This window comes from Nuphar pumila, chromosome 17, assembly GCF_984573655.1.
Source record: "Nuphar pumila chromosome 17, dmNupPumi1.hap1.1, whole genome shotgun sequence".
Lineage (NCBI taxonomy): Eukaryota > Viridiplantae > Streptophyta > Magnoliopsida > Nymphaeales > Nymphaeaceae > Nuphar > Nuphar pumila.
The window spans coordinates 13,697,890-13,769,978 of NC_143265.1; the positions used below are offsets into that span (position 1 = coordinate 13,697,890).

General features: G+C 37.8%; 1 protein-coding gene across 2 annotated transcripts; it reads left to right on the forward strand.

Annotated features, from left to right (window-relative positions):
• The first annotated feature begins 6,284 nt into the window (after positions 1-6,284).
• On the forward strand, positions 6,285-55,537 carry LOC149811676 (CAAX amino terminal protease family protein). 2 transcript variants are annotated; one of them, XM_089993902.1, is made up of 8 exons: positions 6,285-6,419; positions 9,443-9,510; positions 9,671-9,940; positions 26,765-26,825; positions 32,311-32,435; positions 54,752-54,814; positions 54,906-55,030; positions 55,236-55,537. In XM_089993902.1, exons 1-8 carry the CDS (start codon positions 6,362-6,364, stop codon positions 55,378-55,380), a joined length of 915 nt encoding a protein of 304 aa, XP_089850028.1. In that variant the 5' UTR covers positions 6,285-6,361; the 3' UTR covers positions 55,381-55,537. The 2 variants fall into 2 exon arrangements, with proteins under 2 accessions (XP_089850028.1, XP_089850029.1); XM_089993903.1 differs by having other exon boundaries at positions 9,443-9,492.
• The last annotated feature ends 16,552 nt before the right edge of the window (positions 55,538-72,089 follow it).

A 72,089-nucleotide genomic window follows, 5' to 3' on the forward strand; every position in this document is an offset into this window, starting at 1 on the left:
TTGAGCAATACCTGCAAATCACCATACTGCGAAGGCACAAATCGCTGCCCAGAGATGACCATAAATTGCCATGCAGTGATGTCACGAACCGACTTCCTCCAAAAGCTACAAATCACTATCTAGCGATGCTCACAAATTGATGTCTGACTCATAGCACAAATAGCTATCCCGCGATCCTCACAAATCATAATATTATGATACTTATGCACCTTCTAGCACTGACCACAAATCGTCACCGACAAATCACTATCCAGCGAATACGAAAGACATCCTCGATAAGATCAGGGGACGTGCTTGGAGTTTTGTTGCGATCCGAATAAGAAGGGAAACCCAACAATTTCTCAGTAAATGAGCTCTGCTGTAAACTCTAAACTCTTAACAAATCCGACAATGTGGAAATCGGGTCATGCAAAGAGGCATGACAACTAAATTAATAGCCCACACGAGATTCCTGTGTCCCATAGCTCTCTTTCGAATTCATCAGAGCCTGTCATGAAACAGAAAATACAAGACACTGCATTAAGTTTCACAAGAAATGCAAACATCTTCCCAACATTGATTACATACCAAAAGACTTGTAAAACTGAAGTTATTGTTGCTGGAAATCTGGTCGGGAGGAATGAAGGTTAGCATGTTGGGTATTACGTCTTTAGGGTATTGCTGCATGTTGTACATTACACAAGTTAGATATTGACAAGCTTCACATAATGGAAAGCAATATAATGTCTTATATACCTGTTCATGCGAAGGCCTTTGTTGTTTTTTATTACAGGTTGGTTGTTTCTTAGACCTTTTCTTGCCAACCAATTCTAGTGCACCCTTTGCCCTCCAACGACTGCGATCAGAGACAGGTTTTCTTTTGATACCCTTCGCTTCATGAATATGTCCATCATAATCAATAGCGTTCACTACTGACTTGTTGAAGATGATGTTTACGCTTCGACGCAACTTCTCAGAAGTGTCAAGGGAAGCATGATTTTCACCTACATTGTTCGATCCCATTATCTTTGACTGGTATTCATTCGCTGCAACGGACTGAAGGTTAATTAACTGCACGTTTTCAAGTAACTCCCTTAACACTTTTCGCATGCATACATAGCCTTCTTCACTTCTCGATGCCAAATCAGTAACATGCATAAATGACCTACACAGTTGTTGGTAACGAGAGGCTATATGGCACTTCTCGTCAATACCAGATTTACTGACATTGTCCATATCCAGTATTTCAATCTTTGTTTGTCTCCTCCATCTTCGCATTACATAAGACTCAGGTATTTCTTGTATCTTCTCTTGATTAAGTGTCTTTAATGCATGACAACATAAAATACCTTTGAATTCATACATTTTGCACAAACATTCAACTTTTTCATTATCAACATTGTATGTGACATGTGCTTCTTGCCTTTTCTGATGTTTTTTGTCCTCCCATAAAATACGGTATTTGTGCATATTCTTGGTTTGCAAGAGTCCTTCTATATTGCAATTCATGACATGTATAACCTCTTTCTTGATTCATTCAAATACAATTAGTGTATACAGATCTGCAGGTCGCATCAATATTTTCATGCCCAAAGTTAGAGGTCGTGTATTGAAGCATTTCACGTCTTGTTCAAGCTTATTCTGTCTTAGATCGTCTACAAATAATTCATATTGTTCCATGAAGCGAAACATTGTTAAACATGAATATAGGGTTTTCTTCAGCGTGACATGCACAGATTCAGCTCTTTGTGTGCTTATCATACCTGCACAAAAGTATTGTCTTCCATATGCCAATGCCCACTTCTCTTTTCTGCATATAAATTTTGTAACTAAGGACAGTCTTTAAGGTCGTATATCTTAATCATTTCTTTCCAATTTGACATAAAGGTGACATCGTCTACGCTCTCAAGTACACACCTTGTAAACTTTTTGTCAAACCTTGTCTTCTGATTAAATATGTGTCTTATGTTCTTTGCTGCATTTTGAAAGATATGCTATAAACATAGACAATAATGTACATCTGGCCACACATGAAGCACTGCAGCCGCAATTGTGTGATCACCATCTGTAAGTACAACTTCAGGTTGCTTCCCGTTCATTGCCTGTGTAAATACTCTAAACAACCACTCAAAGCTTTCCTTGGTTTGGTCATACAAAAAAGTGTCACCTAATATACAACTCTATGAGTGATGGTTCACTCTGACAAACTGCGCAAATGGCCATTGTTCAATATTAATCTTTACTGTAGCATTAAATACAAACACATCATTGAAGCATTCATAATTTACTCTTGACTTTGAATCTGCCCAAAACATATTCACAGCATATCCATCTTCATCCAGTTGTATTGCACTAAAGAAACCAGGGTCATTACTTGATTTCTTCTGTAAGTAATCAACCAAAGAACATATTTTTCCGTTCTTCATGTTATCTTCTCTCTTCCTTCTCAAGTGATTTCTTAGATCCAAAGGTGTGAATGACACATTATCGCGACCACCATCTATGTGGGCAAACAAATTGTACGTCTTCCTTGGTGCAATGCTGACACTATTGGCTATTTCAGCCATTGCAGCATGTGCTACAGTTACTTTACAATGTGACCTTAGCATAGGAGTCATAAATGATGCGGATAAATCATGATTATGATAACTGATTAAAGTACGAACTAGAAATTTCTCATTCAGATGTCTTCTCAACACCATTCTCGCTTGACATCCACATCTTGATTCTGGCATGCTCCTTGTTGAATTTCTCATTGATTTCTTCCAACATTACTTGGAACAAACATATGTCTTTCTCACCACGACACCCTGTGCATTTTTTTACCAAGAAAACCTTCTCACACTGAAGCCAACTTTTAAGGCATAATCATTGTAAAATTTATATGCAGCTTCCTTATTATTAAACTGCATTCCTTCTATCAAAACATAGTCAAGTGTACTTCCATGTAAATTCCCAGTGCCTACACTTTTATTAAGTGTACTGTCAGGATCATCTACCTCATTATTGAATTACATTTCTTTTACTGGAACATTCAAGTCAAGAGTGAATCTAATGTTTGCACCCTTCTTATCATGTGCATCATTAGTGCAAATGTTCACTTATTTAATTGCGTCATTAGTATAGATGTTCAATTCTCCATTTCGTTCAATTGATTGAGATAGATCATCTTCATTACAACCTGATGATAAGCTCAACACTATTATAAGCATTATATCAATTTGCGTTAGCAGCAAAATAGCAAACAAATCAATATTAACTAACAAAACAATACCTCACAAATCGGTAGTATGTTACTAATACAGCGGTTTAAGATACAATGCATATACTGAGTGAATGGAGGATACCTGATGGGGTAGAGGCCCTTACTAGCATTTGTAAACAAGCATTCTTGTCAACAGGTCCCAGCGTCTTACAAATATCGATAAGTTTCCAACCATCGTAAAGACAAGATCTACCTGCAATAACAAAACAATGCCTTAATGGCACACAAGACGACATACGTTCTTCATCAATAGCATGATGAGATGGAAAGCTACTCACGACACTTTAATGACACTGGTTGAAATGTTTGTGCGTTATTGCTTTCTTCCATAATGCCTAACGACAACGAAAAAGAAGAGAAGACAGGGGAATGTTTTGTAAGCAATATATCAATTTGCGTTAGCAAGCGCATATGTTTACTACGACTTAATCAGGATGCATATAACAACGGATACCGATAAGGTTAAGCAAGTCAAAGAAACAATTTAATGAATCACAATATAAAAGCAACTGCAGTTTGATATTTGCTTATACTGAGTATCGAGTTGTTACTTACCATGCCAATAAAAGAAATGACGTGTCGTCGATGTGTGTTGATGATAACACTTTCATTATATCTACGAGGTTGTGAAGCGAGTTCAATAGAAATCGCTAACTGAGCAGTGATTTGAATGCGAAAATTGCCACCGCATGCATGTAACAATGTGTTTCTGCACGCACACGTTTTCAAAGTCTATCTACAAATATCTTACAAATACATACTACAAAACATATAATATCTTATAAATCGATATACATATCGAATAATATATTGAAAATCGATACGACAGTTCAGCATAATAACTTACAAATCGACTATACAAAACCATAATATCTTAAAAGTCGATAAATATATCACAAAATATATTACAAATCAATACGGAAGAAATTGAGCATAATAGCAAACAAATCGATATTAACTAACAAAACAATATCTCACAAATCAGTAGTATGTTACTAATACAGCGATTTGAGATACAATGCATATACTCAGTGAATGGAGGATACCTGATGGGGTAGAGGCCATTCCTAGCATTTGTAAACAAGCATTCTTGTCAACAGGTCCCAGTGTCTTACAAATATCGATAAGTTTCCAACCATCATAAGGACAAGATCTACCTGCAATAACAAAACAATGCCTTAATGGCACACAAGACAACATGCGTTCTTCATCGATAGCATGATGAGATGGAAAGCTACTCACGCCGCTTTAATGGCACTGGTTGTAATGTTTGTGCATCATTGCTTTCTTCCATAATGCCTAACGACAACGAAAAAGAAGAGAAGACAGGAGAATGTTTTGTAAGCAATATATCAATTTGCGTTAGCAAGCACATATGTTTACTACGATTTAATCAGGATGCATATAACAACAGATACCGATAAGGTTAAGCAAATCAAAAAAATGATTTAATGAATCACAATATAAAAGCAACCGTGGTTTGATAGTTGCTTATACTGTGCACCGAGTTGTTACTTACCATGCCAATAAAAGACACGACATGTCGTACATGTGTGTTGACAATAACACTCTTATTATATCCACGAGGCTGTGAAGCGAGTTCAATAGAAATCGCTGACAGAGCAGCGATTTGAATGCGAAAATCGCCACCGCAACCGTGTGAAAATGTGTTTCTGCATGCACACGTTTTTAAAGTCTGCCTACAAATATCTTACAAATACATACTACAAAACATATAATATCTTACAAATCGTTATACATATCGAATAATATATTGAAAATCGATACAACAATTCAACATGGTAACTTACAAATCGACAATACAAAACCATAATATCTAAAAAGTCGATAAATATATCACACAATAAATTATAAATCGATACAAAAGAAATTGAGCATAATAGCAAACAAATCGATATTAACTAACAAAACAATATCTCACAAATCAGTAGTATGTTACTAATCCAGCGGTTTGAGATACAATGCATATACTGAGTGAATGTAGGATACTTGATGGGGGTAGAGGCACTTCCTAACATTTGTAAACAAGCATTCTTGTCAGCAGGTCCCAACGTCTTACAAATATCGATAAGTTTCCAACCATCGCAAAGACAAGATCTACCTGCAATAACAAAACAATGCCTTAATGACACATAAGACGACATGTGTTCTTCATCGATAGCATGATGAGATGGAAAGTTACTCACAACGCCTTAATGACACTGGTTGGAATGTTTGTGCGTCATTGCTTTCTTCCATAATGCCTAACGACAACGAAAATGAAGAGAAGACACGGGAATGTTTTGTAACACAAGGCAGGCACGAGAAAGCGGCTATATGTTGTAAAACAGCATAAAAAACAAGGCGAAAACCTCGTCTGGAGACGACGACAAAGTTTGCGTTGACAATGGGAGCTATTGTTACAGCAGATGGCGCAAGAGTTTAATGAATAGGGTGAAAACGAAACATCTCTGCTTTAAATAGTTAACATCAAACTTTCTGGATGAAGGACTTTTTTGTCCTTTTCTCGAACCGTAGTTTCCCAACTTTTGAATGGAAGATATTTTTGTCATTTCCTCGAACCGTCGTTTCAGGGCAAAAATAGCAAGAAAGGGTACTTAAGTCTTTTGCAACATCAGCAAACTCTGATGCAAAGTTATGTCAACATACATGGGAATACAAGCCCCATGTGCATAAATACATGGCGCTCATTCGGCCCCTCGAACACAGACTTGGGATTCAATGAATCATCAGGGGCAAACATACACCACCCTCTCTTCATACTCATTTTGACAAGAAAACTGTTTTTTTTGCATTTAATACGTGGGTCCTTATACATATCTCGTGCACACGTTTGTTTCACTCGTTCCAGAAAAGAGGTTTTATTTTCTATGAAAGAGAGTCACTTTTCATATAAAAGGGCATGAAACAAACGCCCCCTAAGAAAATGAGAAAATGACTGATGTTGTGGGCTCGCTCGAGCCTCACCCGCATGCATGGCCACGGCTTCTCATCTTCGCGAGAGAGAGAGAGAGAGAGAGAGAGAGAGAGAGAGAGAGAGAGAGCAATGGGCTTGGTGTGGAGGAGCGAATAGAGAAACTATAGGAGCCGACCCCGATGGTGACGGCGTTGTTGAACGCGGTCGTCCTTCCCACAATAAGCTGTTCCATTCCAGGTCCTTCCTCTTCCTCTCTCTTCCTCTTCCAGAATTCTCCCCCACTAACAGAAAAACGTGAAGACCAATCAGGCTTCTCCTAGAGAAACTTGTCATTTTATCTCCTAACATGATTGAGTTTTGGGCACCAAGGTTTAATTAAAATCAATTATTCAGTTCTGAACTTGAGTTTTTCTTGATGAAAAGTTTTGGTTAAGTTTAACCTTTGATTTCTATAGCAAATCCTCACAGAATTGGGAGAAGGCTTTGTTTGTTATCTTGGTTTTCTTCTTCCTTCATTTCTGCACTTAACAAGTTGGCTTAGTTGAGCAAACAAATTGGTCTAGCTGAGTGATGTAATGCATGAGTACCCAACTGTTTATAGCCCTAGGTGTGCATCTTACTTGCTTTGCCTGATGCCCTGATGCAAGAGGTTGAGGACATGGTGCAACTGCAAGCATGAAACAGTGGAAGAAACAAAAGAGCCTCCAAAGGAAGTAAACCCGAGTATAATATCTATAAGTTCAGGCTCATCCAAACCGTAAAATGGTATACGAAGTACGGACTATAAGTTTAGCCTCACCAAGTCATTCAAGTTGTTTCAGGACAGGCCATTGTATGACCAGCCAAAACATCACCAAGTTGTAGAGTGACCCAAGTTAATGGTTAAAACCAAGGGCTTCGGGATGCCCGCAGATGGTCAGGTAATCTATCTGAATTTACTAAGTTGAGTTGCAGGTTGAAATTCACGTCATAGTTGACTCTGGTAATCTCTCTAGCCTTATGCCCTATCATGGTAATGGTAGTATAGTCATGGGAAATGTAAAACATCATCCCATCCCGCATTAGGAACCACCACTATTCCTACTAGTCGTGGTATCATTAATCTTTCCAACACTTTTCTTGTTCCAAACATTCATAGTAATCTTATATTTGTCTCCCAGTTAATAGACTGGATCAAATCTCATATTGTCTTTTCTCCTCTTTCTGTTTCTACGAAGGACCTCTTATGAAAAAAATCCTCATTGAAGGAGGAAGAGTTGAAAATCTTTATGTCATGAACAAAGCTCGTAAAGGTTCTAATTGTGGTTTGTTTGTTCTCGTTTCCAAAGTTGAAGGAGTCAATAGAGAAGTCCAATTGTGGCATCACAGACTTGGGCATTGGAATTCTAGTTTTATCCAGATCTTTTTTAATAAAGGTCTTATCTCCTTGCGAGATAAGAGTCCAAAAGTGTCCTTTTTGTGTTCCAAGTGTTCCAAGCTAATAAAAGAGCTTGGTTTCCTTTTGAATTAATTCATTCTGATGTACGGGGGCTAGCTCTTATTCTTTCTATGTTCAAATCCAAATTTTATGTAATTTTTTTGGATGACTTTACCAAATACATTTGGATTTATTTTTAAAGCACAAAGGTGAGAGAGAAAGAAAGAGGTTGATGTAGATAAACACACCTTGAATCACTACCATCACACAAACACTTTAGAGAACTTTTCACGAACTCACAAACACATGATTGCCAATCTTCAAAAGTTAAGAGCACTATGGCTCTGATACCATGTAAAGAAGAAAGGGCCTTTAAGCATGAACAAAAGTCCACCAAACAATCCAAAGTGGACAATCACAAAGGGCCTTCAAACACGAACAAAAGTACATCAAAGAATCCAAGTGGACAATCACAAATAGCCACTATGGACACACACAAATGCCACTAAGGCACACACCAAAGAAGATACTTAATAAAAATTAATATTTTATTGATCACAAGGTATGCAAAAATACATACATGCAATGGGGTGAAACCCCTAACATATACACACTCAAAGAGGCACATTCTAGCTGTTAGACTGGTTCTAACAGCTAGATGTCTAGCCGTTAGAACCAGTCTAACGGCTAGATCTTCTAAATGTGTCTAACGGCTAGTCAACAAGCAGTTGACTGGAATAAAAAACAGAAAAATAAAGAAAGAAAGAAAAGGAATAAAATACAAAAAATGTTATATACATATACGTATATATCTATACATATATATACATATGTCAATATATATAGTATATATATTCATGTTAACAAAAACAACTGCTTGTTAATTGGGTGAAAAGCAAGAAAAAAGGAGTACATGGCCAGAGTAACCCGATCCCCTATGGAAATGAATCTCCACATGAAAGATCATGAAAAAAATACTCTTCCCCTTAAATATAATTGGAAGGTCAATGACATCAATTGATACCAAACAAGCATAATCAATCCTGGGAAGTGCCAACAGGCACACACGATTGCATTGCACAACCACAAAGGACACCCCTTCTGAGAACTTCAGTAACATTAATGAAGTCACACAGAGCTGAACACCCTAAGAAGATAGTTCTATAGCCAAATCCTTGATTGGAAGTTCTCTAGGTACGTTGTTTTAAGCAAAAATGTGTTCCTCCAGGTGGAAAGGTTACATAATACATAGACAGGTGATCAGATCAAAATTAAGATGGATACTGGTCTGTGTTTTGTTGGTCTGACCTATTTTCAGCCCTAGATGCATGTGTCCTTATGTTAAAATACAGTTTAGTAAACGTTCATCTCTTGTCAATATTGTTATAAGCTCTTATTGTGAGAACAGTAGGGTTAATGCTCTAAGATTGAATCCCTCAAAATCTATCCCATAATGTAGTGAACTATCAGAAGTGCATTTTATGGAGTATAAACCTCTAAGGAACCAACACCATTCATGATATCTGGGTGATCCGGTCATGGAATAAAGTGTGTTATATATCCAATGATTAAAGTGTCATCTTATTGGGCTCAGATACACACTGAGGATTAGTGATTGAAGGATTAACTTGATGCTCCTTGTTTCATGTTTATCGCAGCTTTCATGTGACACTACTGTGCTGATTTATTGGTGAATACTTTTCTGCCTTGTTGGCTTACATCCATGGCTGTTGCTTTCCTTTGATTTGATTATGAACCTAGGTCAACCAAGGGTTTACTTTTTATAAACATATATCTCTAACAGCAGAACCTACTAACCTGGGAAGTGCTTTAAAATTTTCAGGTTCTGCAGTTCACTTTATTGGGAAAAACACCAGCTTTCCCCTCAAGAGGGTAAACTTACACATCACAGTTAAGCCATGAATTTATCAGCGACTTCATTTTTATATTTTTAAGAATTAGGAGCACGACCTATGCTGCTGTTGTTGAATACTTGAATCTGATGTGCTGTGTTTACCTACTGCTTTTGATATAATCTTTCTGGGCAGTAATTCTGTCTTTTCTTTTGCAGGGAATACCACGTCGGCACCAAACTTTTGCAAGATACAAGTCTAAGAAGAAAAACAGAAGAACTGAAGAATTAAGTAGTACTGAGGTTTCAAAAATTGATGAGTCTCAGTTCACAATATCACAAAGCACCATTCCTCAAAACAAAGTTTCTGCTAGTGACGGTGATAAAGCTGGCGATCATTCTACTCCTAGTCCTGCAAGAGAAACTGTACTACAAGCTTGCACATTCACATCCATGATTCTGGTTGCTCTTGGTTTGGTTATTCGCCAGGTACTTGCTTGTTTCTTCATTCTGCAGTTTTAATCTCAGTTGGTATTCTATTTCTATTTGTTGATGTCCTAAACTCTTCTATATCATACCTGAATTTGCTTTGGTATGTGAATTGAGAAAGAAGTTCCAAGTATAATTTGGATGTGTTTGTAACTGGTTTCAGGGTTTTAGCTCATCAATTGTGAGCAAAACTAAACAAATATTATGTAAAATCATCTTTGCTGGTATCATGACTCTTTTGTGGATGACCAAGAATCACTTGAAACTTTTGACCTGGACCAGCTTGGTTGAATGGCTGCATGAAAATTTATAAACTTGTTTATAAACAAACTAGATCATATTTGGCGAGTTTTTCTTCAACTTTTGTTGGCTTCACAAGTTGCTGTTGTCGGTCTCAGCATTGAAAAGAATTTTGCGATATGTGAAGCGGTACAATTGCACATGGTCTCATTGATTATTAATCATTATGTGAACAATATTGTGCATTTAATTACTGGATATTCAGATACAGAGGCTGATGATTCAAACAAAGAAATCAGTCTCAAGTTATTGCACATTCCTGGACAGTGGACACAATTCGGAAATTTGATATGATGGAGAAGTAGAAATAAAAAAAGTGTAGCACAACCAAGTACTGAAGATGAATAAGAACACTTGCAGGAATTGTATAAGAAATGATTTGGAAACAAAGTTGATGAGTGTCCTAGGTTGAAAGGCGTGCAGGACCCATACTGTGATAATAAGAGTGCACTTTGCATTTGCATTAAATCCAGTGTACCACGATAAAGTCTAAAACACTTTTAGATAGACTAATATTTTGTGAAAGAGAATTGAAACTGAGGAAATTGCGGTGAAGATTATTAGCTCGGAGTTTCAGTCAGCAGACATTTATAAAGGCCTTATCAAATGCAAGATGCCATTTTCTTAAAGACAAGTTTATGTCCCAACATGATCTACAACTTGAGGGGCAGATAGATGATGTATTATAAACTGTCATCAAGAGTAAAACACACTAGTTTCTTAAAGAAAAGTTTTTTTTTGTCCAAACATAATCTACAACTTGAGGGCAGATTGATGATGTATTATAAACTGTCATCAAGAGTAAATTAGTCTCTCTAGTTAAAACTTAAAACAGATCAAATCAGGTCTTTTAATTTTAGAAGATTGTAGAATTAATTAAGGTGTCCATTTGTGGAAAAAGTAATTATCATGATTATAATCAGGGCTGTTACTGAAGCCCATTGTAAATCTCTGGCTTGAATGAAATAAAGGATGTTTGAGGGAATTAGTTTGCATTTGCAGGTGCTACACCTAAGGATTTGGAGATTGTTCCGCAGATTCATGAGCAGCACTTACTAACTTTATAGTTTAGATTGGATCATCATCTACAGGATTGGCTCTATTCCTGATAACTTTTTTATTCTTTTCTTATCTTATATCCCTGTTTTCTTTCTGTTTGCTGTTGACACTATGAATGCATTCTTTTGCCCTCTCTCTCTCTCCATGCAAACACATGCACATGCACATAAAATCGGTGTCATTATGATCATCAGGCCTTGTCCCATTTACTTCTAAAGTTAAACCTGTTATATCATAACCCATCTACATCTAAACTAGAACCTGTTAGTTCACGTTCTTTCATATCCTTGCTTGTTATTTCCTTCCAAGTCCTTATTAGTCACTCTTTTTTCTAGTTCTGATGAGGTATGATGTTGTTTTATATGTCTTTTTTATCACTTGATATTTCTCTTTCGGGGTCAACAACTAAAATAATTGGGGCTTGGCTTGTCATTCTTCCCTTCTCTTTACTCTTAAGTGCTTATATATATATATATATATGAACGAAAGAATCCATGTTCACTTCCACGATGATACTGTTAAAAATGTAAATGTATATACATGTAAATATATATACAATGCATGTGTACATATACATATACATATTTGTATATATATATATATATGTTAGCTTAATACCTAACTAGTAATAGTAACTAGGTTAGTGTCTAACTTGGTTAGTCTTCTTTTACCTTTTTTTCTTTTTACTTTTTAGTTCTTTTTAAATTAGAGAGGCATTGGAGAGAGAGCCCAACGACTCTATTGGAGCTGTTGGGACCTCTCCCAACATCTCTCTTGGAGACCTTTAGTGAAACCCCCTCTCAAATGTAAGCTTCTTTCATGGGTTGAGATTAATAAAAGTATTATTTTTTATTCCTTGTTCTTGTGCCCCTTAGTGAGTGTTTGTGAGTGAACCCATTTGTGGTTCTTTGTGTGTTCATTTTTGGTATTTTGGTGGAACTCTTTTGAGTGTCCACTTTTGGTGATTTATTGTTTATCTTTGGAGAAACTCATTTTCTTACATGGTATCAGAGCTTGGTGATCAAGTTGAATTTGTTTTTGGTACATTGTGAAGCATGCCACTCCAAATTTGAAAGTGTTGAAGCTCTCTTGCAATCTCTATTTAAAGTGCTCGTGATTGGTGGTGTTTGCTTGGTGGAGTGCTCGTGACTTCTACCTTTACTCTTGTTCTTCTCTCTCTTCTTTTTCTACTTCTCTCTATTCTTTTCTTTTGTTCATACCCTTGTAAAAATGAATGACAATGAAAATATCATACCATAAAACTCATTAAGCTGAATGATTCAAACTATGTAACATTGACTTCAATTATGAAGCACCTCATATGGGGGAAAAGGGTTGTGGGGACTAGTAGATGGGACCGATTAGAACCCAAGCTAATCCTCACTAAAGTAGTAGAGAAAGAGGTGTCTTTTACGGAGGGTGAGAAAAATAAGGCAATGACCACTTATGAGAAGAAGTGAAAAGAATGGAGGATGGGGATGCCAAGATTATGTCTTGGCTAATTAGTAGTGTAGACATTAATAAGTGTTCTAGTCTTGCTAAATTCGAACATACAAACGATGCATGAGATTACCTTAAGAGAATGTATTCTCTTAAAGATATTGCATATGTGTGCAATTTGCACGACGATACAAAATATGACTCAAGATACAAGAGCATTAGAGAATACTATAACGAATTGTTCAAATTATGGGAAGAGTTGACTCTTCTTGAACCAAAGTGACATCGTCTTAAAGATATTCAACTTTGCCAAACTCAAATAACCGCGGAGCATTTTTACCAATTTCTCAATGGTTTGTGATCAGATTTTGAATCCACTAAATCCGCTCTTCTTCATCGAGGGAAAGTTTTCTCAATAAAATACACCATAGAAGGATTGAGTATGAAAAAAAAATAGACTTAAAAAGCGAATCTCTAAGAGTGATGATGACTCAGTTCTAGCCGTATTTAGACCCCAAAACTATGTTCGTACCTACAAGCCACCACACTATGGGAGGCTAAATGATAAACATTATGGAAAGCAAGGCAATGAGTATGAGAGAAATAAAGTTATTTGCTACTATTGTCATGAATCGGGACATGTGAAAACATATTGTTCTAAATTGAAGAAACCTTATGATAAGAAGGTTGCCTTTGTTGGGCCTCGGCAAGAGTCAAGTGACAAAAATCTCACAAGATCCATCCATTGGAAATATGTCCTTGATATAATTAGTGGAAGCTCTTCGACTTCTACTCAAAGTAGTATCCTCATCAACTGGAGCTACAGTTTTTTCGTACGGTTTCTCCGATCCCGATAAATCTCTTTGGCTTCTTGACTCAGGTGCCTCTTTTCATATGACACCAAATGGTGATATGTTATCTAAATGTCATAACTCAAGTGAATCAAATGTATTTACTGCTGATGGAACATTTCTTGAGATAAAATAAATAAAAAAATTTGAAAACATTTCTTAAAACTCAAAAAAAATTTTTACTAAAAAAATTAGATATATTCCTCAATTAAATTTAAATCTTTTATCTGTTTCTCAATTATTTGACCATGGGTATAATATTTCCTTTTCCTCTCATAATTGTCAAGTGTAGGATCACCGTTCTGGAAAGCTGATTTTGGGAAGACCATAGAAAAGGAGGCTTGTACTACGTGGATTTTTTAGAAATACCCAGAAATATATTTTGTTGCAATGTTCAAAAATTAGATTTGAATTTATGGCATAAGAGGCTTGGCCACCCTAGTATATCCAAGATTTAGTTTTTTTCAAAGATGAAAAAATTTTGTAATTCTAAAAATTTTACATGTGAAAATTATACTCTTGGCAAAATGAAGAGATTACCATTTCAAGAAAGAACATTTGTTTCTTCACGACCACTTGAGTTAATACATTTTGACGTTTGGGGCCAAGCAATTGTTACATCTAAGGGTGGTTTTGTGTATTATGTAATTTTTGTGGATGATTTCACGAGACACACTTGGATTTATTTCCTTAAACACAAGTCTGAAGTTTTTTCACATTTCCAAATATTTTACAATTTGGTCAAAAACCAATTCAAGAATGATGTTTCCGTCTTTCCAAGAATTTAAAGACTACCTAAACTTAAATGGTATCACACATAAAAAAATCTTGTGCTTACACTTCTCAACAAAATGGTTTGGCCGAAAGAAAGCATAGGTATATTATAGAAACAAAAAGAACCTTGCTTATTACAAACCAAGTACCCAAAAATTTTTGGGCTGAAGCCACATTGACTGCGGTTTATTTTATTAGCAAAATGCCATCATCTTCTTTGAAAGATGTATCTCTTATTGAAAAACTTTTCAAACAAGTCCCAGATTACTCTAAATCGAGTCTTTGGGTGTAAATATTTTTTTTATCGATGAAAATGATAAATTCTCTCCTCGTGTTATTCCGTATCTCTTTTTAGGGTATGTAAATAATAAAAAAGGCTATAGATGTTTTGATGTTAAAAATAAAAGGTTATATGTTTCAAGAAATATGTCCTTTTTAGAATTTTTTTTTTGAAATTGAGAAAACCAAGGAAATGACAATATTTTTTTTTGTTGGATCTAATTTCAAAGATTGGTGATTGTGATGTTGATGAAGATCAATAGGTTTGTGACGAAAAACCTCATGATATGAGTGAAGAACCATTTTATAAGAATCAGGGTTGTATTCAATATTTCAGGCATAGTAATTTTGAACATCCATATACTCTTAAAAAATATACCAATGATGAAAAACATGTAGAAACACAAACTAGAAGATCATCTAGAGTATCAAAACTCCTTGGAAAATTTGTGTCTTATAAGTCCTTTTCACCTAAGTATCAAGCCTACATTGCGTTGATACATTCCTACATGGAACCCTCAAACTATGTTGAAGCAAAGGAACATCCTGGATAGGTAGAAGCAATGAAAGTAGAATTAGATGCTTTAGAAAAAACAAATACTGACTGTCCAAGATATTCCCCCAGGAAAGAAACCTATAGGGTGTCGAGATTAAACCAAGAGTGATGGAACTCTGAAAATGTACAAAGCTAGATTAGTTGTCAAGGGATACTCTCAAGAGTATGGATTAGATTACGAGGAAACATTTGCACCAGTTGCGAGAATGATCACTCTTAGGACCTTAGTAGCTCTTGCCTCTGTGAAGAAATGGACTATATATTAAATGGATGTTAAGAATGCATTTTTTAATGAAAACTTGGTTGAAGAAGTGTATAAGGAAACACCGCCTGGTATAATTATTCCTAAAGGAAAGACTTTTTGTTTAGATAAGGCCCTGTATGGTCTTAAACAAGCACCGAAGGCTTGGTATAATAGGTTTAGTCAAGTTATGTTTGATATTGGATTTCAATCTTGTCTGACTAACATAATTTTGTTTGTTAAGATTTTTGATGCAGGTATTATTATCCTTCTCCTCTACATGGATGATATGATCATCACAAGAAGTGATAAACAGGGAGTTGAGCACATTAAAAGGGCTTCTCAAAACACATTTTGAAATGACTGATTTAAGGTTTTTAAAATATTTTTTTGGTATAAAAGTTGCTTATTCTTCTAGCGGTTATATGCTAACTCTATCTAAATTTGCTCTAGATATTGATGCTAGGTTTGGTATCTTAGATAATAAGAAGATTGGCACTCCTAAAGTTGTCAATGTCATAATAAAGATTGATGGTGGGGAACCACTCGAAAACTCAACACCTTACATACAACTTATTGGGGCACTATCATATCTCTCAATTATGAGGCTGATATTACATATGCAGTTCACACAATGAGCCAATTTCAACATACTCCCACCACTATTCATATGAGAGCAGTTTTACGTATAGATATATTAAAACTTTTATTTTTTGAGAACTTTTCTTGTCTGCTTCTTTATCCTTAAATTTACTTGCTTATACTGATACTGACCGGAGAGGTGATCCAACTAACTAACACTCAGCCACTGGTTTTTGTATGTTTTTAGGTGACTCGTTGATTTCATGGAGGTGCAAGAACCAACAGAAAGTTTCTCTTTCTTCAGCCGAAATAGAATATCGAGGGAGCCCAAAGGCTCTATTGGAGCCGTTGGAACCTCTCCCAACGTCTCTCTTGGAGACCTTTATATTACTACTTAGGTCAATCTGCATCCACTTTTATATAAAACCTGGTCAAACTATATTCAATCCATTTATATGTAGTAATATAAAACCGTAAGTTAGACAGGTGGAAAAAATGTGGATTCAGTTTACTCTCACACCCTACCTATTCTTTATATGAATGCTAATCTCTCACAAATAATAGATATGATAATTGCTCTCTTACATATAGTAAACATGGTAAGCTTATATAGGTAATATCTATAGTTGTGGTACAGTGGTACTTTTGATATAGACTTTCTAATAAAACTATTTTGGTAACTCTTAACTGTCTTGTAATAGGTTTGGTCTCTCTCTCTCTCATTTATTTCGTAGATGCAACCACCAGCTTTTTATTCTAAGTTTAAAGAGGAAAACCAAGAAAATTACCCTGGTAAAAGTTTTTCAATGTTTTCAAATTTTTATTCTCATGCATTTTGTAGATGCCGACACCATTTTTTTAGCCTAATGAGGGAAACCAAGAAAAATACCTTGGTAAAAATTTCTTAATGTTTCCTATCGTACTCTCTCTCTCTCCACACACACACACATATATATATATACCTTTTTCTTCATTTCTTCATTTTTAATTGATTGATTACTATTTTTTTGATCATTCGGATCAGCTCTAACCATATCGAATAGAAATTCTGCTTGATTTTCTGAATTAATTTCTTTTTCTTCTCCCCCAAAGGAAAATTATTTGAAATGAGTTCTTGATTCCTCAGCTTCTTCAGTAAATTCACCAATTGAGACTGATGAATCGTCAATGCCTATAGATGATGATTTTACATCAAGTTTATATATTTCGTGTTCAAACTCTTGATAATCCTTGGAAAGGATACCATGAATCTTATTTATCCAAGAAATTTTGGTAGACCCTTGTGTGAAGGTGATTGAATCATTCCTAATTGAATATAAATACCCTTTTTTGATTGTTATATTTATGGTCCGTTCAAAAGAGGATCATAAAACTTAGGTAAGCATTCTTGTTCCTCTTCATCATTACACAATCTGGCCCTTTTTTCGACCACATCAAGGATAAGAGATCCTTTGTCTATAGCTTCTATTCGATTTATGAATTCGTTCCTTAAGTTATCTCTTTGTTTTTTAGTGGTCGAAAAAACCTATTCATTAGATAGGTCCTCCGCAGGAGTTTTTCTGTTGTGCGAAAAGACATTTTTTTGTATCATTTCCTAAAAAGTAGACAAACTGGGTGGATATGTGAAATATATTATTTGTTTTCCATCACTTATGCATGTGTTAAAAAAATATTGAGACATTTCATTTCTTACAACATTTGAAAATTGATCATTTTCTTATATATCACAGGGGTCGATTCCATCGTTCATAATCGAAAAGAAGAGATAAAAGGGATTTTTCAACCCATAAGAGTTCATTCTTTTCTTTCTCTTTAAAGCCAAATTTATCTTTTTCCTTTTCATTAAGCCGGATTTCCTCTGTTTCATATATCTTATAAGGATTCCATCTTCCTTCCAAAGAAATGAAAAGGTCTTCTGCCACTGATCTCTCTTCTTTGTTTTCGAAATTGTTTCTATTTCTACATCTCTTTCTTTCTCAGTTTTCTTCTTTTCTTCCCCCTTTGAACTTTTTTTCAGTTTCTTTGTTGGTAGCTGCAAAATCCATAGGTACTAAATCTGTGGTCAAATGCTTTGACTGTCCATCGCGCACATTGTTGGATGGTCAGTGCAAAACAAAACGGAAAATCACGTTTTTGATGATTTTTTCCGCCAAAGGGGCATTAGAGGCGATAAAATTGTCGCCATTAATGCTCTGGGTGAAAAATGAGCATTAAAAATCGCCACTAATGACCTTTAGCGGTGATTTTTGTCGCTGCTAATGCTTGTTTGGTCATTAGCGGCGACAATTTTGTTGCTGCTAATGCCCCTTTGGCGGAAAAACTCATCATTTTGATGTTTTTTTTTTGCGCGTGCATCAATGCGCATGATGGACGGCCAGCACGATTGACCACCGATTTAGTACCTAAGCATTTCACAGCTACTAATTTTCCTGTATATATATATATATAAAGTGACCATTAGTTTGCTATAAAAAACAAAATTACTAAAAGAAGTTCAAACCACAACTATTTTAGCAAATGACAATAAAACTGCAGTACTCACTTTGTCATTTTTTAAATTGTTGCATGATCGGGATATATCTTATAAAAACAAAAAAAACCTTAACAATTTTGTAAATGACATTCAACCCACATGAGTTACCTTTGCCATTTTGAAAAGTTAGAACACAACTAATGTTTGATTCACTGATGCCCCTCATCAATCCTTTATAACTAGTATAGATATAGTGCCGCTAAGTTGCTAACTTCCACTGTGTATCATGGATGCTAACAAGTTCAATACAAATTTATACTCCTAACAAATTTAAAAACGACATGGTGTTTCATGCATTAACTGTCATCACCATGGACATTGTAGTTATTTCATAAAAAGTAAAAAAACACATTTATTTGCTGGTAACACGAAATGTCCTTTATTGTATATAAAATTCCTAAAATGCTGTGCTGCTGACAACTTAATGCATCAAAATCACTGTCCTTTTTAAATTGGTTAGGAGAATAGGTTTGTGGTGAAATTAGCAATTGCTATGCAGACACACACACACACACTCATAAAGATATATACCTTTTCTCACCTCTCAAAATCTTCTTCTCACCTCTTCCACTCTCACATCCCTCTTGCCCCATCCCAAGCTCCACCACTCAGAATGTTTCCTTTTCTTGAAACCATCAACAGTGCCTGATTTTTTAAGTCATGCTTATCCTTGGTGTATTCTTTAATAGATTTTCTGAGAACATAATTTCTGGCCTACTAGCATAAGGTTCATGTTACCTTTATCGTTCTTGCTTTAGCATGGACACATTTATAAAGTACCAAAATGTCTATTAAATTTTTTATTTTACTCAGAAAAAGTCATGTACAAGGACTAGTATTTCATCAAGTATAATGCATCTATTTCATATGTTTAGGCAATCACATTTCTTGCCCGTCAAGGCATGAAGTATGTAATGGTTGTCTAGTGTCTAAATGTGTGGTGTGAAACAAAGTTTGCATGCATCTCCAATGTCTTAAAGGTTCTTGATAGAGATGGTGGCATGATATGTCCCTGTCCTTTGTATCGCCAATGTGATAGGACACTTTCTGTGGCCTTTATTAATATGAATGCTTATATGTGCAACATATGTATAATGCCATGTAATTGATAGACATTTTTTTCTTTTTAAGTTGTTTTCTAAACAAATAGTTTATCTTAAGATCGCTTTTGTCAGTACACTTCACATCAGTTGCTCTAATCATGTTTACACTATGGACCAAGGTTGTAAGTATGGTATTGTTACCCGTATCGGTCGGGCCCAAATTAAGACTGTATCATATCATAAAATATCATAATTTTTTAATAATTTTTTTTTCAAAAAATTCAAAAAAATTTAAGTAAAATCAGAAAAGTAGCAAAAATACTAAAAAAATCATATCACATGAACAATGTTGAATTGCACAAAATACAACCATAAAATCACATGTGAAGCATTTATGACTCTATGAGCCGCATAAGATATCATCAAACATCAACTAATATAGAATCATAGATAATATTTCATGCATATCTCACAAGAATAATGCAAAACTATGTCACATGGACTCTTCTAACAGGGCACCGCACCCGCACCCCGACAGGTGCGACACTTGGACACAACTTCCTTTGTGTTAGGTGAAGTCAACCACACTGAGGTCCATTTCTATCCAAAAGTAGATTCAGTTAACCCTAATCAAGCCCATTTTTATCTATATTATATATATAAATACATAAATGCACACAAATACACGTAGTGTTAACTTAACATTGTTAATATATATATATATATATATATATATATATATATATATATATATATATATATATATATATATATATACTCCCCGTAGCCCTGCACCCAAGTTTTTTTAAAGTGCCGCATCCACACCCGTACCCGCACTCGCACCTATGTGACGTAGATGCAAAATATTAAATATCTTGCAATTAAGAACATGCCTAAAGACTCATACTTTCATACTACATAAACAAAAACAAAAACAAAAACAAAATAACCAAGTTTATGAACAATTAAGTGTTAAATAACCAAGTTTTTTTAAAACATATTATATAAAACCTCAATAATCATAATCATCTTCTTCTCCTTCTTCGACACCTACATCGTCTTCAAGATACATAGGGTCTTCATCATTTACCTCTTGGGCTCTTTCCATGTTGATCCACTGAATGTCCTCTTCATTAAAAAAAGTCCCTACTTCTTCTTTAACCTATGCATCCAATTAATTAAAATATTCCAAACTGATGGGATCAAATTCCTCATTGTGCCTCCTTGATGATAACTTTTTTATTTGCTTAAAAAGATGACATGAAAAAATTAAAATTAGTTGGGTTTTGAATGATATAAAAAAACTTTAAATAAATACATGAAAATGACAAATAAACTTTATAATTTTATATACCTCGGCCTCAGTCGTAAGTTGTAGCGAACGTAGACGAGGTCATTGAGCATTTTGTGCTTCAATGTGTTTGTTCTTTTTGTATGGATTTGCTCAAAGACACTGCAGTTTCTCTTGCATCCACTTGCAGTACACGTTTGGCTAAGAATGCGAATGACAAAAGCTCTCAAATTTGGAACATCACTTCCTGTAACGACCTCAACTAATCCTCATAAAAAGTAAAATTTTTCTTTTTAAACAATTACGGAAACAAACTCAAGGATCCGGGGTCTCACATATTTAATATATACCAAACCACAATAGATAGTACATTGAATCAAAGCTGAATAATCAACTTTATTAATCAATCGAATAATGTCAAATAAGCTGAAATAATAAAATCGTCTGTCACAAGGAGCCACTCTCTCAATAACCTAGAGCTAGTCACGCAAGGCTCGCAGTCTCCAGCTGACGAGTCAAACCATCACTGAGCATCCGGTCTTGTAAAACAATTTTTGAAAATGGGTAAGAACCAAAGTCTTTTATACGAATTCCTCTAAAAATCAAAACAGTAAGAAAATAGCATAAACCAAATTCATGCATAATTTTAGAGGAATATCATATCAACAATTTTCACAATCAACTTACCATTCAAGCATTTAAACAAGGATTATGCAATAACAAATATCATGCGAAACAAAATAAGCATGAATATATGAACTAATGCAGAACAGTAAATATGCATGATTCAATGCACATGCATGAATAACTTATTAAGTTATTTATCAGAGTTTCTTTTGTATGCATGTCCCTATTAAATGCACACAATTTTAGTTTTCACTTTTTCTTAAATCCGTAGATATTGAAAACAGTCACAAGTTGCCGAAGTCCAAGTTAAGTTCCCAGTTGTAGCTTAACACACAATTTGTATTTTACTACTGGGTTTCACACATGTTCCTCGACCGATATCAGAAATCAACACCATTCATCAGAACATTAGAAATCAACATCTAATGCCAGGACATCAGGGAAATCAACATCCATTGACGTCACTTTCTTGGTATATCAATAACTATAGCTGAGTCAACAACACCACTCGCAGGCAAAGTGACTGAATCTCCCTAAAATCGTGGTCGGGAGGTGAACCACCATATTGGGTTCAGGGGTACAATCGCACACCGAGTTTTAGTATTCTCACGATTTCTCCAAAACCACCATCCAAGATTTCCACGCTATGGAAAAGACATCAAGGAATGGATTAATTATATTGTTCGGTCTCTTTTACCTTTTAAAACAAATTTAGGTTCTCAGCATGCAAAAGCAATTTCAGGCCCTAGTCCGCATAATTTAACAATGCAATTAACTTTGGAAAATCAATAATTTCTAGAAATAAATTTTGCAATGAATAAATTAAAATTAATAATATTGAAGCAACACCTGCTCCTGGCCCACACAACCATAATGATTCACATCTGACCACAAAAGCATTCCAAAGTGATTTATGCATCTTTTGCAAAATTTTAGTGAACATGCAACACACCTTGTTTCAAAACATGTCCACAATGCACATTCAATCACACATCATGAATGCACATAAAGCCAATTGGCATGAATGCATGTTTGAACATAGCCAAACTGTTCAGAAATAACATATTTGGCACAGTAACAGATTTGATTAGATTGCGTCTCAAACTCATTGACAAAACTGATTAGATTGCTCATGCACACATTCTATCAAATCTGATTAGATTGCACATAACACACCATTCAACAATCTGATCAGCTTACACATGTGCAATCAGTGTCAAATCTGATCAGATTGCATGTGCACAATGTAACGTCCTCAAAATCCTGGACTTGTAACTTTTTAGAAAAATTTTGAAAGCCTTGTAATCATTCCTTTATCAGAGTTTTAAATAGTAATTCGGCGGAAAATGGTATTTTTGAAATAACAAGTCAACGGACCTTGGGTGTATTACTTGTGAAACCTTTTCTTTACACAACAGATTTGAAACTCCATACATTTAAAACCAAATAGATTAAAAACAAAATTTTTAAATAATTTAAAGTTTATACAAAAGAAAAATTTTCAAGGAAACCCCTATGCAAAATTACAGAAATGTTCTCAGGAGCGAAACGTCAGGAAAAGAGTCTCATCTTGATACCATCATGTCATCGTGCCATCACTTGCTATACCGACCTAATCATCACCTGTACCCATAAGGCAAGTCAGTTTCATGAAAAACTGGCAGGTGTACAAGTATAACAATTTAGAACAAAACTAACACATGTTTCTAATTCATACATGATATGCAATTTAACGTAAGTAAAGTGAGCATGATAATCTTGTTTATGTATCGTTTCAATATTATCAGATGCCTCTAAAGAGTGAGCAAAATGAGCTTGCTAAGAAAATTCAGAACCCAAACTAATATATACGTCATTCCTTTCGCGGTGTGCAAGTCAAAATAAGTAAAATGAACATGATAACTTTGTTTCGATATTAGCTGTCCTGAGAGTACGCGCAAGAGCAAAACGTAGAAACAATTGAGACTATCTGGGGGTTTGTTATACTATGTATTTTTTATACCCCGAACAACCAACTGAGTCTATTCCTAAGGGAACGTCCAATGACCGAGAGAGAATTTTTCAGAGGCATTCGTAGCAAAGGATGCATCCAAATTCTGCAGAAGTCAATGAGATCTACCACTTAGGATAATTTTTTGTAGTGCCGTCCCCTAACTCCGATGACTGGGGACACCGAGTCATTTGCTCGAGGGGTGATTGTTAACAACCTTTCCATCGGAGTTTTTGTACCATCCTATCCTCTTCCTTGATGGAAACAAAGAGATGAATAAGTATGTTAGGTTCTATTTTAATTGACAACCTATTCTACATGCTCTGGTCTTTTAAACTAAATCGAGCATCTTACCTATGAAGGCGATGATCACCATTTATGTGATTTCAACGATGTGCATTTTGCACGTTTTGAGGTTACCATAAACCTCTCATCCAATCATCCTAGTACTAACATGCCGTGCATGTCTTATAGTACCACTACGATGAGAGGGGTATAGGTTTCTCAGAAAGAAACCTCAACTTAATTGTGTGGTGAAGGAAACGATGTAACCATTATAGTTTGATTTGACATGCTTAGGTATTTCAAACCACTTTTATATATATCATTGCGTAATTTGCACGTTACAAGATCTCCACAAATCTCTCATCCAATTACCGTAGCATCAACAAGCTGCGCATGTCTCACGATATTGCTTACAATAAAAGGGGTATGGGTTTCTCAGAAGAAACCCCGTCCAATCACATTCCCATGCTCCCAACCGGGGATATCCGGGTCATATCAGATATTAAACCGAAGTTTGTAAACACTTCTTCCTATTGTGCCGGTTTGAGAAAAACTTAGTTGCAAGTAGGCAACTCTCAAGTGTTCGAATTTGCTTTTCAAAACTACGCATATTTGAAAGTAGGATTTATGCAAGAAATCCCTTTTCTTTCAAGTTTCAGTGCACATGCACAAATCCGTATCTTTTGTAAAGAGCAAACATGATACATGATAGAGAAGAGTACGCGACTGCGTACCTTACGAAGTTGTATATATGTACGTATGATACATATATTATATAGCGCAGGCCTGGGCACATTACAGCGCGACGGCAATATATAAAGCAAGACTCGATGTGCAAAGCTGCACATCGAGCTAAATAAGTGCTTAAGTGCACGAGGTACGAAACCATACCCCAACTAAATAAATGCGTAAGCAATGCACAATGTATGAAACCGTACCTTAGCCAAATAAATGCGTAAGTAGTGCACGAGGTATGAAACCGTACCTCAACTAAATATATACGTAAGTAGTACACGAGATACGAAACCATGCCTCAGCCAAATAAATATGTAAGTAGTGCATGAGGTACAAAACCGTACCCCGGCTAAATAAATACGTAAGCAGTAGCCTGTGCACGTGATAGTGCGGTGGCAAAGTAAACGATATAAAGCAATGCTCGATATGTGAAACCATATATCGCTAAATAAATGCATAAGCAGTAACCTGTGCATGTGATAGCGCAGCGGCAAAGTAAATGACATAAAACAATGCTTGATATGTGAAACCACATATCGAGCTAAATAAATGCATAAGCAAAAGCCTGTGCATGTGATAGCGCGACGACAAAGTAAATGACATAAAGGAAAAAGGACAAGGATCGTAAAATTGCATCCTTGAATTAAATACGTATATATATATATATATATATATATATATATATATATTTAAATCACGAGTTTTAAGATTTATTCGTCCATTGTCCTTTGTGCAACTTTTCCCTACCTCAGAGATTGTCGGATTCGCTGACTGAGCGTAGGTCTTTAAAGGATTATGCCTTGTTGCGCATGGAGTCCGTTGCGCCGATATGGTGCGCTAAAGTATTCGTCGCACTGCGAAAATACAAACAAGGAAAATCCTTTTTAAAATTAAGCATTTGTGCCAGGTTCGTGTAGCAGGGGCCGAACTCGACCCTGGTTTGGGCCGCCTAGCTGAGCCGAGTCCAGAATCAGGGTGAGCTGAGCTAGGACCCGGTGTTAGCCGAGCTTGGCTCGGCTGAGTTTGACAGGCCGCAGGCAGGAACCGAGTTGGGCTCGGTAAAGACCGAGCTCAACCCGGTCGAATCTGCCCAGCATGACTGCCAGCCCATGGCTGGGCAATCCATGGTCGAGCCAGACTCGATTGGAACCCAACCAAGCCGGGCTCGGCTCCAGTTGCCTGAGAAAAATAAAAAGGGGAGGGGTGGCTCGGTAGTCAGGCCAAGCCTGGCCCTTCCCTTGGACGAGACCGAGCCTAGGATCAGTCCTCAGGTGTTAAGAACCGGGCTGGGCTTGGTATGTCCCCTCAGCTGCCAGCATCTTGGTGCAGCTAAAGGGCTCAGGAAAAAGGGCAGGGGCAGGAGGGCCGCTCCTCCTGCTTGTGCTGTCCAGTGAGATGAGGCAGGAGGGTCGACGCTCTCCTGTCGGTGCCACACAGGGAGAACAGAACAGAGAGAGGAGCAGGGAGGGGAAGTTCCCCTCCCTTGCAAAATGAAAGCAAAGAGAGAAGGAGCAGGGAGGGGGCGCCCCTCTGTTGCTAACAGAAAAACAGAGAGAAGGAGCAGGGAGGGGAACGCCCCTCCCCTGTTAAAAGAACAGAGACAGAGAGCAGGGAGGGGGGCGACACCCCTCCTCTATGAAACAAGAAGAGAGAGAGAGAGAGAGAGAGAGAGAGAGAGAGAGAGAGAGAGAGAGCAGGGAGGGGCGGCACCCCTCTGCTAAAAGAGGAAACAACCTCTCTTGAAACGAGAAAAGAGAGAGAGCAACGCCCCTCCACTGCCGTAGCAGAGGAGACCGGGAGAAGAGAGAGAGAGAGTTGGAGGAGCGTACCTGCGGGAGCTCCGACGAGAGAGACGAGGTTCTCGTCTGCGCAGGGGAGAAGTCGGATGAGGGGGGGGGGTGATGAAGGGAGTGTGCACATTCTACGTGTTCCATGCACATCAATTTCCATCCAATGCCTATGATTCGTTGAATAGTTGTTTGTCTTTTCTATCTTCTACTTATTTTGTTCATATTTATTTGTTTAACATATTTGTCATGTTTAGGTTGGCACAAGGTTGTAATTTTATGAACTTTTTAATTTCTAATTTGCATTTGTATGTTGCCTTCTAATCTGCCTAATTTGTTGAGACTGATTGATGATTTGATTATATCTCTGATTTGCTAGTTTCACATGACTTATGACTGGTTATTAAATTTATCCTAAGTAATGGTGTGAAGATTGCTTCGGTTGTCATAGGTATCCCATATTTCATCTTCAGAAGGATGGAGTATTCCTGATTGCTTAGCTGAAGTATCATGTAAGATTCTTATCTTTCTGGTTAGATCTTTATGGAACTGTTTTGGTGCCCCTAGTGTTTCAGATAGATAGAAACCCTGCATTCTTATTCTTGTTTTTAATATTACTTATAGTTTTTCTGTGGTAGAAGTAGAGCAATCTGTTTAATTTTTCTGAAGTAATGGTGCATGGGAAGTATTTTGATAAAGAGTAGGAATATTTAGAGGGCATTTTAAGGTCTCTTCTTCAGATGTAGAAAACCTAAAAACCAATGTTTTGGGGATCTGTTGCACTTGGAAATTCAGATTAAATTTTATGCATTGTCACCGCATAATTACTATTAGCTTTCAGACTGGATAAGAGATTCAATCTAAAGGTAACGAGGCTTATTTGATTGAATGAAAATGCAATGTTATAATGTTTATCTATGTAGTCTGGTGAATGTATCTCTTCCCTTCTGAATGATTTGTTGAAACCCCAAAGTTCAATATAGTTATCCATATTGGTGCTTGTTAAATGATGGAGAAAAGTTTTGAGCTCTAGTCATATGACGTCGGGGTTCAAAACCACAATATACATATATATAGGGGTGGCAATCGTGTCGGGTTGGCGGGTCGACCCGACGGGTTGGCGGGTCAGCATACCTCAACCCGAACCCGACCCGTTTATTAAACGGGTCGGCTGTGGCAAACACGAACCCGGCCCGTTTAATAAACGGGTAACCCGACACGACCTGCCAACCCATTTAATAAATGGGTTGGGTCGGGTAAACGGGTTCTCAGGTTTGCGGGTTGATCGGTCGGGTTGGCAGGTTGGCAGACGGGTTGGCGGGTTGACCCACCCGCCTAACCCGTTTATTAAACGGGTCAGCCTGGTTGGCGGGTTGGCATACCCCTAACACGAACCCGACCCGTTTAATAAACGGGTTAGGCGTGTCGACCCGTTTATTAAACAACTTCATTTTTTCCAAACCTGAACCCGCCTAAGAGGCGGGTTGGCGGGTCGTGTCAGGTTTTGCCACCCCTACATATATATATACACACACGTGAGAGTGTATATATATATATATATATATATATATATATATATATATATATATATATATATATATAATCTAACGACCTTAGTTGACCCTCGTAAAAACAATGATTTTTTTTTTTAAACATTTGCGGAAACTATCCCAAGTTTCTGGGGCACATCACAGATTTAATATACCAAACTATAAACCATTTCATGCATTGAATCAAGCTAAAGTAATAAATCAAACTTTATTAATTAAATAAATAATAAGTCAAAAGTCTGAGAATATCAAAATCGTCTATATCAAATCATGCTATCTTGTCAGAATCCCAAACACCATCACAACTCTTGTAGCCTCCAGCTAACCAGTCAGAGACATCATTGAGCATCCTTACCTGTAAAACAATTTTAAGAAAACGAGTAAGAACCAAAGTTCTCGTACGAATTCCTCTAAAAATTCAATAGTAAAGGAAATCACATAAACAAATTCATGCATAAATTTCAGAGGAATATCATAAGCAATAACTTACCACAATCAACTTACCATTCAAGCATTCAACCAAATATCATGCAGAATTAAATATTATGCAAAGCCAAATATGCATAAATGCATGAACTAATGCTGAACTGTAAAGTATGCATGATTCAATGCACATACATGAATAACTTATTAAGTTATTTATCAGAGTTGTTTTTGCATGCATGTCCCTATTAAATACACACAAATTTAATTTTCACTTTTCCTTAAACCCGCGATACTCAAAACGGACACAATTCTCAAAGTTCAAGTTAGGTTCCCAGTATAGCTTAACATACAATTTGTATTTTATTATTGAGTTTCACACTTATTCTTCAACCGATATCAGGAATCTTCACCTTCCATCAGAACATTAGGAATCTCCACCTAATGCCGAGACATCAACGAAAATTCTTAACCATTGATGCCACTTTCTTGGTATACCAATAACTACAACTGAGTCAACACCACCACCCTCAGGTAAAGTGAGTGAAAGTTTCCTAACAATGTGGCTGGGAGGTGAACCACACATCAGGTTCTAGGGCACAATCGCACACAGAGTTTTAGTATGCTCACGGTCCTCCATGACCGCCATCTAAGATTTCCACATTGTGGAAGGAACATCAATGAAGAGATTAATTACACTGTTTGTTTGTTTTTTACCATTTCAAAACAATTTCAAGTTCTTTATGCAAGATCTGTTTTGCAAATCCACATGCAAAAACAATTTCGAGCCCTGGCTCCCACAATTTAACAGTGTAATAAAATTTTAGAAAACCAATAATTTCTAGATGAGATGAAAGTCTAATGCAAGAATACTATCAAATCATCTCAACAACAAGCATTAAATTTTTGTTCTCTAAAAAAGAAATCTACAGGTACATGGACTATCACTATTTACGTGACGAATATCTGAGAGGAACTATTATATTGTCATATGTTACATTAGAGTACCAGTTGGCAGACTTCTTCACCAAAGCTCTTCTTGCTCGTTTTATTTTTCTTCTTAACAAACTTTCAGTTATCTCTCCGTAAAGTTTGAGGGAAGGTGTTAATATATATATATATATATATAGTTGTTTCTAGAAACAACTATTTTAATTAGGTAGATTCTTTTTTGTATTTTTTCTCTTTTATTTCTTTTTTTATTTTCCTTTTTAATATGCATTGGGGGTCCCAACATAGAGTCGTTGCCCCCCCCCCCCCCCCCCCCCAACTGTCATAAATATGACCGTTGAGGGCTCCCAACGACTCTATGTGGAAGCCCTCAATGGCCTCTCACTTCTCTTCTTTTGTGTATAAATAGGGGACTTCACCCCTTGTATTTGAATGACATTCCAAAGCTCTCTCTAATAAAGATCTTATTTCTTTTCATGCTTGTGTAGCCTTTTTAGGCTTTTGTATTGTCCCTTGTGGACTTCTTACTTGTATTTCTCTTGTGTCTTAGTGCTTGTCCATTATTGGACTTTGTGAATGCTTGTGCATTCTTGAGTTATATTTCCGCATACTTCATTACACAATTATCATACATGATTTGGCACTTAAAACTCTCTCTTACACCCTTCCTCATCTCTTTTTCCATCCTTCTAACCTTTCTTCTACCAACCTAGTACATGTTCTAAATCCATAAAGGGACTGGAGCATAAACATGTCCCATGCCTTAATGTTCATGAAATTGGTGCATCTCTCTCATCCATCCATGGGTCCATGATTGCATTCAAGTGCATGAGACATAGGTGGGCAAAACAATGAAAACTACTTTAAGAACTAAAGTTCTATAAGGCCAAATGAAAATCAAAAGAGAACAATAACAAAGCCTTCAAAATCAAATATACACTTACTCTTTTTCATCTTTCAAATCCAGAATTTCACAAAGTAATGCTTGAAGTGTCTCATAGAACTTCACTATTGCAGACAGCATGTAATCATCTGATTTGATCTTCTTAAATAGCCTTGCATCATCTTTCCCTTTGAAATCCTTGGCTGCATCTATTGCAGCAGGTATCTGTTACATGTAGATGAAATTGCTTATAATACAGAAAATGGAGAAAGAACACAGAAATAAAGGTATTCGAAGATCCATACCTTGCTGACAAGAAGAAAGAGAGGCCACTGTACAACAGAGAGATGCACCAATTTCATGAACATTAAGACATGGGACATGTTTATGCTCCTTCAGTTCCTTTATGGATTTAGAACATGTACTAGGTTGGTAGAAGAAAGGTTAGAAGGATGGAAAAAGAGATGAGGAAGGGTGTAAGGGAGAGTTTTAAGTGCCAAATCATGTATGATAATTGACCACTATCTTTTCCTAATAAGTTGTAAATTGTTTCTTAGAAACAAAACCTGGTTGATTCAAACCATTACCTCTATTAATGAGGCACTTGCCAAAGTATACCAAGCAGAAACCTGACTTGACATGTCTAAAGGAGGTAAGAAAGTTTTTGTTGTATCAAAATCCGGCAACAATGTCAAAACATATAAACCTCCTCACTTTGGAAGAAACAACAATGGTGGAGTTAGAAGAGTGATGTTATTTTTTTAATGGTCTGGGACATATCAAACCAGAATATCCCAAACTCAAGAAGTAGGTGGCGACCGTTGAAGAATCATCCAAAAAGGGTGATGAGGCAAACAAGAAAGGAGATCTTAAGGATACCATCAATCAATTAACAGAAGTACTTCAACAATTCCTTAAGTCATCCTCAACTCAAACTTCCGGAGCCGCCGTGTCCACGTCTTCTCCTCTTGGTATATTTTCTTAGATACTTGATTCTGGTGCCTCCTTTCACGCGATACCCTTGAAATCCCTTCTATCCGAATGCCCTAAACCTTTTTATAGTTATGTTTATATCGTCGATGAAACCAATTTGAAAATTCAAAAGCATTGGAACCTTCAAAAATATTTCAAAAGATTTTCAAGTTCCTAAAGGTCTTTTTATCATCAATAGAAGCCGAATATCGTGCTATGGCAACAACTATGAAGATTATTTGGCTGAGGAGTCTTCTTAAATATATGAAAGTTGTAATCTCTGGTCCTTCGAAGATGTGTTGCGACAACAAAAATGCTATTTACATTATGAGGAACCATACCTTTTATGAACGAACCAAGCGTATAAAGATGGACTGCCAAAGAATAATATTTGAGAGGAACAATTGAGTTGTTTTATGTGACTTCCGAATTTTAGTTGGCGGACTTTTTTTACTAAGGCCTTACCTTGACCTCATTTTATTTCTCTTGGCAAAATTTCGGTTATCACACTGTAAGTTCGAGGAGTGTTAAGATGTATAAGTATATACATATGTATACATATATTATATATAAATATATATATACATATATATATGTATATATATTTGTTTTTTTATAAATGTGATAGGTTATGCCCAATAACGGCATTTTTGTTTTTTTACTAATATGTAATAGGTAGTTCCCATTAGGGGCACTTTTTTTTTCTTTTATTTCTTTTGCCTTTTTTCTGTTTCTATTTTTATGTTCTAGCCCCTAGCCCTCTATGGTGGCTGTTTGCTCTATTTAAAGGGATTCTTTCCCTTGTTAATGCTATGCTTCTCTTAAGCATATTTGATGAATAAAAATATTATTTTTTATATTGTTGTACTCTCTTGTGCTTGCCCATTAGTGGCTATTGTGTGTATTTTTGAGCCTTTGTATTTGTCATTAATTGGCTTGTGTATTGTCCCTTGTTGGACTAGTGCTTGTGCACATTTCTTTCATTCTTGTATGCCCTTAGTGGCCTTATCATTGTATTCATTCTTGTTTCATTACATTAGCATGCCATGAGCTTTTCTCCATCACATAAAACAACAAAATTTTCTCAGATTTCAATTTTGTTTTGCTTTCTAAACAAAAATTATGGTTCGCGTCATGCCTATTAGAATTTGTTTATTATGGTTATTATATTTGCCTTGTTAACTTCAATGTGTTGGTCATTGCTTAGCTTTATCGCAGACAACTTTGACTGGTGGCATCTTGAATTGGTGATAGGATTGGTTGTATTAGTCTCATCCTGCCGTTACTTCCTTTTGAAGATATGGCCAGATTTTTCTGAGTCTAGCGAAGCTGCTAATCAACAGGTATGATCATTTCAATGCATTATAGCATTGTTTCCATTATGTTTTTAGTTGGATCTACAAATGGACAGTGAAAACCATTTCAGCATTAAGTTCTGTGAGAAATACTAACAAGCAATGTTGTGAAAAGCATTGAGGCGAAGCAAAGTGCTCCACCAAAACATGAAGCGAGGCCTAAAGCATAAGCCTCAAAAATATATATTTAAAAACTTTTAAAAATCTTTTAAAAAATATCTAAAAATACATAAATAAAAAAATGCTTTATTCATGAAGCAACAACTAATAAACAATAGAAAATATCAAATAAATATCAAAAAATATAAGAATAACATGTAAAAGTAACAGTAATGTAACAACTTGATCTAAGTATCTAACAAATAAAATATGAGCATTCAATGAAAATTTAAGTAACAAAATCACTAACAATTAAATTCCTTAACATCATGTCATTACCATATAATGTATATTAGCATTAACAACCAAAAGTTAATGTATTTGTCCAAGACTGTCCAAAATGAGAGTGTTACAACATTCACAAGTGCAAAGGAAGGACAAGAAACAAAGGCGAATGCACATAGTCCTATGAAGAACATAATCACATGCACAGTCTTTACAAACCTACACATGTACATGTAATTAAAAGAAGAAAAAAGGAAGGAGGGAAGAAGAAGAAGAAAAAAAGAGGAAAGAAGAACAAAGGAAGGAGGGAAGAAGGAGAAGAAAAGGAGGAAAGAAGAAGAACAAAGGAAGAAGAAGAAAAAAGGAGGAAAGAAGAACATAGGAAGAAGAAAAAGGAGGGAAGAAGAGATGAAGAAGAGAGAGAGAGAAAGTTCCTCTCTTCTTTTGGTAGAGAGAGAGGTGCTGTTGGTGGCTGCCACCGGTGGTGAGGCTGGGGAGCAAAGAGGGGAGGAGGTGAAAGGGGGGAGGGTGTGTTAGGTTTTCAATATTCAGGTCGTTCCACGCGTGAGAGCTGAGAAACAGAGAGAGAGAGAAAGGGAGAGAGAAGCTGGAGAAAAACCGATACCCTATTATCTTAGGGTCGGCTGCTGTGTAAACCCATTTATATTAACATGCTATTACAAAGATTAGGGTACTAAAGTACCCTCATTACAATAAAGTAAATTACACAATGCCATTAATGGGAAGTTAATGTCACGGGTCTGGATCTCCAGATCCATGACCCGTAACAAGGGAAAACACTTCTTTTCACCCTCCCTCAAGTTGTGCATGATCTTGAACCATGAACAACTTGCCTTTTAACATCCAAAATCTATCTTTTGTCAATCCTTTTGTAAATATATCCGCCACTTGATCTGTAGTTCGTACAAATTCAGGCTCAATCTCTTTCTCTTCTACCTTTTGTCTCACAAAATGCTGGTCTATTTCAATATGTTTGGCACGACTGTGATGGATTGGATTAAAGGACATACTAATGGCACTCTGGTTGTCACACAAAAGAAGTGATCGAGAGATCGATTCTCCTACTTCTGTCAGTAAGTGTCTAATCCAAGTAGCCTCAGCAGTGGCGGCTGCCATTGACCTGTATTCAGCCTCTGTACTGGATGTGGCAACTGTAAAAGTATCTTCAACAAGATACTTTAGTTGATAACGAAATAACCTTGAGAATAAATGTGTGAACATACACACCCAAGAACACTTGTGCACAACAAGCACAACACACGAAATAACAAATGTGCAAACGCACTCATAAGATTCATAAACAACTAAAGAGGTTGGGCTATAATCCCAAATCCCTTAAGAAAATACAAGAGCTGCCCATATTTATAGGGCTTTTAGGAGGCCTTGGGAGGGGCTCCACATAGTCGTTGGAGCCCCTCCAACAGTCACAAATGTGACCGTTGGAGGGGTCCAACGACTAGTGGGTTGGGCCCCTCCCAATACAAGTACAAGCATTAAATGCAAAAAAGAAAAAAGAAATAAAGAAAAAGAAAAAGAAAAAGAAAAAAAAGAAAATACAAAAAACATATTTTCGAAAAAGAATATGTGTAAAATTCCTAAACTACCCTTACTAGGAATATATATATTATATATATAATTGGTAAATACATATACATATGATATATTATATATATGTATATGTATTACCTTATATATATAAAATATATATATGAAATAACAAGTTGGATTACATGATTTAACACCCCCCCTCAAACTTAGGGCAAGATGACCGATAATTTGCCAAGAAGGAAGTTGAACCGCGGAGCGCACAAGGCTTTAGTAAAGAAATCTGCCAACTGATATTCAGACGTGACATAAGGGAGATCAATAACTCCTCGGAGATATGCTTCACGAACATAGTGACAGTCCATTTCGATGTGTTTAGTCCGCTCATGAAAGGTGTGATTCTTTGCAATGTAGATTGCACTCTTGTTGTCGCAGCACAGCTTGGTGGGTCCTTCAATTTTGATCCCCATGTCTTCTAGCAGTTGGTGAATCCAAACAATCTCCATGGTAGTAGTTGCCATGGCACGATATTCAGCTTCAGTTGAGGAAAGCGACACCTTTTGTTGCTTCTTGCATCTCCACGAAATTAGTGAGTCTTCAAGAACACACAAAAACCAGTGGTGGAGTGACGGTTATTTGGGTCACCTCCCCAAGAGTCAGTATAAGCAATCAATTTTAAGTCAGAAGAAGAGGACAGAAAGACTCCCTTATTTAGAGTACCCTTTATGTATCTTACGACTCGTAAGATGGCACTCATGTGAACGGATGTCGGTGCATGCTGAAACTGACTTGCAGTATGGACTGCATGGGATATATCTGGTCTGGTAATACTCAGATACATCAGAGATCCTACAAGCTGTCTGTAGGGTGTAGGATCCAAAAGGGGAACCCTATCATCAATTTTCATCTTTGCTCCTACTGCCGCAGGAGTTTCACAAAGCTTCTCATCTGTAATACTTGACCTGTCAATGATCTTAGAAGCAAGCTTAGTTTGAGATAAGAAATATCCTCTAAGAGAGTATGCTACTTCAATTCCGAAAAAATAAGTTAGAAAACCCAAGTCAGACATTTCAAATTTATCTTTTAAGATAGATTTTATACTCTTAACCCGTTAGAGTCACTCCCAGTGATGAGCATGTCATTAACATACAGAAGTAAAATTACGATCCCTGCATTGAATTTTCTAACAAATAGAGCAGTGTCAGTAAAACAAGAGGAAAAACCATTCTCAATCATAACAGAGTTAAATCTATCATACCAAGCCTTGGGGGCTTGTTTTAGGCCATAGAGTGCTTTCTGAAGACGAAGCACCTTTCCCTTAGGAGTCTCCATTCCAGGAGGAGGATCCATGTAAACTTCTTCGCTTAAGTCGCCATTTAAAAAGGCATTTTTCACATCCATTTGATAGATGTTCCATTTGTTGATAGAGGCAACGGTTATAAGACATCGAACAGTGACCATACGAGCTACAAGAGCAAAAGTTTCTTCATAGTCAATACCATATTCTTGACTATATCCTTTTGCAACCAAGCGAGCTTTATACCTTTCAAGGGATCCATCACTTTTAGTTTTTACTTTGAAAACCCATCTGCACCCTATTGTTTTCTTGCCTTTAGGAAGATTTTGAAATTCCCAAGTTTTGGCTCTTCTCAAAGCCTCAAGTTAATTGTCCATGGCATTAATCCATTCAGGGCACTTTCGTGCTTCTTCAAAATTTTTAGGTTCTATATAGGAGTGGATGGCACTAAGGCAGGCTTTATATCTTGGTGAAAAAAAGTCATAGGAAATGAACCTAGAAGGAGGCCTTCTACTTCTCTCAGTTTTACGAGGGATCACTTCATTCTGAGAGGTACTGGAACTGGCATCATTATATCTGTCAAGAGCACTCCTAAAGTTGTTTTGATCTCTATGAGAGTAGGTGATAGGGTCTCTAGGTAATTCAATAGGTTGATGTGACGAAGGTGGTAAGGAGATGTTTTCCTCTGTTTCAAATTCATTTGGGTTACTTTGATCTGACTCATTATCACTAGTGTCATCGTCCTTATTTAGTAAATCAAATAAAAAAGAATAATCCATATTTTCATTATGGGGGTCACAACGTTCAAATCCACTAATATTTTCCAAGAAACTTACGTTTCTGGAAACATACAATTTATCACTTTTGATATCATAACAACGAAACCCTTTTTGGGTTTCAGAATAGCCAAGAAAGGCACAAGGAATGGCTTTAGGAGAAAGTTTGTCATTCTTATCAGTGAGAACAAAACATTTACACCCAAAGACCCTTAACCTGCTATAATCAGGTTCCTTATCATACAGTTTTTCAAAAGGGGAAATTTTGTTTAAATTTTTCGATGGGAGTCGGTTTATGAGATAGACAGAAGTAAGGGCTGCCTCAGCCCAAAGATTTTTTGGAATGTTTTGAGAAATGAGCAAAGTCCTAGTTGTTTCAATGATGTGTCTGTGCTTTCGTTCGGCTAACCCATTTTGTTGAGGGGTTTTCGGACAAGAATTTTGGTGAAGAATACCAAAATTTTCAAGATAGCTCTTAAATTCATTTGAGAGGTACTCTCCTCCAGAGTCAGATCTAAAGATTTTTAAACATCCATTGAATTGATTTGAAATCATCATGTGAAAACTTTTAAAAGTTGAAAAAACTTCATGTTTATGTTTAAGGAAATAGATCCAACAAAACCTAGTATAGTCATCCACAAAGATCACATAATATGAAAATCCTCCTTTTAACATTACCGGAGCCGGTCCCCATACATCGGAATGGACAATTTCAAATGGTTTTGTCGTAAACATGGATCTTTGAGGAAAAGGCAAACATTTCATTTTCCCAAGAATGCATTCATTACACAAAAAATCACTTTTACAAAGATGTTTAACAAAAGGCAAATAGGAGATTTTAACTATATTGGGATGACCCAATCTCTTATGCCATACATGAATATCTTTGTTTTGAACGACGTTGCAAAATTGACTCTTGGGAACTTGAAGAAAATCAACGTAGTAGAGGTCTCCTCTTCTAGAGCCTTCCCCAATCAACCTCCCGGACTGGCGATCCTGTATCCAACACTTATTAGAAGAAAATTTTATATCGCAACCATGGTCCGAGAGTTGGGAAACGGAAAGAAGATTTAGGTTAAGGTTTGGGATAAAACGAATTTTTGGAACAAAGAAGTCTTGTTTTTCAAAATTCCCTATTCCTTTAATCTCAAGAGATGTTCCGTCCGCGGTTGATACAAAGGATGGAAAAGAGTTTTTAGAAAAATTTGAAAGAGAGCAATAGCTAGGGGTCATGTGAAAGGATGCCCCGGAATCTAAAAGCCAAGATGTCTTACCAGGGGAAGAAGATGACATAGCGGCTCCGGAAGTGCCTCCCTTGAGAAGAGGTTGTAGAGCTTCTACGATTTGTTGAAGAGAAAAAGACTCACTTGATGAGGAAGGGCGTTCTTCAACTTGAGATGCCATAACCGTTGCAATCAATTTCTTCCATTTAGGACACAAAGGTTTGATATGTCCGGGTTCTTTACAATGATAGCAAGTCACTTTGCTATAGTCTCTTTTACCATACCGATCATTTCCTCCTTGACCTTGATTCTTGAAATGAGGAGGTCTATAGGTCCTCATGTTATTTCCCGGTCTTGACACGACATTAGCCATTTCACCATCTTCTTGAGTAGAGGAAGTAACAAGAATGCTAGGATTATTTTTGCCAATCCCCATACGGGTTTCTTCACCACTTAGCTTGGTGATAACATCTTCAAGAGAGGGGGATGTGAAGGCGGAGAGAAGAGAGGACCGAACTTGTTCAAATTCGGGTCTAAGGCCATTCAAAAAATTAAAGAACCGATCTTCTTCAAGTTGTTTGTGCCTTAATTCGATTGCCTCACCACTCCATTTAGGTTCAAGAATTGCGAGCTCGTCCCAAATAGAGGATAATTCGGCAAAGTACTCCCGAATGGTCATGTCATTTTGTTGGAGAGTCAAAGCCCTCTTTTGGAGAAAGTACTTGTGGGATAGATCTCTTGAGGTGTAAATTTTCTCAAGATATACCCAAGCTTCGGAAGCCCTTTTAAATTTGATGGTATTGGCGTTTATCTTGTTCTCAACGGATGAGAAAATCCAAGATAAGATCTTGAAGTTCTTCATTTCCCAATCATCATGTTTTTTAGAATAATCTTCAAGGGCCTTTTGTCTTTCATCCCCTTCAAGGATCTTAATATCCCCTCCTTCAATAATGGTAATTTTGGGTTCCGGTTCCGGTATGGATCCATGAACGTAACCCCAAAGCCCCTTTCCTTTAATATGGGCTTCCATATTACCGGCCCAAACATGATAGTTTGAGCCATTAAGCTTGAACCCAAGAGAGAAATGGGAGTCTTTTTCGCCCATTAGAGAGGAAAGAATACAAGGGATAGTACGTACCTTAATTACTTTTCGCGTCTTTCTTGACAAGAGCGGCTCCTAAAATATTGCTTTAAGAAGATGAACCTCTTTGATTTCAAAATACTTGAAGGCACGCTTTTCGAGGAATGCAACAGTGGGCGAATCGCAATTCTTCTTTTTCAACGAGGCTCTGATACCATGTAAAATTATCTTCAACAAGATACTTTAGTTGATAACGAAATAACCTTGAGAATAAATGTGTGAACATACACACCCAAGAACACTTGTGCACAACAAGCACAACACACGAAATAACAAATGTGCAAACGCACTCATAAGATTCATAAACAACTAAAGAGGTTGGGCTATAATCCCAAATCCCTTAAGAAAATACAAGAGGAGCTGCCCATATTTATAGGGCTTTTAGGAGGCCTTGGGAGGGGCTCCACATAGTCGTTGGAGCCCCTCCAACAGTCACAAATGTGACCGTTGGAGGGGTCCAACGACTAGTGGGTTGGGCCCCTCCCAATGCAAGTACAAGCATTAAATGCAAAAAAGAAAAAAGAAATAAAGAAAAAGAAAAAAAAGAAAATACAAAAAACATATTCTCGAAAAAGAATATGTGTAAAATTCCTAAACTACCCTTACTAGGAATATATATTTTATATATATAATTGGTAAATACATATACATATGATATATTATATATATGTATATGTATTACCTTATATATATAAAATATATATATGAAATAACAAGTTAGATTACATGATTTAACAGCAACAACCTTTTGTTTCTTACTACTCCAAGAAACCAAATTCATCCCAACAAACACACAATAGCCGGATACTGATCTGCGTTCATCTGGGTCTCCTGCCCAGTCCGCATCAGAATAAACAGTGATCTCATGTGCATTTTGCCCATTTGTCTTTCGCTTATATATGAGGCCATCCCCAACCGTTCCCTTCAGATATCGAAGTATCTGTTTAACTGCTTCCATATGCCCTTCACATGGGGCATGCATAAACTGAGAAACTTGATTCACCGAGTAGACTATATCAGGGCGAGTAAAGGTGAGGTATTGTAACATACCCACTATGCTACGGTATTGTGTGGGATTATCAAATGGATCTCCATCTTGAGAGCTAAGCTTTTGATGAAGAACGCTAGGAGTGCTCAAGGGCTTGCAGTCTTTCATACCCGCTTTATTGAGAACATCAATGGTATACTTATGTTGAGTGAGAGTCATCTCTTCAGAAGTATTGTCGACTTCAACTCCAAGAAAGTATCGTAGTTTGCCAAGGTCCTTCATTTTGAACCTCTGATTCAAGAGATGTTTGACTTCTTTAATGTGCTCATTGGAATTACCAGTGATGATGATGTCATCTACATATATCAACAACAGAGTAATTGTGTCTTGGTTCTTAAATATAAATAAGGAGTGGTCAAGAAGAGATTTCTTAAAACCATATTTTTGTATTTCAAGAGAAAAGCTGTCGAACCAAGATCGAGATGCTTGCTTCAATCCATATATCGCCCTTTTTAGTCTGCAGACATATTTTGTAGGATTGCCTTTTGCGTAACCAGTGGGTTGTTCTATGTATACTTCTTCTCTCAAATCTCCATGAAGAAAAACATTCTTCACATCAAGTTGGCTAATAGTCCATTGATGTTCAATAGCTAAAGAAAGTATGACTCTGATTGTCCCCATCGTCACCACTGGACTAAAGGTTTCATCATAATCCTGTCCTTGCTCCTGTGTAAAACCTTTGGCTACAAGTCTCGCCTTGTATTGCTCTATAGTCCCATCTGGTTTATACTTTATTTTGTACACCCATTTCGAACCAACAACGTTTCTGTCAGGTGGTCTTGATACGACATCCCACGTACCACATTCATGTAGAGCTTCCATCTCCTCATTCATTGCTTCAATCTATCTTCTGGAATTTGATGCTTGAGAGAACATTGTGGGTTCATCTTCTTTATTCAAGGCTGTTAGAAAGAGTTGAAAATCTAATGAGAAATTTTCATAACTAACCCACCTTTCAATTGGATGGCGAGAACGTGTGGATCTTCTTGTATCAACGATGTTGGATGTGTTCATGTCTGAATTAACTATGGTGGGCGACTCTCTTTCTCGTCGAGTGTAGACAAGGCCTTTATACCTTTCTGGATTCAAAGTTGGGTCTGTATTTTCATGGGCAATCATTTCATCAATAGACACATGTTTCTTATCCTTTTGAGTGTAATTTGAGCAAACATCACTAGCTCTTGAGAGAAGTTCATAATTCAACCAAGGATGATAAGCCTCAACTTTAGGTTTTGATTCTGAAGAACTAGTACATCGACTATCAAAATTCAATTCATCGAAGATGACATTTCTTGATATTTTGATGCGCTTGCTCACCGGATCATAGCACCTGTACCCTTTATAGTCATCAACATAACCCACAAACCTGCACTTCAGGGCCTTGTCCTGAAACTTATGTCTTATGGAACTGTCAACATGAACATAACATAAACAACCAAACACATGCAAATCATAGTAGTTGGTATGTACACCAAAAAGAGACAAGTAAGGAGACTTGTTTTCTAAAATAGTCATGGGCAATCGATTTATCACATGAACTGCAGAATGAAAAGCCTCTGTCCATAAAGTGATCGGAAGACTACTGTCATGCATCATGCTCATCACACTCTCAACAATATGGCGATGCTTTCTTTCAGCAATCCCATTCTGCTTAGGTGTGTGTGGGCAAGACACCTTTTTCCTTATTCCGTTACTTTGAAGAAAGTTAGTAAAGTCAACGGAAGAGAATTCATCTCCTCCGTCACATTGGAAACTTAGGATGTTTTCAGAAAATTGGTTTTTGACAAAGGAATGGAAGTTTCGGAACAACTTGAAAGTTCCAGATTTGTGTTTCATGAAAAATATCCAAGAATAGCGAGAATAACTGTCAACAAATAAAAGATAATATCTAGTTCCAGATATGGAAGCAACTGGAGCAGGCCCCCAAACATCAGAACAGATAGTCTCAAAAGGTCTTGAAGCTCTTTTATTGATAGAATGAAATGGTAAGACATGACTCTTATATAAGAGACAACTAGAACATTTGTTGTCATTGACATTTATTCCTAAACTTGACTTGGGAATGAGGTTATTTGAAACAAGCTTTTCAATGAAACTACTACTGCAGTGACCTAGACGACTATGCCAAAGATTTGACTTATTGATTTCAGAGACACTGAAAACACATGCAGGATTTTCAGAAGGCAACGATGATTGAAGCTTCAAGTTTGGGTCTGCAGAGCGAATATGTGCTGAAGGATCTTCTTGAAAGACATACATATTGCCTTGTCGTTTTCCTCTAGCGAATGTCTCCTTCGTGCAGAGATCCTTGACAAGAACATAAGAGGGAGTAAATTCAATTGAGGCTTTGATATCATCAACAAGTTTAAAAACTGAAACGATGTTTTGATATTAGGAGCATAAAGAACTTTTGAAAGGTTGATGGAAGATTCGGGCAAGGGTATAATAGAGTTTCCAATATGAGAGACAGAGTGGTGTGATCCATCTCCAGTAACTATACTACTTCTACCGTGAGTATGTCTGAACAAGTTTGTTCCAAAGTTGCATGGCAGTGCAGTCATCTGGAATGGCTACAAGTACCTCTTGTGACAGTGTAGATGTAATATAAGCAACTAGCGTTTGGTCTCTTTTCATCCAAGCCACAAATTCAGGATTTCTAACATATACTGTAGTAGATTCCCCTTTGCTGTCCCTTTCTTCTCGTGATATGAACTCAGGAGGAACTGGAATAGATCCATCTAGATGTCCAGAAAGATCCTGACTCCTAATGAAAGGTATGATTTGCCTCTTCCAAGTCAAGAAGTTACCATTGTTTAATTTTTCAGACACGAGTTGACTGAGGAAACTTGAAGAAATAACCGACTGGTTAGGAAGTGAATCCATGTTTCACAGTATTAAGAGTGTGTTCAGCACAATCTGTTTCTGTAAGCCTTTTTTTTTTGTGTAGAAACTAATTCAGATCAATGGCTATCATATTTCTGATTTGAAACAGAGATTGAATATCTATCAGATTTCTGATTTGTATAAGAAATTGAATATTGGATATGAAAATCACAAAAAAAAATTGTGAATATGAATTCCCACTCGGTATTGACGCAATGCTTTCAAGCTAAAGGAGATAAAATGGTAGAAATGGGTGTAGCTGGATCGGCTTGATCAGATCTGATCAAGGGTGCAGCTGGATCAAAAATAGGGCCCTGATTGCATGATTAGATCACGCTGTGATCAAAACGATAAACAAGGTATATTGATGACAGAATGAAGAATGAAAGAATGAAAGAAAAAGGTATATTCAACAAAGGGTTTGGGGTCAAAAATCTGGGCTGAGTCACTCAGTCCTCTCTGAGTTAACTCAGATTAGGTAGGGAAGATAGTTTGATCAGATCTGATTAACGTCAGATCTGATCGAGTTCAAGGGACAAAAAAAAATAGATAGATCTGATTCTCGATCAGATCTGAATAATATCGAGGAGAAAAGAAGATACTGGGTCAGACGTAAACAAGAAAAAAAAACAGACGAGATTGGGGAGACAGAAAAAGTTTTTCTTGACTTAGAAGAGAAAATCGAGAAGAGATAGATCTTTCAGACGTACCTTTGAGATCGATTCCAGTTTCAGCTGAAGCGTGGCTCTGATACCATGTTAGGTTTTCAATATTCAGGTCGTTCCACGCGTGAGAGCTGAGAAACAGAGAGAGAGAGAGAAAGGGAGAGAGAAGCTGGAGAAAAATCGATACCCTATTATCTTAGGGTCGGCTGCTGTGTAAACCCATTTATATTAACATGCTATTACAAAGATTAGGGTACTAAAGTACCCTCATTACAATAAAGTAAATTACACAATGCCATTAATGAGAAGTTAATGTCACGGGTCTGGATCTCCAGATCCATGACCCGTAACAAGGGAAAACACTTCTTTTCAGGGTGCCCTAACATCACCCCCACCACCCACCCACACACACTCTTGTTTCTCTTTTTTTTGGACAAATGAGGCCTTTGACCTACATTGAAACGAGGCGTGCACCTCAAGGCGTATGAGGCACACGCCTCGACCCCTTTGCGCCTTAGGCTTGCGCTTCAAGGCAAAAAGCCCCTTGCCGTGCGGTGAGATGCACTTTCAACAACACTGCTAGCAAGTTTTTAATGTTAGCTGCTATGCACTACTTCTGAATTACAGCTTTGGCAAACATCATCCCGTTCATACTTCACATCTGACTTCTTTAGTACTAAATTTGAAGAACTGGAACCTGAGAACTCCACTACGACACTGGGGAGCCATAAATCTTTCTAATTTGTGTTATGCTCCCAGTTTAGAATGCTAATTTTTTCCTAATCTCAAAGGCATTGCTCGCATAATCCAAGTTATGCTTGCAATTAGGTCACAATGGTGGTGTGTTATCCATATCTGTTTAGTAAATTAGTTCTATTAAAAATGGTACCAGCATTATCACGGAATAGCAGCTATTTAGCATGTTGGCACTCTTGTAACCAAGTTTAGTCCTATGGAATTCTATGAAGATAACCCATTCTTATAGAAATATGTTGCATAATTGCTGTTTGATTATATCACTGGGAGAATTGTCTGTGTCTGATGATTGTGTCACAGATTTACTTTATGTACATGTGGTATGAAAATGGCTTTAGTAATCTTTCATTTTTGAAATCTTCTTGACTATTCACAAATCAAAATGGTAATTATGTTTGGGAAATAATAAATGATTAAGTTTAGAAACCAGAAACATATTTTGTTTCAAATTAGTGAATATGATTGTTTATTCTGTCAGTTGAAAACCTGTGATAAAAAATGGTCAAGTCCAGCATTGTAGATGGACATCTCTAATGTAAAACCCGCAATTAAATTTTTTTTTTTTATTGTTTTGGACCCGGGCCAGGTCGGGTCGGGTCGGGTCCGGACCCGACCCGAGCCCCTTTTCTTTAGGGTTTTAAAATAACCCGACTCAGGATCCCGAGCGCCGCAACACCCCCCTTTTTCCACCTTCGTTTTCGGGAGGATTGGGGAAACCCATCGGGGTTTCCCCTTTCATCGCCCCCTGGGGCCTTTAAGTTCCATGTGGGAGGGCGAAGGGAGGCACGCCTCCCTCTCGAAGCCCTTCGCCCCCCCTGTGCCGACCTCCTCCTTCCCTGCGCACGCCTCCAGTGCCGCCCTCGATCCCCTCGCGACGATCCCCCCTCCTCCTCTGCTGCGCACGATGCCGACGCCGGCCACCGCATCCCAGGTACGCCGTTCTCCTCCCTCTTCTCTTCCTCACACCCCCCTCTCTGTCACCTCGCCGGGAGGCCGACAGGCGGCTCACAGCCCCTGCTGCGGCCTCCCACCTCCCCTGTGCCCATCGGGGGCCCGACAAGTGGCCTATAGGGCCCCTGTCGTTCCCTTTTCCCTCAAGGAATTTGCCAGAGTGTCGGCAGGGGACCGAGACCCCTGCGACACCCCCCTCACCCCTGTGGGTGATAGGGAAACCGACGGGAGGTCGGTTGCCCTCCCTGTCACCCCCCCCGTCCCGATCTCTTTCTCCTTGTCGGCAGGGGTTGGCCCCCTGCCGCCTCTCGGCTGTCGGCAGGGACTGGCCCCTGCCATCTTCGTGCTGTCGGCAGGGGCTCAGCCCCTGCCGCTTCGAGGCCGTCGGCAGGGGCTGGCTCCCCTGTCGCTTCGATGCCGTCGGCAGGGGCTGGCCCCCCTGCCGTCTTGTGCTTTCGGCAGGGGCTGGCCCCCCTGCCGTTTCGATGCCGTCGGCAGGGGCTGCCCCCCTGCCGTCCTGCGCTTTCGGCAGGGGCTGCCCCCCTGCCGCTTCGATGTTGTCGGCAGGGGCTGGCCCCCTGCCACTTCGATGCTGTCGGCAGGGGCTCAACCCCTGCTGCTTCGTTGCTGTCGGCAGGGGCTGGACCCTTGTCGCCTCGTTGCTGTCGGCAGGGGCTGGCCCCCTGCCGTCACGCTGTTTTCGACAGGGGCTCATCCCCTGTCGCCCCGCTGTTGTCGGCAGGCAGGGGCTCGTCCTTTGTTGCTTGTCTGTTTTTGGCCAGCAGGGGCACACCCCTGCTGCCTCTCTCTTTTTTGATCGACAGGCTTGATGTTCTTTTCTTCACATGATAAATAATGTAGCGCTGAATACTCATACTTCTGCAGACTTCGTATCGAACCCCGCTCTGGCTCCGCGGCCTGAGCCTCGTATCATCTACACACGTAGACACACGCAACTGCACGACATCCCGAGGTAGGGGAAAGTCGCACGAAGAGTTTGTATGAACAAAATAAAATAAGACTTCTGAGATAGAATAATTATTTTGCATACCTGCTTATCTGAAGAAGTATTGGCTGGTCAGAGTTTACTCTTTTTGATTCTTTTGAAATTGCATGCTTAATGTAAATTCTTTGGGTAGACTCATTCTAGAAAGAATCAAGTAGTTTAATTGGCATACCTGTTTACCTGTAGGATTACTTAACTCGTGATTGTCTGTCCTGCATGCTTATTCTTTTGAAACTGAATACTTAAGGTAGACTTTGTGAATAGACTCATTTCTGGAGAGAAAACCACTGCAATTGCTATTGTAACCGAACCTTAAGGCATGTACGGTATGAATTTTATGTGAGGTCATGGAGTATCTTGAAGTGGGAAATCAACACTTTATTGATTTTGATGTGATAATATCGGCCTCCACAGGCCAATTGCTCAAAAGAGCAATACATGTCATGTATGAACCTTTAGTCGATAACGCAACAACCTTAAGAATAAATGTGTGAACATACACACCCAAGAACACTTGTGCACAATAAGCACAACACACCGAATCACAAATGTGCACTTGCACCCATAAGTTTCATAAACACTAAAGAGGTTGGGCTATAATCCCAAATCCCTTGTGAAAATACAAGAGCTGCCCATATATATAGGGCTTGGAGGAGGCCTTGGGAGGGGCTCCACATAGTCGTTGGAGCCCCTCCAACGGTCACAAATGTGACCGTTGGAGGGGTCCAACGACTAGTGGGTTGGGCCCCTCCCAATGCTAGTACAAGCATTAAATGCGAAAAATAAAAAGAATAAAGAAAAAGAAAAAAGAAAATAATTACAAAAACATATTCTTGAAAAAGAATATGTGTAAAATTCCTAAACTACCCTTACTAGGAATATATATATTTTATATATATAATTGGTAAATACATATATATATATGTATATGTATTACCTTATATATATAAAATATATATGCGAAATTACAAGTTTGATTACATAATTTAACACCCCCCCTCAAACTTAGGGCAAGATGACCGAAAGTTTGCCAAGAAGAAAGTTGAATCGTGGGGCGCACAGGGCTTTAGTAAAGAAGTCTGCCAACTGATATTCGGACGTGACATAGGGAAGATCAATAACTCCTCGGAGATATGCTTCACGAACATAGTGACAGTCCATTTCAATGTGTTTAGTCCGCTCATGAAAGGTGTGATTCTTTGCAATGTAGATTGCACTCTTGTTGTCGCAGCATAGCTTGGTGGGTCCTTCAATTTTGATCCCCATGTCTTCTAGCAGTTGGTGAATCCAAACAATCTCCATGGTAGTAGATGCCATGGCCCGGTATTCAGCTTCAGTTGAGGAGAGCGACACCTTTTGTTGTTTCTTGCATCTTCACGAGATTAGTGAGTCTCCTAAGAACACACAAAAACCAGTGGTGGAGTGACGGTTATTTGGGTCACCTCCCCAATCTGAGTCAGTATAAGCAATCAATTTTAAGTCAGAAGAAGAGGACAGAAAAACTCCCTTATTTAGAGTACCCTTTATGTATCTTATGACCCGTAAGATGGCACTCATGTGAACGGATGTAGGCGCATGCTAGAACTGACTTGCAGTATGGACTGCATGTGATATATCTGGTCTGGTAATACTCAGATACATCAAAGATCCTACAAGCTGTCTGTAGGGTGTCGGATCCAAAAGGGGAACCCCATCATCAATTTTCATCTTTGCTCCTACAACCGCAGGAGTTTCACAAAGCTTTTCATCTGTAATACCTGACCTGTCAATGATCTCAGAAGCAAGCTTAGTTTGAGATAAGAAATATCCTCTAAGAGAGTATGCTACTCCAATTCCCAAAAAATAAGTCAGAAAACCGAAGTCAGACATTTCAAATTTATCTTTTAAGATAGATTTTATACTCTTAACCCCGTTAGAATCACTCCCAGTGATGAGCATGTCATCAACATACAGAAGTAAAATTACAATCCCTACATTGGATTTTCTAACAAATAGAGCAGTGTCAGTAAAGCAAGAGGAAAAACCATTTTCAATCATAACAGAGTTAAATCTATCATACCAAGCCTTGGGGGCTTGCTTTAGACCATAGAGTGCTTTCTGAAGACGAAGCACCTTTCCCTTAGGAGTCTCCATTCCAGGAGGAGCATCCATGTAAACTTCTTCGCTTAAGTCGCCATTTAAAAAGGCATTTTTCACATCCATTTGATAGATGTTCCATTTGTTGATAGAGGCAACGGTTATAAGACATCGAACGGTGACCATACGAGCTACAAGAGCAAAAGTTTCTTCATAGTCAATACCATATTCTTGACTATATCCTTTTGCAACCAAGCGAGCTTTGTACTTTTCAAGGGATCCATCACTTTTAGTTTTTACTTTAAAAACCCATCGGCACCCTATTGTTTTCTTGCCTTTAGGAAGATTTTGAAATTCCCAGGTTTTGGCTCTTCTTAGGGCCTCAAGTTCATTGTCCATGGCATTAATCCATTCAGGGGACTTTCGTGCTTCTTCAAAATTTCTTGGTTCGGTATAAGAGTGGATGGCACTAAGGCAGGCTCTATATCTTGGTGAAAAAGAGTCTTAGGAAATGAACCTAGAAGGAGGCCTTCTACTTCTCTCAGTTCTATGAGGGATCACTTCATTCTGAGAGGTACTGGAACTGGCATCATTATATCTGTCAAGAGCACTCCTAAAGTTGTTTTGATCTCTATGAGAGTAGGTGATAGGGTCTCTAGGTAATTCAATAGGTTGATGTGACGAAGGTGGTAAGGAGATGTTTTCCTCTGTTTCAAATTCATTTGTGTTACTTTGATCTGACTCATTATCACTAGTGTCATCGTCCTTATTTAGTAAATCAAATAAAAAAGAATAATCCATATTTTCATTATGGGGGTCACAACGTTCAAATCCACTAATATTTTCCAAGAAACTTACGTTTCTGGAAACATACAATTTATCACTTTTGATATCATAACAACGAAACCCTTTTTGGGTTTCAGAATAGCCAAGAAAGGCACAAGGAATGGCTTTAGGAGAAAGTTTGTCATTCTTATCAGTGAGAACAAAACATTTACACCCAAAGACCCTTAACCTGCTATAATCAGGTTCCTTATCATACAGTTTTTCAAAAGGGGAAATTTTGTTTAAATTTTTCGATGGGAGTCGGTTTATGAGATAGACAGAAGTAAGGGCTGCCTCAGCCCAAAGATTTTTTGGAATGTTTTGAGAAATGAGCAAAGTCCTAGTTGTTTCAATGATGTGTCTGTGCTTTCGTTCGGCTAACCCATTTTGTTGAGGGGTTTTCGGACAAGAATTTTGGTGAAGAATACCAAAATTTTCAAGATAGCTCTTAAATTCATTTGAGAGGTACTCTCCTCCAGAGTCAGATCTAAAGATTTTTAAACATCCATTGAATTGATTTGAAATCATCATGTGAAAACTTTTAAAAGTTGAAAAAACTTCATGTTTATGTTTAAGGAAATAGATCCAACAAAACCTAGTATAGTCATCCACAAAGATCACATAATATGAAAATCCTCCTTTTAACATTACCGGAGCCGGTCCCCATACATCGGAATGGACAATTTCAAATGGTTTTGTCGTAAACATGGATCTTTGAGGAAAAGGCAAACATTTCATTTTCCCAAGAATGCATTCATTACACAAAAAATCACTTTTACAAAGATGTTTAACAAAAGGCAAATAGGAGATTTTAACTATATTGGGATGACCCAATCTCTTATGCCATACATGAATATCTTTGTTTTGAACGACGTTGCAAAATTGACTCTTGGGAACTTGAAGAAAATCAACGTAGTAGAGGTCTCCTCTTCTAGAGCCTTCCCCAATCAACCTCCCGGACTGGCGATCCTGTATCCAACACTTATTAGAAGAAAATTTTATATCGCAACCATGGTCCGAGAGTTGGGAAACGGAAAGAAGATTTAGGTTAAGGTTTGGGATAAAACGAATTTTTGGAACAAAGAAGTCTTGTTTTTCAAAATTCCCTATTCCTTTAATCTCAAGAGATGTTCCGTCCGCGGTTGATACAAAGGATGGAAAAGAGTTTTTAGAAAAATTTGAAAGAGAGCAATAGCTAGGGGTCATGTGAAAGGATGCCCCGGAATCTAAAAGCCAAGATGTCTTACCAGGGGAAGAAGATGACATAGCGGCTCCGGAAGTGCCTCCCTTGAGAAGAGGTTGTAGAGCTTCTACGATTTGTTGAAGAGAAAAAGACTCACTTGATGAGGAAGGGCGTTCTTCAACTTGAGATGCCATAACCGTTGCAATCAATTTCTTCCATTTAGGACACAAAGGTTTGATATGTCCGGGTTCTTTACAATGATAGCAAGTCACTTTGCTATAGTCTCTTTTACCATACCGATCATTTCCTCCTTGACCTTGATTCTTGAAATGAGGAGGTCTATAGGTCCTCATGTTATTTCCCGGTCTTGACACGACATTAGCCATTTCACCATCTTCTTGAGTAGAGGAAGTAACAAGAATGCTAGGATTATTTTTGCCAATCCCCATACGGGTTTCTTCACCACTTAGCTTGGTGATAACATCTTCAAGAGAGGGGGATGTGAAGGCGGAGAGAAGAGAGGACCGAACTTGTTCAAATTCGGGTCTAAGGCCATTCAAAAAATTAAAGAACCGATCTTCTTCAAGTTGTTTGTGCCTTAATTCGATTGCCTCACCACTCCATTTAGGTTCAAGGATGGCAAGCTCGTCCCAAATGGAGGATAATTCGGCAAAGTACTCCCGAATGGTCATGTCATTTTGTTGGAGAGTCAAAGCCCTCTTTTGGAGAAAGTACTTGTGGGATAGATCTCTTGAGGTGTACATTTTCTCAAGATATACCCAAGCTTCGGAGGCCCTTTTAAATTTGATGATATTGGCGTTTATCTTGGTCTCAACGGATGAAAATATCCAAGATAAGATCTTGAAGTTCTTCATTTCCCAATCATCACGTTTCTTAGAATACTCTTCAAGAGCCTTTTGTCTTTCATCCCCTTCAAGGATCTTAATGTCCGCTCCTTCAATAATGGTAATTTTGGGTTCCAGTTCCGGTATGGATCCATGAACGTAACCCCAAAGCCCCTTTCCTTTAATATGAGCTTCCATATTACCGGCCCAAACATGATAGTTTGAGCCATTAAGCTTAAACCCAAGGGAGAAATGGGAGTCTTTTTCGCCCATTAGAGAGGAAAGAATGCAAGGGATAGTACGTACCTTAATTACTTTTCACGTCTTTCTTGACAAGAGAGGAGCCTAAAATATTGCTCGAAGAAGGTGATCTCCTTTGATTTCAAGAAACTTGAAGGCACGCTTTTCGAGGAATGCAAGAGGAGGCGAATCGTAATTCTTCTTCTTCAACGAGGCTTTGATACCATGTAAAAGTATCTTCAACAAGATACTTTAGTCGATAACGCAACAACCTTAAGAATAAATGTGTGAACATACACACCCAAGAACACTTGTGCACAACAAGTACAACACACCGAATCACAAATGTGCACTTGCACCCATAAGTTTCATAAACACTAAAGAGGTTGGGCTATAATCCCAAATCCCTTGTGAAAATACAAGAGGAGCTGCCCATATATATAGGGCTTGGAGGAGGCCTTGGGAGGGGCTCCACATAGTCGTTGGAGCCCCTCCAACGGTCACAAATGTGACCGTTGGAGGGGTCCAACGACTAGTGGGTTGGGCCCCTCCCAATGCTAGTACAAGCATTAAATGCGAAAAATAAAAAGAATAAAGAAAAAGAAAATAATTACAAAAACATATTCTTGAAAAAGAATATGTGTAAAATTCCTAAACTACCCTTACTAGGAATATATATATTTTATATATATAATTGGTAAATACATATACATATATTATATATATGTATATGTATTACCTTATATATATAAAATATATATGCGAAATTACAAGTTTGATTACATAATTTAACAAAGATGGCACATGTATATGCTATTTCCTGTTTAATGAGGGACTCGTATGTAATTTTTATATTTGGCCTCTCTCTATTTAACATAGAGATTAAGCCCTAATCAAAGTTAACGAGTTTTCTCATTTCACAACCGTCTCTCTCTCTGCCTAGGTTCCTGTGCATCTCATCGAAACTTCTACAGTATCATCAACAAGTTTAAAAACTGAAACAAGATTTTTTCTTATGTTTGGAACAAGAAAAACATTTGATAGACAAAGATTTGAATTGGACATGGGAATGAAAGCATTTTCAGTGTGTGTGATGGGGGTGACGAGTGCCATCTTCGGTAATAACTCTATCTCTACCAAAATAAGGAATCAAAATTTTAAGTTTACCTTCATCCCCAATAATATGATTTGCTGCCTCAGAATCAAAGTACCAAACTCCCTGATCATTTTGGTTTAGATTCAACTCTGCTAAGGCGTCCAATAGAAGCGGTGTATCCACTGGTTTCGTCCCTGATTTTCCAGTATTATTTGGTGCACTTTTATTATGTGAACTCTGCTCTCCAACATACCTGGGATCATCCTTATACGAGCAATTTGCTTTAACATATCCATGTTTCTTGCAAATATACAATGTGGGTATTTTCTTGTCCTGATAAGAAATGTGAGGTGTATTAGGAAGTATGAGCAACCAATGTCCTCCCTGATTACCTCTCCGCCCTTTACCTCGTTCTCTCATGCCTCCTCTTTCTCTCCCAAACTGTGCACTTGAAATATGTACATTGTGATTGTTTACTGCTCTTGCAAGATTCTCACCAGATCCTCCTAAATTCATCTCAAATTGCAGCAACTTAGGATGTAAAGCTTCAAAAGTGGGCTCCTCATCAAAACAAGTCAGGGTAGTATAAAAAGTGTTGTATTCGAGCCCTAATCCATTAAGGACCTATTGTACCTTGTCTTTGTCTGGAATTATGTAACCAATCATAGCAAGTTAGTATGTGATTTTATTCATCTTATTAAGGTACTCCATGACAGACATGAAATCCTTTTTAAGATTCAGAAACTCCCTCTTTAGGAACATAACAATGGCCTCAGAAACCTGTGAAAACATTTGCATAAGTTGGGTCCACAACTTCATAGTTGTGCAATCATCGAGGATAAAGACATGAGCAACTCGCAAAATTCTTCCGTTGGAACTATGTCTTTGTCATAATTAGTAGAAGCACTTCAACCTCTTTTTAGAGGATCATCCCCTTCAACCGGAGCCGCGGTCTCATATTACTCTACTCCTGGTAAATCTCCTTGGCTTCTTGATTCCAGTGCATCCTTTGATATGACCCCTAATTTTGATGTATTATCCGAATGCTAAACTAACTCTAGGTATTTGATTTTTCTAAGGCACTTATTTCTTCATTCATAGCACTTACCCATTCAGGATAATTCTTAGCTTGGTTGTAGGAGGAAAGTTCAAAGTAGAGAAGAATTTGGCTAGACATGCTCTATATTGAGGAGTAAAGGTCTCGTAGGATACAAAGCTATCTAGAGGTTTGTGTGTCCTTTCAAATTTTCTAAGAGTGTTTGGTTCTTGATTTTCTATATTAGAATATTTTTTAGGGCATTAGGATGTATATACCCATTCTTCTTCCATACGGGATAAGAGGTTCACTATCTATATCATGAGATTCACCACACTGGATATCGGTTTGGGGCATATCATTAACATCATTGTTGTTCAATAATTCATCATTATATTTAGGATATACTTCCAGAAAAGAATAATCATCATTTTCTTTGATAGGCACATTTAGATCAGACTTTTTTTCTCTATAAAGGTGACGTTCCTTGAAATATAGAGTTTATCATTTTTCAAATCATAGCATCTAAATCCTTTTTGGTTTTCACCGTAACAAAAAAAAAAAACCCACAAGAAATGGCTCTTGTAGAAAGTTTGTCAATTTTATTTGTAAGGACAAAGCATTTGCACCCAAAAGTCCTTAATCTAAAATAATCAGTTGGGAAGGCTCTATTTGGGATCTAGTGTTGGGAAGGAGATGGGAGCAGATTTGTAGACTATATCCTTGTGTGGATGGAATTGAACTGGGGAAATTGTGGGTCAAATCCCCTCTCATCTCTTCTCTCATCTTCCATTCCATCTCCCAAATCTGGGCCCCCGAAACAGCTGGGTTGTACTGAATTGATTGAATCCCCATCTCCCCTCCGATCTTCCTATCAAATCCAGCTCCCAAACAGAGCTTGATTGGGCTTCCTGACTTCAAAGTTTATTCCAGAAATTTATCAGTCTTATCCAAATAAAGGAATTTCTTCTTATTAGGTGCAACCTTCCGGCTTATCGTTGGTATCTGACAAAATAGCCACAATTGATTTTCAGCTAAAAAATAAAAAAGGAACTTTTAATGCTTTTATTGGTTTAGGGTTTTATCATATTTCATATATGTTTTCATAAACTTAGCTGAACTGAGGGGTTATTTGAACCTAAAATTGTAAAATCTGCAAATGGTGATTGCTTTGTTTTATCAAGGGCATCTTTTGTCAATGTCATGCTAAGGTACTTCCACCAAAGAATACCCAATGTTGAAGTTACCACTGCTGACGAGCTGATTGATGCCGATCTTTCTTCACTTACATGTTTTTCGTATTCCAGGTGCTTGGTTCTCTTGAGCCATGGGATTATGCTGTTGTCGCAATATTGCCTGGTGTAAGTGAGGTAAGTGGAGAGACATGCATTTAAAGCTTCCTGTACTAGTTGAAGCTTATCGATGTTGTACTCGAATATGCTAGAAACTATGTTTTCTCAGGAGCTGCTTTTCCGTGGTGCTTTGCTTCCTCTATTCGGCTTAAACTGGAAGGGTGCCCTGGCAGTAGGTGCTGTCTTTGGAGTTTTGCACCTGGGTAATGGTAGAAAATCTTCTTTCGCAGTCTGGTACTCCTCTTTACTCATCTTGCTATTTTGCTTATTACAGTTGCATCTCCCCCATCTGCCCATACACTCACATACACATCAAGGCACATGCATTTACTTCACAAGCAAATGGCACGATCTCACTGATGATCATTCGAAAACTGACAATATTAGTTTTATGCCAAATTATAGTGAATTACATAATAGGATTCTCTGCTTCTTGTAGGGCTACATTAGTTGGATTTGTGTATGGAATGGCAACAGTCTTTTCGTCAAGTATTCTTGTTCCAATGGCATCCCATTCATTAAATAACCTTATTGGAGGGATTTTCTGGCGTTATGGTTCGATGAATAGGAAAAACTTACAATAACTGTAATACACTGTCTGTAATTAAAATAGCTTATTACATTTGTTAATTTTCTTTAACGTGGATAAGCTTATCTATTGACCAAGCCAGTAATCCAGGCATAAGATGTGATCTGTCAAAACCTTTGATCATTTTGTGTACTGAAGATTTACATTGTTAAGACACTCCTCGATGATGATGACTTTGTATTGCAGCTTAAATTGTGTATTTCTGGTTGGGATGGGCTTGGGTCTAACTTTCTTATCAGAACTTGGTAGACTTGGACCTTGGCCTAGCCCAGCATGAAGTCAAGGCCAAGCAAATTTTGTCAATCATTGGTAGGGCTGAGAAACAAGCTGAGCCACTTGTGGCTTGGCTCGTAAAGAGCTCGCTGAAACTCATAAAATAGCCTCTGAACATAAACAATAGGTACACAGCTCGGCTTGTCAGGTAATAAAAAGTATATTTCAGATGTATTTTACATTATATAGTATATGTAGAGCATATGATTGAACTATGTGGTTTGCAAAAGATCAGTTTAGTGGTAAAATCTGATTAATTCTAACAAACCAGCTCACTCTCAGATAGTTTAACTTGGCCTTATTATGAACTCAAACTCGGCTTGGCTCGCCACAAGAATGAGACAAGCTTGATCGCTCGTTCAGCTTGTTTACCAGCCCTAAGCATCGGTGCCTTTGCAAGTAGTCAATGCGAATCAGCCTTCCTACGAGATAATAGTCATGACACTACCTTTTTTTTTGATTAATGATACAGCCCGAGCTAACTTATCAAGCCCCCTAATATCATCAACAAGCATGCTGTTCGACCTATTTGTCTAACAAAGAATGCAGTAGCTTGATGTTTTTTTAGTACGTCCATTGTTATTGGTTGTGAGGTGAAAAGAAATCATTTTGTCATTGTTAAGGTGCTTCACCACCCACTTCTCTTTGGTGAAGGCCAAAAAATAGATCGATAATGGGTCGAGATTGGGCCTGAGTCTTATAGTCCTCCTACCTGGTACATAAGTAGGCCTGGATCCAGTCTAGGTGTGAAGGTAAGTTTGAGCAGGCAGGGTTAGGCTGGAGTCAAACCTGATAATGCACGCAAAGATGGGCCCTGACACGTTCAAATACAGCCAGCCTAGGGCAAGCCTGGCTTTTCCAGACAGTCAGAACAGGCCCTTGAGGGGCTAACCGAGCTCAGCTCATGTCCACTCCTTTTACGAGCTTTCAGTAAAATGAACATTTGCCATGATCTCCAATTCCAGTGAGAACTTGCGAATAGCTACCAAGTCTCTTATCTGCTTATGAAAAACTTTTCAACATACCAACCTGAGCTCCGCTTGCCTGGCTAGTGCATGTCACCTTCTGTTGGGATGTTGCAGGTTCAAAATCCGATGGTATAGTTGTATAACTGGTAGGGGTCTGCCTAAGCCCAGCTTGCCTTTATAAAAAAAAACCTTTCAACATTAGAAAAGATGGGAAAATATGGCTACCCTTGAGGGTATGATACACTTGTGTTGGGAAAATATTATACTAAAATTTAATGATAAAATATTTACATTTTTACATCAAATCAATTTAAAAGAAAGCTCATTTCTTAGTAAATAAACAATAATAAACACATCTAACGGTTTAGATCAAACAAAAAATAATTGAAAGTATTTAAAGGATTCTATCATACCTAACGAAAAAGGAGTAGGACCATCCCCTTCTTATATATATATATATATATATATATATATATATATATATATATATATATATATATATATATATATATATATATATATATATATATATATGGGAAATGAAAACCTCCCTAATGGAAAACCCTCCCAATCCTCCCCAATGGACGTTTTATTGGATTTTTGATATTTTTTTTCAAAATTCTAACTGTACAGATGTGATCTATATGCTTGTTTTTATAGGAATCAGTTCTTGGAGCATTTGATTCTGATGCATAGATAAGTTTTTATAAGTTTCAAAATCAACGGCGTGCAATTTTCATAAATTTTTGAGTCTCCAAATACCATTTTTTCTATCCAAAATTTATGATCCAAGTGTCGATTTATAGTAAATCAATCATGCTGACCACATCTGTACGGTCAGAATTTTGAAAAAAACATCAAAAAATTTTCATTAGGGAGGTTTAGGAAGGTTTTCATTCTCCACACACACACACACACACATATATATATATATATATATATATATATATATATATATATAGAGAGAGAGAGAGAGAGAGAGAGAGAGAGAGAACCGAATTGACGCTCTGTGACCTCATTTGGACCTTTGGATTAGATTCAATAAAAAAAAGTTTGACCTAAAGGCCTGACCATGTGTGTGTGATACACTAATCATAGAGCTATCAATTGACCCGAAGCGAGAGGAAGAATTTGAGACCTAAGCCTCTAATTTCAAACCATGATCTACAAAAATTACCAAAAAACAAGTCACTTAATGCCCCAAAGGGAGTTGGCGTAACGGGGGTGGGCCTTGGCTATCATATCATATGAGTGGTTAAGGTTCCAATCCCCGTGGGCATCACCTCCCTGCACAAGCCGACGCCTAGCATATGGGCTCTGTGGGGAGGGTCCTAACCATGGAGTTTTTCCCCTCTGTGGTGTCGAATCGGTCAATCTATGATCTACCCGTTCCCAGGCCATGGGTATTTCCGTGCAACTGAAAATGCAATTTTGTTCTGGTTCCAGCCCGTGACCTGGTGCAGCAAGCGTGCGCAGGATGCACAGTGCCATAACTGATCAACGATATCTTGTAACTGATGGTTGTGAATTAGTTGTCATGTATAGAGTAACGCATAAAATGATGTTGAATGAGTAAACGGTCATTTAAGAGGGTTTGAATTGTAAAAAGGCGGTTCTGTGTTTTGGGTTCAAATCAATCTTTGCTATCAACGATTATATTAAGAAAATGTACTAATAGTTGCAGGTTAGTGCTTGGAGCTATTCTCAATGTAGAGTTTTTTGGGATTTGGACCGGGGTGTGTGCAGTGAGGGCGAGCATCAGTTCGACAGAGGAGAAGGGAATTGGGGTTTTCATTAATGGCCTGCTTCAAGGGGGATTTTCTCGATGCATGGATCGAGCTCGTTAGGCAGGGGCTGGGTCTACTTATCCTCCTCTGGATAGCCGTTATCCAGCCATGAATAAGGTATTCAATATGTTATTTAACTCGCACATTACGTGAGTTATGAGCCCACCATTGTGTGGCTCTTCGGATTTCAGTGTCAGATCCTATGGTCACACTGGATCCATTATCCAGATCCAACAAAAGTTGCAAGGTACAATATATGCTCTATTGGATAGAATCACTACTGAACTTACAATATTTTGTGAGTATTATGCCCTCCTAAACCCAGGCCACCTACGTCTTCAAGTCCTTTTTTTTCCATAGTCCAAAGAGAACCCACCACACCCACCCCGCAATCACCGGCTGCACATTGACTGGCCTTCAGTTGGTAAAACCCTTGAGGTCTTCCTCGCCCATTGAGAAGTGCACCCAGCTTCGACCTCGCAGCAAGGGATGCCACTTGTGGGTTTCGAACTTGTGACAAGTCGCCCCTACCATATGAGAGGAGTCTTTGTGGGCTTCAAGTCCGTAGTTTTTCCTTCAAGAGAACTGTCCTTTTCTTTTATTATTAAGCTTTGCATTATAAACATCAACAGTTTGTTAGTATCATTCTTTCACCATATTTTATTAATAGGGAAAAAAATTCTAGTGAGGTTTGAGTAGGTCAGCATCCAACTTGGATTGTTTTAACTGTCCCCACAACAAATCAGGACATCAATGAACTAGTTTCGAGTTTAGACAACCCCTTGGGATGTAGTAGGCCAAAGACCGCCTTTCAACAAGTGTTTTCAGGGGCGGGGCAGAGCTAGATGCCCCCGTCACCTAAAATTTCTCTCGATACTTGCCTTTTTTTTTTTCTTTTTGTATTTTGCCTCCATAATCTGCTTAAGTAACTTAATGAATTTACTCTCTCTCTCTCTCTCTCTCTCTCTCTCTCTCTCTCTCTCTCTCTCAAGTATGATCCACATAAGAATGAGAATTTCTTTATGCATGTCTCCTGCATTCTAAAACCAGTCTATAGGGTGGTTCCAAGAAACTGAACTCTTTTTTCTTTAATTAAACCATTTTTCCTGTTGATTTGTCAAGCTGGGATATACCTTCAAGGGTGGCTTCACAAACATGAAGCAACCATTGATCCACCGTATCTGATCCAGATCATGTTTTGAGCATGCTAGAATTTTTATTTCATTTTATTTCATGGTGCAGAAGGTTCATATTGGGTTGTTATAAAATAATAAATAGGGAAAACAAATAGGAACAAGATTTGCTCCGTATTGCCATATATTGTCATTCTAAGTGAATCACATCTAGCAAACAAAATATTTCAAGAGCTGAATTTCATTTCCTCTATTTGCTAGATTCTAAAACAATTTTATTTACCAGATATATTTTAAGGAAGCCTCCAGTATGAATCAATGGCTGCTTTTGTCTTCATGACTTTTTACTTTTGTAGCATCTGAAGCTTGAAGAGTGAAATCCTGCAGCTCCGAGTCTCCGATAGCTTCACCAAATCGCTGGATCAAGCGGAGACGATGCTGAGCCAGTGCACACAAATGTGCATCTAATTTTTCTTTTGCCCTGTCTGCTGCCTTCAGACGTTCAGCAAACACCCTCCTTAGCTGCTCCACTTGTGGATCCATTGTGGAACCAATTGGAAGTAGATAAGTTCCAACCAAGGAGAGAACATGGAAGAGAAGGATGGTTGGCAATATATGTAGGCATTGATGTAGTGTGTGTGCAAGTATACTAAGGTTTAGAAAAAAAATCAACAGTAAATAGTGAGTTGAAGAAATAAATTCAAATTTCATATCTAGTGGTAGAAATATGAAGCATCAAATTTACAAATATGCTAATATTGCCAATAGATTGTGCCACTTGACTATGAGTAACTTTGGGTTAGCAAGTTGGCCAAGCATATGCTGAATATTTCATGCACATTGTGATAGGAGAAGGCAAACTGATTTTGAATAAACCAGGTTCACTCAATAATAATGTTCCCAAGATGAGCCCTAAGATGGTGTATCTAAAGCTTGGTACAAGGCAAGGTGTATTTTTTTCACAATTTATTTACCTGGGCATGTTAGTACATTTTCTGAAATGCATTGTTCAAACACGCAGTCTAGAAATTTCAAAATTTTAGACATTCATTACAGCTGTAAACTGTTTTTTGAGCGACACAGCTGTAAAATTGTTGTTAATGCTGCCAGTATGCGTTTCATATTCCATTTTGGGTCCCTTTAATTTTGAAGATCCTGTTTTTTCCCGGTCAAGTATTATTTGAAGCATTTGGATTTTGTGACCCATTTCATATTTCTAGTCTTTATATATATAAATTGAAAAAATATCAAAATTTACCCATTAATCTCCCAACCAAATAAGTGGGACTAAAAAGTTTTGCAACTTTGCTAAGGAACCATGAGACAGCCTACCTTATTGAAGTCAATTGTGCTTTAGATGATCCATATCTGAGAGTCAGGTTCTGCACATTGAACTATTCATATAGCTGAGGGCTTTCACAGCCTAGACACAACAATGCCATTTTCAAGGGCGCACTCAAGAGTATTTGGTAAAGGGTTTGAAAACATACCTTTTTGTTGAAGCAGAAGCGAAAAAACCAGTTCGTTGATGCTCGCTTTTGCTCAATGGATGCATACCCTCACTTGGAGAGAACGACGATTCCACGAGTCCAAATGCCCACTGTGTTGAACCACCACAAAGACAGTTTTTACCGTCTTCTTCTTCTTCTTTATTTTCACTATGCAGATATCTCTCTAATGAGATCTTTTCTCTTAAACACTCACTGTGCACAGTTTTTTTTTTTTATTATTGAGATTTCTCTTAATCACCACCAGTGTACACAGCTCCTCTCTCTCTCTCTCTATTTTACTGTGTACATCCTGCTACAATGTTACCTTCCCTCCACTCTACGCACATCAGAAAAAATTGCCCTAGAAGTGGGAAAAATGGGCGGTTTTCAAACCGCCCCTTCCTCTAACGTGGGCTGGGTCTGAATCTCACCCATCATGGGTGGATCCGGTACCCAAACCAACATTCTCCCACTCGCACATGATGGGAAGAGATCTTAGAAGAAGGAACACCAAACGTGCTCATGTGGTGAATAACATCGTGTATTTATACTGGCAAATGGACCGTGCAACTCGTGAGCTTAGGGAGTAGAGGCATATTATGTACCGGTTAGTGTAACATAATAGCCTAAATCTACAAATAATAAGATAACACAAGATATACCTGCACAAGTCCGGTAAGAAGCTCATTGTGTCCTAGATCAAATACATTTTTCACATTCTAGCATATTGAATCCCTCTGCACATTTTATAGTGCTAAGTTATGCTAGACAAGGCCTTTCATTATGTCACATGTTTCATCATAAACTCAACTATCCCCAAGATGTGGTAAAATAAGCTAACTTTTAACATGTGCATAATCTGAAAATGTCAAATGATCTTCCTTTCCAACTCTTATTCTTTGAATCAAGATAAGTTGCTTTCCCATACATGTTTTTTAGACCGAATCATACATAACCTTAAGCAACATGCTAAAGTAGCAACACTCATCTTTCCTCTTAAAATAAGGTCAAAAGTCAATAAGGACACCAATATATATATATATATATATATATATATATATATATATATATATATATCAAAGACTCACACAATGAAGAAGCAGGGATCATTCTTCATTTTCTTTTGTGGTCGACTTATAGTTATGGTGCGACATACGTGGTATGACTCACGTATTACGGCAAGACTTTCTCACCCCAGTGAGTGTATGCATACACCATTAATTCTCTATTGTACAGATCTATACTAGTTCAGTTCCTCCCCGAGAAACTAACTTGAGTCCTTCAGGATGCACATTCCCATGCAATGTCTATCCAAGTCCTCAGATCTGGTCAACCAGGTTACCTTTGACATTTAGATAGCAAAGTCGATCTCTCCATATAGTTAAATATACACGAGACCTTATCCTGACCCAGTTAGGGTGATGTATCTCATATACGTATATATGGCGAATATCATAACTCATTGTACTCCCACTCTTTTGAGTTATTATCATATGATATCCCCAAAATCCGACATGCTTATTAATTCAGCAACCCTGGATTTTGTTACATCTCATCTCAGCCTGCCCACGAGCAGCGTCTGAGGCGATAAATCCTGTGAGAAGATTTATCTCAAACCTGGTAGCATATTCATATAGATGCACAACATACTATACAATGATCATAGAAAAAAATATGAATAACATTAGCATATCAAATCTTACAAATACCCATAGATTTTACATGTTTAACATAAGAATCCCTATTGATTGACTTAGTAAAGGGATCTGTCACCGTATCTTGGGTATTAACATATGCCAAGGCAACCTTGCCTTTAGATACAATGTCGCGCATATACTTGCATCTCGTGTCTATATGTTTGGTTCTACTGTGAAACTTGGGATCTTTAGCAAACACAATTGCCGCTTGATTATCATAGAATAAAGTCATTGGTAGTTTTGCATAAGAAGTGACTGTCAAATGTTTGATGAATCTCCTTAACTAAACACATTCTTGCACTACCAATGAGCCTGCAACAAATTTAGCTTCTATTGTGGACAAGGCTACAAATGTCTGCTTTTTGCTACACCAAGATATAACACCATTGTTCATCAAGAACACATAGCCAGACGTAGACTTACGCTCATCAGGGTCCTCACCCCAATCTGCATCCGTATAGCCTACTACACGCATGTTACCACCATGGTAATAGAGAACTGAATTTGATGTGCCTTTAAGATATCACATAATCCTATTGACAACCTTCCAATGCGCTTGTCCTGGATTAGTTTGATATCTACTCACCAACCCCACTGCATAACATATGTCAGGTCGGGTGCACATCATTAAGTACATTAGGCTGCCTACTACACTGGAGTAAGGGACTTTGGATATAGCTTCTATTTCTTTTGACTTCTATGGACACATCTTAAGACTTAAATCATTCCCTTTTGCAACAAGAGTATCTATGGGTTTACAATCTTGCATATGAAATCGTTCTAAAACCTTCTTTATATATGACTTTTGTGAAAGAGAAAGAAGTCTTTTTGAATGATCTCTTTTAATCTCTATGCCCGCCATAAAGCATGTTTCACCCATGTTTTTTATTTCAAAATGAATAGACAACCATTCTTTAATGGTTTTCAGAAACTCTAAATGATTACTAGCCAATAAAATATCATCCATATATAGAGTTAGAATTATAAATTTTTGACCTTGACGCTTAAGATAAATACAGCGGTCCTCATTAATCATGGCAAAGTCATTGCACATGATGATCTCATGAAATCTTAAATACCACTGTCTGGATGACTGCTTCAATCCATAAATGGATCGTTTGATCTTGTATACTTTGCGCTCAAATCCAGCAGTAACAAACCCCTCGGGTTGTTCCATATATATCTCTTCATCTAGTTTTCCATTTAGGAATGTTGTCTTAACGTCCATTTGATGTAATTCTAAATCCATATGTGATACTATGACTAACAAAAGGCAAATAGAGGTCAATTTGATCACAGGAGAGAATGTTTCTTTATAGTCTATTCCTGCCATATGTGTGTATCCTTTAGCAACCAAACGAGCTTTATATCGCTCGATAGATCCATCGACATTCCTCTTAATATTGAGAACCCAATTGCTCCCAATAGGTTTTCTTCCTTTTCGAAGATTAACAAGATCCCAAACCTCATTTGATGCCATGAATTTCATTTTCTCTTCCATTGCTTTACGCCATTCATCCCTTTTTGAACAAGACAGAGCATCTCTAACACTCTTAAGTATCTCATCATCTTAGGGCATGACCACAAAGGCTTCCCCTTTGATTTGAAATCTTCGACGCAGAATTCTTTTCCTTAAACTCTTTCAAGTTCCTAGATCTTCTTCAAAGTCTATATCCATTTGAGTGTTACTCTCACTATTCAATAGTAGCATAGACACATCCTCTTGTGTCTCTAAAACATGATGATCAATCTCTTTAGACTGATCAATATCATCCAATTCATAAAATTGAAAAATACGCTCTATCTCTCCTCTTTTAGGAAAATCACTCTCAATAAATATGGCATCTCTCGAATCTATCTCAGAAATACTCCCATATGTATTCTCTCCTAAGAATACATATCCTTTTGAATGTTCATAGTATTTTATAAAGATACACTTCTTTCTCCTAAGACCCAATTTTCCATATTGATGGGAAAGATCATGAACATATGCAGCAAACCCCCAGGGTCTGAGATAAGTCAAATCAGGCTTTTTACCTATCCATAATTCATAGGGAGTTGAAGAAATAGATTTAGTTGATACACGATTTAATACATGAGCTGCAGTCAATAAGCAATCACCCCAAAAGGAAATGGGTAAATTTGCTTGCGACATCATGGACCTGACCATCTCTAAGAGGGTCTTATTCTTCCTTTCTGCAACACCATTTTGTTGCGGAATTCGAGGAGTAGTCAATTGTCTGTCTATCCCTTTATCATCACACAATTTCTTGAATTGTTCGGATAGATATTCACGTCCATAATCTATTCTCAAGGCCTTGATTCTACGATCAAGTTGATTTTCTACCATGTTCATAAAGAATCTAAAGCAATCCAATGCTTCAGATTTATGTGAAATTAAATACACATGACTAAATCGTGTATAATCATCAATAAAAGTAATGAAATAAGAGGCCTCATGCCTCGCTGCCACATTCATTGGTCCACATATATCAGAATGAATTAATTGAAGAGGATAGGTTGCTCTAACTGCCTTTCCAAAAGGCAATCGAGTTGCTTTTCCAGCAAGACAATGCTCACATATAGGCATTTCAATCTTCACATAGGATCCTAAAAGACCCTCTCGTGCGAGTCTTTTCATTCTCTTTTGCCTTATATGTCCAAGTTGAGCATGCTATATAGATACATCCACATTCATATTAATATCAGTAGAAACAAGAGAAAAACATTCATTACCCATATTGAAATTTTTAAGTTCAGTGTCCAACACATAGAAACCATTCATCAAGAAACCAAAAGCAACTAAAGTATGTCCACAAAAGATGTCAACATTGACATCTCCAAACACAAGTTTATAGTTTAACATAGTCAAAGCAGAAACTGAAATCAAATTTCGTCGAATCTCTGGAACATGCAGAACATCATATAATAATAAATATCGCCCTTCTCGCAAATCCAATTTGCAAGTCCCGATCCCTTTGATTTCTGCTTTAGTGTTGTTCCCCAAGAACAACCACTTCGAACCAAATGACATCTTCCTGTATTCAACGAAGTTTGTGCGATCTTTAGTCACATGGTCGGTGGCTCCTGAGTCTACAATCCACATAGGATTAGATTCAATAATTAGTGCACAACTACAAACATTTGCACATAACACAGGAGTTTGAAGAGAATGTATCTTCTCCTGCTCATGACATTCACGAGCATAGTGACCCAAATTGCCACACTTAAAAACATTTTGCATTCGCCTTATTTTTCTTGCTGCCACGCTTCCCAGAGCGTTGATAAGGCTTTTTTTCTTTCTCTTTGTCTTGTCCCTTCTTGTCACCCTTCTTGAACTTCCTTGGTCCATAAAATTTCTTCTTAAAAGATTTTTGCTTCTTCGAACTTTCTGCCATATATGCCCTCATACCAGATTATTGAGCCGCTTCAAGGCGATCATTTTCTAGCTCTACATGATGGGCAATGTCATCAAAAGTCCTAATACTCTCGTTATGAGTCATATTAATTTTCATATGCTCCCAACTGTGTGACAGAGAGCGAATTACAGCCTGTACCTATTGTTCATCTGTAAGGGTATGTCCTGCACTATTGAGCTCTCTTATCATATTTGCCATCTCCCTGAGATGTTGGCTCATAGTGTGCTGAGGATACTTCCTGTAGGAATCAATCCTGATGGTCAGCCTTTTAAGCTTTGTGGCTGATGTTCTCCCAAACTTATCTTTAAGGGCCATCCACATCTTTTGAGCAGTCTTATAATGCTCAAATTGACACATAATGTCATCCTGCATAGAACACAGCATGGTGACACGCACAACAATATTCACGCGCTTCTATTTCTCATAGGTCTCCATATCCCTACGAGATTGTGCCCCATTACCAATTTCAGGTCGTTCCACAGTATGGTTGAGAGCCTGTAAGGCCTCAGCTTCCTCTAGTGTAAATTGAATCTTTCTATGCCATATATCATAGTTATCGTCGTTCAGTTTCTTAATCTGTGCTAAGTCCATTATGGATTTACTTGGTGCAGCCATGTCCTTTTAAAAAAAAAAAAATATACGCAATAATGTTATTCATGCACGTTATGTTCTAATCATTAGCACATTTATATGCAGTCATAATCACACGATTAGATAACATATAATTTTTTGTAGGGCGTGGAATCAAAAGCTCACTATGTTCACAACCATCTCCCACTTTCCCTAAGATGATTATATTTACCTAAACTGTATTATGACTGTATAAATAAGATATTAACACATAGAGTAAGTACTTCTAAAGTACTTCAAACTCTTCCTATAATCAACATGATTATATCATTTTCATTCACATTCATGAATAAATAATAATAATAATAATAATAATAATAATAATAATAATAATAATAATAATAATAATAATAATAATAATAATAATACCCGAACCCGGTCTGGGTATTCCCAGCCCAGCCAAGGCCCAACAAAAATTGGTCTGCGACAACCGCAGGTCATGGACCTCAGCCCACATGGACCCTGGCCGAAAGCCAGGGTCCGCCCAAAAAATTTTTTTATTTATTTTTCTTTGCCGCAGTGCTCGGCCCTTGGCCGAGCGCATATGCCTGGCTGAAGGGGCAGGCTTGCGGCCTGTGCCGCAGGGCCGGGAGCAAGGTCTGCACCGTAGGACCTGGGCAGGTCTGCAGCCTGTTTCGCAGAGCCTGGCCCAAGGCCGGGCTTGCGCCGTAGCAGCCCATATGGCTGCAGCAGACCACCTGGCTAAAGGCCAGACCTACGGCCTAGCCGCGGGACCAGGGGTTGTAGCAATCTGCATGGCCTGGTTCGCCGACCAGGCCTGCGGTCTGGCTACAGTAGGGCCGGCATAAAAAATTGGATCTGGCCAGAGCATTAGAGCTGGACGATCCCATGCCCACACAGTCAAAAACAACAAAAATATATATTTTATTATTGTATGACGCCCCGCCGCAAGCGTTCACCATGAACGCATAAAGGTCCCGACCATGGGCACAAGGGGATATATTCGCAAGAAAAAAAATGACATCTAAAACCCGATGCTCTGATACCAATAAAGGGTTTGAAAACATATCTTTTCATTGAAGTGGAAGCAGAAAAAATGGATCGTTGATGCTCACTTTTGATCAACGGATGCGTGCCCTCACTTGGAGAGAACGATGATTCCACGAGTTTAAATGCTCACTGTGTTGAACCACCACAAAGACAGTTTTTACCTTCTTCTTCTTCTTCTTCTTTCTTTTCACTGTGCAGAGATCTCTCTAATGAGATATTTTCTCTTAAACACTTACTGTACACATTCACCCACTGTGCACAATTTTTTTCTGTTTTTGTTGAGATTTCTCTTAATCACCACCAGCGTACACAGCCCCCCCCCCCCTCTCTGTTTTACCGTGTACATCCTGCTACAGTGTTACCTTCCCTCCACTCTACGCACATCAGAAAAATTGCCCTAGAAGTGGAGAAAATGGGCGATTTTCAAACCGCCCCTTTCTCTAACGTGGGTCGGGTCCGAATCTCGCCCATCATGGGTGGACCCAGTACCCAAACCAACATTTGGTAACTAGGAAACCATAATTTTAATGAAAATTTCATCATCAGAAGTGAACCCCAATTGATTGCTCATATTTTTTATTTCATAATTGTTAGTTATTTGAGTACATTTATACATCAACATCAAATGACTGGAGCAGGGACTTACGGTATTTGTCTAAGTTCCACTAGTTTCTAATGTTTATTGTGGTTGCCAACTTTTTTTATGAGAAAACTGAAACAAATAAGTTCCTTTTTTATCTGTGCCATGTGGTAAGTCGGGTCCCGTGCCAAGTTGAAGGCCCATGTTTGAATCCCTCTGATATCTGGTAAGGGTCTGCCTAACCCCAGCTTGACTTTTAAAAAAAATGTTCCTTTTTTTATCTGGTTTTTGTGGATGTGATATCAAATGCAAGTATGTTCTTCATAAAAGGACCTTGAATTAGTTTAATGCTAAGTCCTTTCATGCTATGGATCCTATAAAGTGCTTTTAATGGCTAACATTAAGTGTAACTTAGAAAATTTAATTAAATGAAATAAGCTCTCAAATGGAAAGCATCCAAACAAATTTTACATGTGATTCATTCAACATACCTGCTTCCAAAAAGAAGCTCCCAAGCTTTTCCCCCCTCTTATTTAACTAAAGTTTCCACGTACAACAACAACAACAACGCCTTCATCCCAAACAATTGGGGTCGGCGATATGAACCAAAAAGAAAATCATTTTGGGTCCTCCACATGAATCCTTCTCCTCCACTCATTTCTATCCAATGTCATGTCCTCGGTGAGGTTCAAAGCATTCATATCCTTTCTTATCATCTCCATCCAAGTCTTCTTAGGCCTACCCCGACCTCTTTTAGCTAATATATTTTTCCATTTCTCCATCCTTCTAACCGGAGCATCATTAGGCCTTCGCCGAATATGCCCAAACCATCATAAATGATTCTCACTCATCTTTTTTTCAATGGATGCAACGCCTACCTTCTTACGTATTTCCTCGTTCCAAATCTTATCTTTTAGTGTCTTTTCACACATCCATCGAAGCATACACATCTTAGTTACACTCATTTTTTGAAAATGATGTCATTGGTAGCCCAACATTCCGTACCATATAGTAAAGCGGGTCTAATTGTCGTCCTATAAAACTTTTCCTTCAACCGCAGTGACATTCTACGATTGCACAACACTTCAGTTGTACTTTTTCATTTCATCCACCCAACCTTAATCCTATGATTTACATCTTCACAAATTTCTCCATTCTTTTGAATGATAGATCCCAAATATTTGAAACAGTCATCCACCGCTATTTCTTGCTCACCAAGCTTCACTACACTCTCATCACTACTTTGTTACTTACTAAACCGACATTCCATATATTTTGTCTTACTCTTACTCAACGTAAAACCTCTTGCTTCCAAAGTCTATCTCCATAATTCTAACTTAGCATTAACCCCAGCTCTAGACTCATCAATCAAAACAATATCATCAGTAAACAACATACACCACGACACATTTTCTTGAATTGATCTCGTAAGTTCATCTATCACTATAGCAAAAAGGAAAGGGCTTAATGTAGATCCTTGATGTAACCCAACCATTATAGGAAAATTGTTTGTCACCCCTCCACAAGTACGAACATTGGTTACTACTCCTTCGTACATATCTTTAATTATACTAATGTATTTGAGAGAGATACCTTTCTTCATCATTGTCCACTAGAGAACATCCCTAAGTACTCTATGGTATGCCTTCTCCAAATAAATAAAAACCATATGCAAATCTTTGTTCCCCTCTCTATATCTCTCAATAAGTTGTCTAAGAAGATGTATAGCTTCCATAGTTGATTTTCCAGGCATAAAACCAAATTGATTCTCCAATATCATGGCAACCTTCCTCAACCTATACTCAATCACCCTCTCTCAAAGTTTCATAGTTTATGCAATCTTATATATCACCCTTATTCTTATAGAGAGGCACCAAAGTACTCTTCCTCCACTCATTAGGCATCTTATTTGTCCGTCAAATCTTGTTAAAAAAGATTTGCCAACCATATTAAACCTTTCTCACCCAAGCATTTCAAAGCCTCGATAGGTATACCATCCAGGCCAACTACCTTTCTGGATTGCATGTAGATCTTTTCAATTAATGCTTGTGCTCTATGGACAAGGAAGAAAACTCTCTCTTTATACATAATGAATCTTGTTGGCTGTATTCTGATTACTCAAGTTCATAGCTAATATTGTTCTAGTTTCTAATTTTGAATCTCTTCTTGTTATGTAACCATTCTGCTATATGAGTACTAAGAAACTTTTTCCACATTCTAACTTATTAGTGATACACTTGGTGAGAATGGGTAATGTGAGGCCGGACCTCATAAGGCATGACACTCAGATATTGATAAAGAGAACACCATGAGCTCTTTTCACCTAATGCCAACAAGAGTACTTACGAACAGCTTTTGCACTATACGAAGTTGAAAATTAGTTAGTAAAACTAAGTAATACTTATATTGTAAGAAATAGACAAAAAAAAAGGTTTTTGCAAATTGGTCCCTGCTTTATAGCTGATTTACAAAATAGTCCCTCATGCCATTTTTCAAATCCGTCTTGCCTATTCATTAACCTTGCAAATAAGTCCTTGAGGGTATGTTTGATTGCTTGTCCAAGCTTGAATGAAACAGTTGAACAGAACAAACTAAACACATGTTCTGTCCACAACAAGAACAATTGTACTTGTCCAACATTTGTTTTAACTGGACAAGGACATATGTTCCTTGAGTTCGGCGTTTGATTGCTTGTTGTGTGGACAACTTAGACATATATGGATAATGGGTTGGATAAATTTATTTTGGACCGTACGAACCCATCCACCCCACCATATGAGTGTTTGAACATGTTTATTGTGGATTTTAGCTCTAGATATAGATCCTGGATTGAATCTAAATACCAAAAAAGTATAAAATTTATGTAATTTGAAGAAAAAAAAAGAAATCATATTTTTGGATGTAAAAGTTTTAAATACAAAAATCTTAATCAAATCAAGCCCTAATTCAAAACTCCTAATCAATCAAACCATAATTCAAAAATCCTAATTCAAACCCTATTTTGAAACCTTAAATAAAAAAAACCCCAACTCAAATCCTAATTCGAAAAGCCCTATTTTGAAATCCTAAATTAAAAAGCCCTAATTCAAAACCTAATTCAAAAAAACCCTAATTCAAAACTCTAAATGGAGAGAGAGAGTTGGGTGAGAAATGAAAGGGTCTTGAGGGGTATACCGCCCCGTGACTTTCAATTTTCTTTAACCCAACATTACCGTTGTCCCCATTCCCACTAACGAGGTCGGGGGGTTGTGAAACGGTGATACATCATTCCCGGTACGCGGCGGACGCAAGCTCCACTTGTCCACCACATCCACTGTTTGGCTGCGAGCGCCTCTCACGAGACGCACAACCAAAGGCCCTCTTAGGTTAACAGCTGTGAGCTTTCCCAATGGATCTGTTAAAGGGCAGCCAAATTGATGTATAGAAGGACCAATTTGCAAAATGTGAATAAGGTAAAATTTGTAAATTGTTAATACTAACAACTATGTGATGAAGGGCATTTTCGTAACCAGTTTGTAATAACGGTGAGAAATGTTGGGACTGATTTGAAAAATAGCATGAGGCATGAATTATTTTGCTAATTAACTATAAGGCAGGGACCAATTTGTGAAAAGCAAACCAATTGAGGAAGTCGCTTGAATGCTTAGGAAATGGTGAAGCTTACAAAACAGGCGTCGGATCATGCACATGACTACACCAAAAAGTTATTTGAAGCC

Excerpts from the sequence above, each read along its gene's own strand:
- LOC149811676 (XM_089993902.1), top strand. The coding sequence starts at position 6,362 with ATGGTGACGGCGTTGTTGAACGCGGTCGTCCTTCCCACAATAAGCTGT. Across the intron at positions 9,511-9,670 it reads GGGTAAACTTACACATCACA|GGAATACCACGTCGGCACCA; the intron begins GTTAAGCCATGA and ends TTTCTTTTGCAG. Across the intron at positions 9,941-26,764 it reads TTGGTTTGGTTATTCGCCAG|GTATCCCATATTTCATCTTC; the intron begins GTACTTGCTTGT and ends CGGTTGTCATAG.